The sequence below is a fragment of the Coptis chinensis genome, chromosome 8, assembly GCF_015680905.1.
Source record: "Coptis chinensis isolate HL-2020 chromosome 8, ASM1568090v1, whole genome shotgun sequence".
In the NCBI taxonomy this organism is placed as follows: domain Eukaryota; kingdom Viridiplantae; phylum Streptophyta; class Magnoliopsida; order Ranunculales; family Ranunculaceae; genus Coptis; species Coptis chinensis.
The window spans coordinates 31,054,823-31,126,911 of NC_141463.1; the positions used below are offsets into that span (position 1 = coordinate 31,054,823).

At 35.8% G+C, this 72,089-nt stretch overlaps 1 protein-coding gene and 3 pseudogenes across 8 annotated transcripts in view; all 4 read right to left on the reverse strand.

Moving 5' to 3' along the window:
- Positions 1-29,714: 29,714 nt before the first annotated feature.
- Positions 29,715-35,371, reverse strand: LOC147481058 (uncharacterized). 7 transcript variants are annotated; one of them, XM_086580866.1, is made up of 10 exons: positions 35,248-35,364; positions 35,045-35,165; positions 34,114-34,167; positions 33,895-34,019; positions 32,361-32,998; positions 32,131-32,245; positions 31,977-32,034; positions 30,307-30,394; positions 30,096-30,168; positions 29,715-29,969 (listed from the first exon to the last, which is right to left on the reverse strand). In XM_086580866.1, the coding sequence occupies exons 2-5, from the start codon at positions 35,153-35,155 to the stop codon at positions 32,500-32,502; spliced, it is 789 nt and encodes a 262-aa protein (XP_086436992.1). In that variant the 5' UTR covers positions 35,156-35,165; positions 35,248-35,364; the 3' UTR covers positions 29,715-29,969; positions 30,096-30,168; positions 30,307-30,394; positions 31,977-32,034; positions 32,131-32,245; positions 32,361-32,499. The 7 variants fall into 7 exon arrangements, with proteins under 7 accessions (XP_086436992.1, XP_086436993.1, XP_086436991.1 ...); XM_086580867.1 differs by having other exon boundaries at positions 30,282-30,394; XM_086580865.1 differs by having other exon boundaries at positions 30,096-30,394.
- Positions 35,372-35,447: 76 nt separating this feature from the next.
- LOC147481059 (pentatricopeptide repeat-containing protein At2g13600 pseudogene) lies at positions 35,448-37,285 on the reverse strand (annotated as a pseudogene).
- Positions 37,286-65,207: 27,922 nt separating this feature from the next.
- The window catches only part of LOC147481060 (uncharacterized), a 7,287-nt pseudogene continuing 405 nt past the window's right edge, over positions 65,208-72,089 (reverse strand). The window contains exons 1-9 of the transcript XR_015205454.1: positions 70,394-72,089; positions 70,206-70,298; positions 70,003-70,123; positions 69,058-69,111; positions 68,839-68,963; positions 67,299-67,936; positions 67,069-67,183; positions 66,915-66,972; positions 65,208-65,562 (exon numbers count right to left, since the gene is read on the reverse strand). The exon at positions 70,394-72,089 is cut by the window's right edge and continues 405 nt beyond it. The product of XR_015205454.1 is annotated as an uncharacterized LOC147481060 (transcript). The remainder of the gene's footprint in view (positions 65,563-66,914; positions 66,973-67,068; positions 67,184-67,298; positions 67,937-68,838; positions 68,964-69,057; positions 69,112-70,002; positions 70,124-70,205; positions 70,299-70,393) is intronic.
- On the reverse strand, positions 70,505-71,548 carry LOC147481061 (pentatricopeptide repeat-containing protein At2g13600 pseudogene; annotated as a pseudogene).

Below are 72,089 nucleotides of genomic sequence, written 5' to 3' on the forward strand. Positions count from 1 at the left end.
TGCAAGTCAGAGCAAACTGATGAGATCACAACTTTTTGAGAATGATACACCAATTTGATTTGTCATAAAACTTATCAAGTATGACTGCATGTACCTTTACTGATACCTCATGAAAGCATTGAAGACTGTACAGTTAACGGTTACACATAACTCAAAAGTCTCGAATCATTGTAAACACATGGGCAATAGGACGTGATCCAAGTGTGTGCGACAATTTAGAGAAGTTCATCCCAGAAAGGTTTATCGATAGTGATATAGAGTACAAGGGACATGACTTCCAATTTCTGCCTTTTGGTCAAGGAAGAAGAGGGTGCCCTAGAATGCACCTAGGTCTGACAGTAGTGAAATTGGTTGTGGCACATGTATTGAACTGAACATGGATGAAGAGTTTGGACTTACAATACCCAGGGCCAAACATCTATCAGTTATTCCAACATTCCGCCTTCACATATGAGAACACACACATTTTGGATCTTTGTGAAGATAAGCTGCAGTTTTCACTTTTCAGTATGTTGTTTAGATATATCCGCACCATTGCTACAAATGCTCTTTTTTGCACTAATCGCCGCATCACAATAGCTAAATCTAAGTTCAGATGTTTAATTATGCCTGCAATCTAATATTTGTGCTGATACAACATGACAACCTAGGAAACCGGCATAACTCTAATCCCCAACAAAGTAAAAAGGTTAAACAGGTCCGAAAACACTTGATACCAATGAAATTAAACCATTACAGTAAATTATGATCAACCAGGTGATTACAATTTCAAGATTAAAACCTATATTCTGTAACCGACTCTGAACTCTAACTATGTCTCTAGAGTAACACTCTTTACAATGAAAAACCAGGGATAACACAACTGATAACTTCTAAAATCTGCCCGAAAACTTATTCGTCAGGATATTACCAAATTCTGTAGACATCCATTCAGTTAAGGAGAAGGGTCACAATATTGAAGAAGAACATTTTTTAGACTAGAGAACACAAAGGAACAGAATAGTCATTCATCATACTTCGTCTTTTAGATGCCTAAAGCTTACTCTCAGATGAATCCCTGAGGTGTCACCGATGGCTTAACTGAAATTTCAATTTAAAGTCATCCCCACCTTTATTTGATACTCTTGGTATTAACTTATATCTCACAAATGCTAGTAGAAAAAAGGGACAGAGGGCAGCAAAACTGTTATGGAAGGTTGAAAAGCATAACCAGGAAAGAAAAAAAATAAAAATAAAAATTAGGGAACACTTTAACTATATCCGTCTTCCATACTTTACTTTCAGAGTTAAAATATACAACCAAGAAAGACAAGGAACCTCAATGGCAATAAGTCAATAATTCTAAAACATTTAATTATCCTCCATCCATCATATACTTTCACAGTAGTGGTATTTTTTTTTCCTGTCAGTGGAATCAGCCTTCCATCTTCTTCGTGTCATTTTAACATACAAAGAATACAAAAATACAACCTTCTAAGTTACAAAAGTACAAGAATGCAAGGTAATAACAGCAGCAAGAGCTGTATCTCACACAATGAAGGTAGCAGTACCATCATATTCTCTCCTTATGATTTCAACAACAATCTTATTCCACGTATCGACTGGACCTAGCATGCACCAATGCAAGCAATCCTGGGGTGGTGGTTCCCTGCGTAGACCACGTTTTGTTCTTTGATGCTTTTTATAACAATTTTTCACTTTGTTTGTCATTTTGAAATGGAGGATACATTTTACCTCGAATCTGATCAACATATTCAAGAAGTTTGTATTGATATCAACATATTCAAGATGTCTTCATTGTCTCCATATCTCTTCATGGTTGATAACCTTTTTTACACAAAATGTCTTCTTATCAGCTTGAATTGTTAGTGGTGATCATGTATGGCTCAGGGTAAGGCTCTTTCCCCACTCCTCTTTTTCCAATTTCTTCTTTAAATTGGTTGTAGGCATGGACAATTTAATGTGACAACAAATGTTCCTAATTTTCTAAGTTACATTGACACTATATATATTCAATTTATTTCGTACAAGTGTAATTGGCTTTTGACACTATATATATTCCCTGCTTTCTAGCGTAATTGGCTTTATGATTTCCTTTGGATAAGATTTTCACGCCATAAGCATAGGCAGTATAGGACTACAAGGAATTATCAATAAGAAAAACAAATAAATGTCTATGAGTCCCACCATGCTTTAACTTCTAATTGTCAAACAAAAAGATATAATTATAGATATGTTCAAAATTAGAATCATACTAATACTGGAATTCTAATGAAATAAGAAAATCTTATCTTTCCTTTCCAACAACCTATATATATAAGACATACGATCATATCTCCCTATGCCCAACGCATATAAAAAACACAGGTAAACTTTTGGTTATCCAATTATTTTTTCTAACATACATGTTGAATCAAATATTACATATCTAATTGAATTTTTCTAATTTTTTTCATTGCATACAAGAGAAGATATTGAACTTCATTGGATTGTCAATATGGATCTACAAGAAGCAGAAAAGGTACAATATTTAATAATAATTATGCATTAATTTTTTCCCTAATGTGTATTACTATTATTTGAACACAATACTTTTTTTTGGTTATCTTATGTGAAAAACAGAAAAGGATCACTATGGAGATGAGGGAAAGACAGTATTCAAGAAGAATTAAAGTGGCATTCAAACCCATGCTGGAAGATATTATGAGACAACTCAATTTGAATCCACCTATTTACGAAAATTATTTGAAGAACGGAATGTATAACCCAAGTGTCCAAGTGAGCAACGATGTAGTACATATTATAAATATTAGAGGAGAACCATCACGATCACTCGAAGACTCTGAAAACAGTGCAGCAAAAACCGCAATTAGATTCAAAAGCAAAGTGTATCTTTTCGAAGTTGGTGACTACAACTTGGACAAGTTGAAAGAAAGCCAAAAGTTCGTAAAAGAACAACAAGAAATAATCGAATTTCTCGATAAATCAATGAATCTCAAACATCGAAAAAAGGCAAGTTTTAAAGTTCATATTATTTTTCATATAAGATATACATCACTAACTTCTAAAACTTTAGGTTGAAAGAATTGACGAAAATGGCGGAATATCCAGTATAGATATTAAAACTCTTATTTTAGACAATACCAAACTCATGGAGAATAAAGAATGATACTCGAGTCTCAACAGATTCAATACAAAGATAAACAAATTCAAAATTCATATTTGTTTGGTTAATTTTAATTTTTAAGTTTTTATCTAACTATATAAATTAATCTATGAAATTATGCAGCGAAATCAATTTCGAAAACTTATCACTCAAAACTTCAAAGATATCATGATAATCTTGCACCAAAACATTAAAGATAGGCGACCGAATTTTCAACGAAATATTGGGAGAAAATCAATCTGAGATGTCAAATATCAATTGACGTTCCAATCCGAATGTTTAACATCAAAGACAATCACCAATTCGAAAGAAATTCAACAACAAGTCTAGAAGATTCAGAAAATTCAGCATAAAAAAAAGCAATTGATTTTCTACGCAGTGAGATAGGCTTCGAAGTAGTTGACTATAACTACGAACAAATAGAAGAAATTTGCAACAAACTTGAGATTGCAGAAAAAAATGACACGCTTAGAAATCAGTGGATACAAATTCAGGAAGAAGAAATTACCAGTCTGAAAGAAGAGATTGAGTATCTAAAGGCAATTATGAAAAGGAAATGGGAAAACAAATAGTGGTTTTTAGAATTAGGTGAGTTATTGTTTTGTTGCTTTAAATAATTATTTCATTGAACACTTTTTCAGTTGAGGTTTTATAATAATTCTACCTATCTTTGTCCCTATTATGCTTCATTTTCCACTACTTTTTGTTTTATTATATCAATATTTTGAATGGATGCATCTACAGTAGTTTTCATTTAAAATTCTCAGGAAATCTAATGTGCATCCTAGAACAGCTGCCCTAGCTTGAATTTTTTTTTCCCGAATTTAAGAGCAGATTGCAAAAACAATATGGAACTATACCCTAATAATATATAGATATCCAAAAAATAGAAGATGACTTTAGAAAACGTTAAAATATGATTACCTGAGTCCTGACCTGCCTCACAAAGTGATGACTAAATAATCTTTAAAAAATTGAATTGCCTTTTTATATCATTATTGCAAACAACATGGAAAAAACACCAGGAGCACATATTCTTTACATTCTACTGTTCACTAAAAATCTGGATCACCAAATGTGTTCGGAACAAGGCTATCTATATAAGGTCGCATGATGTAATTGGTCCTTGGATCAAGCTACAACTATCTCAATTTCTGCAGCTGGACATCAAACGCATAGTACTCGAAACCTTCAAAGTCTCTCTCAAAGATCCAAAATCGACCATTTTCAAGAGTAGACTTAACACGCATTTGAAACCAGTCTCAATGAAAATCATATAACAAAGTTGCTCAACAAATACAGAGTGGGAGTTTTGACAAGTAAAACTTCTCCTCAACACTGTCTAAAGATACCACATATAACACTGCTTCACCGTACATGGTATACAACCCACTCAACATGAAATAAAACACGCCTTTAACAGTAATGGACGTATAATTAAGAGGGCGCCATTTTATTATTTGCTGAAAGGTGAATTTATCCAGTCCCATTTACTAAAGCCAAGAGCAAACACTTCACATCCGAGCAATCCAGTCAAATTGACAGCAAATGACAACACTTTGTACTCCCCAGTGGATTCAACAAATGTGAGCACGAAAATATTCCAGAGAATCACTCTGTGGACTACAACGTCTACAAGGTGGCAGTATGAGCATCTGACCAGTAGCAGAATTAGATATAGTTAAGTTTCCTACTCTGTCCTCAAACAATACCAAGCCATTGCAACTATTGACCGCAAACTTGGTAGCATTGTCCACAAACTCACGGCTTAAATTACAAACACGCACTGATCTTAGTTTCCCGTATTTATATCAGGACAAGCATATCGAGCACCCAGACGGAGGGTATAGCATGTGAGTCAGGAATAAGCCCAAGGGATATCACTGACCAGTAGCCAAAATTTAACCTTCCCTTTTTATTCCTCACACCTCGATACCAAGTTACCAACCACACTGTGAAGCTCTGTTTCCTCTCCCTAATCCCGCACTTCCATCACCATTACATTGTTACGGTCACCGACACCACCTCATCTTTTGTTTCTTCACTGAAATTTCTCCAACAAACTCCTTTAAGGCTTGGCCAGGTTTAAACATATTCACTCACAACAGCATCTTGATTGATGAAGAACATAATGCACGAGTTGCAGATTTTGGTCTCTCTTTGTTGGGCCCAGCTGATAGTACCTCCCCCTTGGCTGAGTTACCTGCTGGGAGTTTAGGCTACCTTGATCCCGAGTACTACAGACTTCACTACCTAACAACCAAGTCCGATGTGTACAGTTTTGGTGTCCTACTTTTGGAAATCCTAAGTGGGCGTAAGGCCATTGATATGCAATTTGAAGAAGGCAACATAGTTGAATGGGCCGTGCCACAGATCAAGGCTGGTGATATAGCCGCAATCCTGGATTCAGCATTGAAAACTCCTAAACATCTTGAAGCACTGACAAGGATTGCCAACGTAGCGTGTTGATGTGTTTGAATGAGGGGAAAGGAGAGACCATCTATAAATAAAGTGACGACAGCATTAGAGTAGGCCCTAGCACTTTTGATGCGGAAACCATGTAATGAGCAACCTATATTACCTACTAAAGTGGTTTTAGGAAGTAGCAGACTGCATAAGTCCTCAAGGAGATCGTCCAACAGATCAGGCTCAGAGACAACAACAACACCAGAAGTCATTGAAGCTGACAATTATCAGAGGTTTGAATTTAGAGCACCTTCATGGATAACATTTCCAAGTGTCGCTTCATCTCAGAGGAGGAAATCTTCTGCATCAGAGGATGTAGACGTGGATGGAAAGAATTCTGATACAACAAGGACAATGAGTAATGCAGGTGGTGGTGGTGATGGGTTGATGCCAGATATTATTCTTGCTCTTGGTCCAATCAAGAATAATTCAAGATAATCCAAACTGCTTCTGCGGGTTGATTCCTCCTCCAAATGGACCTCAGAAATCAGACTTATGGCAGAAGATGTCAGATATTATTCTTGCTTTTGGTCCAGATCCATGTGAGGATCTTCCTGAATCTGTTGCTTCACCTGCAGGTTTGACCAATTTAGGTGCGACATGCTATGCTAATAATATACTTCATTGCCTTTACATGAACACATCATTCAGCCTAGGTGTTTTTTGTGTTGAGCCTGATTTGTTCGATAGACATCCCGTGTTGGATCAAGCAAGTTATTCATATTAGATACATTAGCATGTAGAAACATAAAATGTGTTGGTTTTCAGGGTGGTTTCTCACCAAACCTCTAAGAGATTTCTGTGCGTAAAGCATTAAGCCTCTTGCTATCATTGCCATGATAACACGTTGTAAGATGTCAATTTTGAGAACTGTCAAGTCCTCAGCCCACCAATCTTCAAAACTTTGCATCCAATTCAAATGCCTCTGCTCCACCAGGTATGTCAGGAAGCTCAAGGACTGACAGATCAACATTGCTTGCTCCCGAGACAAATTTCCTTATGTATCCACACTTAGAGACCAATGGAAACTGCAATTGGATTCACCAATGAATCAACTTCAGTTAGACCCAATTACTCAGTTCTACTTGAAAAATGTGAATTTATATTTCTTAGCCAAAGAACCCGTTGAAGTCCGCCCATGTCTTGCTCCATTAAAAGTAGGGGGACTCTGCCAGAGAAGAGACATGTAAAATTCTTGATCTGGAGAAAGAAGTAGTTGAGAAATTAACAAAACAGGTTGTAAAGAATGTGCGGCATTCCAAGGCGAAAACCAACTTTATTTCACCCCATACTGAGCTCACGCCTTGGCTCGGCATTTCAAACTGGACTAGCATGCACCGTAATAGGCTGCATTACCCTATTTGGTCCACTCACTCTCCAGCACACGTTAGCATTCCCAGCTCTATCATATGTTACTGTAATCTTTATTTTATCTGAAGCAACTCTTGGTGATACTTTGTGCGGTTGTTGGAATGCCGTCTATGGTACTGTCGAAGGGGTGCTTCCTGCTATGTTCAGTCTGGGTGCTTGGACCTGTAAGGTTCTCCGTTACTACTATTGTCATTGCAGTGACATTGAGCACATTTGTTATCGTAATGCCTCAGTCCACACACGCTATAGCTAAGCGAATTGCACTGGTTCAGATAGTTATTCTATAGGTGTGACTTCTACTAAAGGTGTACTTCATCCGGTACACATAGCAGCCAGTACGGTCATTGGGGCCTTTGCTTCTGTGATGCCATCGCTACTGCCCTTCCCTCGCGTCGCATGCTACGAGGTACATATTAGTACATCATTACAACTTAATCTCCAGTGCTATTTCTAAGCCTCCGACACTTCTCTACTCTTTTTGAGTAAAGAGTAAATCTGTTGTGACTTGGAAATAGTTTGCTAAACAATCCCACCGCCTAGAGCAGCAAACCATTATGAAGCCCTTATTCGTCCCACCAGCAGACCATTCCCTCACAGCTTAGTCAAAAACTGCCTACTCTGTAAGAAGAACCAAGGCATTTGTATTTCACATTTGTCCATCTCTAGCCTTTGAAAGCTGTCCTATTCCTCTTATCTTACTCAAATACTTTGCTAAAAATAATGTATTAAATGCTTCCAAAGCTGTCCTAAATTTTAACATCGTAATTGAAGAGGATACGTTGGCCTCCTCTGTTGGGTCGTTGGCTTATAATTTCGCAACATTATCCAAAGAAAAATTTAAGAAGTCATATACAATTAAAAGTCTAAAGCTAACTTAGTTCTTAGACAATTAGAAGTCTAAAACTAACACAACACTTACAGCAGTCTGAGAAGTCATAGAACTCTATTACTACTATAACTATCTCAATACCTACGGATGTTTATCCAGAAAAACAACTATAAATCAAAAACAAAAACCATACTCCACTAATCTACAAAGCTTCTCTCTTCAAATTAACAAAGGTATTATTACAAAAAAAACAAGTACTATAAATATAAATCCTACTATCAAAATATTTTGACAATTTCTAACTTCTTCTTTTGTATATTGCAGGCTATTTTATAATTCAAGCCAAGCAATCATACAGGTACAACATATTCCTCTTATTTACAAAATTTATAAATTAACAAATTCCTCTTTTGTTTCTTCAACTTTTGTTTATGTAACTTTTTTATTTAGGATATGATATGTGACTTATTTTAAATTTCTAATAGATCTGAATATTTTTTAATATATTATTATTATGCCTCAAGTGAAGATTAGAAGTTATCTAGAACAAAATAATGTTGAGCAAGTGAGTAGCATCCACTCAACAGTGAACCTAGGGGTAAGGCTATGAACGCTTTGTATCATTCCTAGATTTAATTACACACGATAGCTACCATTGTAAGTGTAGATTGTAGTAAAAATAATATCTCATAACAAGAAAATCACAAGGAAAAATTTTACATACCCCTTCAAAGCACCGGATTCGTAATCCTTTGGGAGAAACACCCTTGCGACCTCCCAACAGGACGCAAAGTGCTCCTGCAATGTGCTCTCAAACTGCCACAAAAGGATAGGTGAGAATAGCAACCATGAGAAAAGCTTTTATATGCGTCAATCGCTCCTCCATTGACATTTGACTTATAAAAATCACAAGGAAAAATTTTACATACCCCTTCAAAGCACCGGATTCGTAATCCTTTGGGAGAGACACCCTTGTGACCTCCCCCCAGGACGCAAAGTGCTCCTGCAATGTGCTCTCAAACTGCCACCAAAGGATAGGTGAGAATAGCAACCATGAGAAAAGCTTTATATGCGTCAATGGCTCCTCCATTAACATTTGATTTATAAAATTTTCTGTCTCTTTTCAGCACTCACCTCAACCACCTAATTTTCAAACAACAACATCAAATCCATAATCATTTAAAAAAAACATTCTAAACTAAGACGTATTCCTAATCTTGATAAAATTATTTATTGCAGAGAAATGGATTACACCAGAGTTATTCAAGCTTCAAGAAGAACCATACTAAATACCGTACTACTATCACTCGGTATTTATAAAGAACCTATATACAACACCATTTTAGATGGAGACAAATTTACTTCAAATGTGACTATACAAGTACAAGTTTTAGGCACAAACGAAGAAATGAGTGAAACTTTCACAGGAACTCCCGAAGTAACAATTTTTTTTTTTTTTTGCATGCAAGTAGGATGTTTTATTAATTGGTAAAAAAGAATACAACTCAGTCAAAATAGATTTACAACAGACTCTAAAAATCAAATCTGTAGTAAGTCCGGTGAGGACATTCTAGGGCCCTAATGAAAGGGGGTCTATTGGGACTCCAATAGATCTCTCCTTTTTGCAAAGTTGATCCATGTTTTGCGGCTGCATCTGTCCCAAAGTTTGCTTCTCTGAGTGTATGTGAGATTTTCCAGTCAGTAATCCTTGATGCTCTATACCACCGTGCTCTCAGCCACCATGGGACTTCTCCTTTTTGGAATGCTAAAACAACTGCCATAGAGTCACTCTCTATCCAGATTTTCTGCCATCCTTTTTCCATAGCAGTTTCGGCTGCCAATACCACTACCAAGCTTTCTACCTCATAGTTTGTAGTGACCCCTAGACCTTGTACCAATGTACCCAGAACTTCAGCCGTATAGCTCCTAAAATGCAGCAGCTGAAGAAGCACTTGATTATTTGCATCATATCAATGAATTCGAAATCAGAGACTTTAATTTCAAAAAATTATAAATGAGACGTAGTCAAGTTGAAGAAGCAACAATCCAGATAAACAATCTTGAAGAGAAAAATCATTATCTAAGTGTACTACTACAATCTCTTCAAGTTCACCACATTGGCGCTCAGCAACAATTAATTGATTTGGAGAAACAAAACATCGATTTGAAGAAAACTGGTACAAAATATGCGGAAATAGTCAACATTATAGAAGACTCCAATGTTCGCAACATCTAATGACTTGAGGCAACACCAACTCCAATTAGTGAATTACCTTATAGTTTAGTATTCCAGTTTTTCTTGCAATTTATTTATATGTGTGTTTTTTATGCCAAAATTAGTACCCAGGCAGAAAGTCATTGGGATTACACATTTCTTTTAATTTGTTCCAAAGAACTAAAAGAAGGTACATGAAAATAAAGAGTCTGGAGTAAAACTACAGGCTGTGACTCATAGGTAGTCACCTTTATAGTGAAATATTTGAATGCAAAATGCGACTCTGCTTATAACTGCAAGTCTGTCATGGTTCAAGTTCAACTGGAATGTTAACAAAACAATGTGCAGTGGCCCATAAAATCAGATTCCAACTCTAGCATTGAAGCTTCAAAGGACTCTAATATGCATTCATTCTATACAATAATGTTGAAAATCTTATCAAAAACTTTTTCAATGTCTATCCTTAAGCACCAAATTGCAATCACCAGAAATAATCAATGAGCTTTATGTTTATAAGGCAATTAGGTAGCATACAAGTTTGCCACATACAAAAATGGGGAACAAAATGATTATAGACCAAAGTATCACATATACTTTCTGATAATTCTAAATGAACCCTAGACACTCCTTACTTAACCTAAATATATATTTGCATATAAAAAAAAGTCAGAAACTCAGAACAGCAGATGGAATCTTTTCACTTTCAGTATTCCAAAAAGAAAGCCTCATTATCAGTGCACATCATGTCATCATCGACAGAAATACTAAGATGACAAGTTAATCCACCTCAATGTCAAAGAAGCACATCTCTACTATACTTTCTAATAGAGGAACACAAAAAATACACACACAACAAAGAATTCTTTTTCACACTATACTCAGGCAATCTATGGTGAAGATAGAAGATTGGCCTATTTCATGTCCTGAGGCAAAACGGGGACTCCACTAGATCGCAAGGTGGAAGTTACTCACCAGCGCAGATGATGAGTCAGACTTACTTAACTATTGAATTCAAAATCTTTAAGCTGAATCACATTCAGGTTGAGTGGGTTAAGCTAAAAACTTACAGGGGGCGTAAATTACTTTCCTATACAAAGCCAACCTGCCACCTGGCTACTTCCAAACGACTACCACAAAGGTGATCCTTACACCCAGTGACCTAGTATCGAGTCGTACACTATCAGTACCAATTTTATCAAAGTGACATAGTGTGAGGCCGTGAGCTATTGCCAAATTATTGATCCACCTTTTTCCACATGCAGACAGAGCTAACACTTCCTTGAGTTCTGAGACCAGCAATAGAGCACATAACAATGCAGCGACACTACCATTTGGTTGGTTGAAGCAGGATATTCAATCCAAACTGGGATTCATATCAGCTTCAGTTCAGACTTCAGATGGGGATACTTCATACTTTGATAAAGCTCAATCAATAAGTAGAGTGATCAGTTAGAATTAACAATCGCTGAACGGGATGCGCAGGGACTAACTCAAAGCTTGAGAGAAAGTAGAGGACTCCCCTTGGGTGTCCCAAGTAGAGCGTTCTTACAGCTTTTTAGTGCTCCAATTCCTATCAATTAATATACTATAATAACTATGTAGCAAATATTCTATCAAGACTACAGAGAGTCTTAACCAGTATGACATTCGCCAAGTGGGTCATATGAGCGTATAACTCTTATGCTCCATCTTTTTAATTTGTGTCAGTACAATGTGTATGGATATAATGAACTGAACAGAAATGTGTTCAAATAACCATGTCCAAGAATCAGGTCGTGAAGGTCCACTGTTTGAGATTGAAAGTCTTCCACCTATGGATTATAAAGTATAAAAATGGGTTAACTAATTAAAACCTATAAATCAAAAAAACGATGCTTACAGTCCTCATGAAGATAAGCAATACATCCACTAAAAGAAAAGCCATCACTAATAGAAACAAGTGCATCAATCAAATAATCCTAACACAAAATCAATAGCAATTTTAGTTTCGACAGCAGTAATAATGAAAATGAGTGAAAACCAATACCTCTTTGTCTTCTTTTTTCGCTTTAGAATTCAGTGTGGGCTTTTTCCTCTCAAACTTGAATTTCCATGGAGAAGCTGAGAATGAATGGAGAAGGAAACGATACATTAGCTTGAGCTTGAAACGCCATGAATGTTGAAACTTAAAGAGTCATGACATTTCAAAAAGTAAAGAACGAATTTTCATGGATAGAGGTGTTGTTGGAGCAATTTACTGTGAAAAAGAGGTAGCAACTCAAATTTGAAATACAATACCCGCTTAAAACATATGTTACCAAATTTGTTAGGCCTAGGCCCAACAGTAATAGTAAACTTAGAGGTTTCTAAAACCCAAAAGCTTCTACATAATTAAAAAAAAAATCTAATTTAAAATAAGGTGATTTAGTTTTAGGTCGTCCCAATAATATGGGTATTTGCATTGGACCCATATTTTTACATTTCTTAGCTTTAGATAACCCTATCGTTAGTTAACCATCATTTACCAAGTTTGACCGTCTATTGTGGTGTGTCTGGTGTTATGCCCTTTCAAAATGCCACAACTACACCTCACACGTTTTGCACGTGCCCACACCATAAAATTCAAAATCCACATTTCAAATTACCCAACACGTGTCATAATCGTGGGTCCTAATAGAGTGGAGGCTGCAAAAAAGGAGAAGCTCGCTGTTCCAAAATATCAAAATTTAAGATATATACAAAACTAGAATCCTACAAAAAGTGAACTTCCAATCACTTAGTAAAACATAATCTATTAACCTAAAAAAAACAATTGAACTACACATATCGAAAAACCAGGTAGCCTATTTTCTTCCTCTTCTCCATTATTTACAATTATTTATTGACTTCATTTTATTATGTCTATTGCAGATAATGGTGTATGAAAATTACAGCTTATGTAAAAAACAATTGTTAAAGGAAATTCTAGAAGCAAGACTTAACATTAAACAAGATCCGGTCTACAACACAAAATTAGAGAGTGGACGATTCAAAAGCACTGTAACATTAAAGGTACTGAAAGACTTATTCTTTAACAATGAAGACATCATAGTTAAAGAAATTGATGGAAGCACCACATATTATGTTGCAAAAGTAGAGGATTCAGCAGCTTTTCACGCAATATAGTTTATAAAGGATGAACGTGATATGGAAATTGAAGACTTCAATTTCAAAGAACTTATGAATGAAAAGAATAGAAGTTGAAGAGAAATAGAATCAACTCGACATCCTCAAAAATATTATGCTAGATTGTTTGGTTGATGATAAACACAACAAAGATAAAATATATTATCTCAAAGAAAAAATTAAAGGAATGAAGGGCATGGAGAGTTCCATAATAAAGAAAAGAAAACCATGAGGATTAGTACTTGAATACCAAAATTTTATTATGTTGGTCACATAGTTTTTTTTTCTGTTAAACGCTTATTTTAAACTTTAGATATGCATTAATTTCATTTATTTACTTCATTTGTAGCAAAATAATGTTGTTTTGAAATATATTTGTAGTTAATGTGCTATTCGAACTGCAGCACTACAAAAGAAGTCTTCTGATTTCATTGAAGTTCATGCCTGAAACGAATGAACCAAAAAATAGACGAACATTAATCCAAATTTATTGGAGGAAGCATTGAAAAATTTAATCTTATAATGAGTAGTTAAATGGGTCAAACAGCGCATACTTGAGGATTCCGAACATCATCTCCCAATAGCTAAAAAAAAACATATTTAGAAATATATATGGGCCTAAAATAATACCTAAAGATCAAGAATAGTGCTCTTTTATCTGTTTCGTCTTCAAAGATCCTGAGCAAACCATTTTCCATATACTTTACCAGTAGCCAAGCTATATCCAATAATATAACCATATGCCATGGTATAAGTTTTTTTCAAACTTGCAAAGTATCAAGACATATTACATTTCAAAACATAAAAAAGTGCCCTCCAAAAACATAAAAACTAACACCAACTTTTTAAAACTAACAAAACAGCAGTTAGTATTTCTTAACAATATCCAAAGCTAGCATATATGCTTCAGCATTGGACTTTGCTATCCATTTTTGTGTTTGTAAAGCCACACAATTGTCTTCCAAATCCATAATCTGAAATATTACTCCTGATGCAGGTCCACTACTAAACCTGTCAAATCAAACATAAAATATTCAATTCAGCCAAAACATAAATTAGGATAAAGATAACACCCAAGTCCCCAACAGATGCACATATACAACTCAGCCCATTTTGTCTCTTAAGTATCTTAAGCAATTGGACTAAAACAATATTTGACTAAAGAAACTTACTTCCAACTAATCAAGTTTGTGAAAGGGACGATCAGAAGAACAAAACAAGGGATAATATGGAGGACACTAGAATCCAAAAAAAAATTCACCTTGAGGTCCCTATGAAAAACACCTCTGCTGTGGCAGTAATCCACGTCATTGATGAGCATTAAACCAAACTACTGAAGGGACCAAATGTATTGAACCAAGAGCTTACAATTTTGTCAAAGAGTTCACCACCAGTCACAAATTCCAGAACACTGTATATCTTTGTCTTGCTAGCCATAATCCACACAAATAGCAGTCAACTACGGTAGCTAGAAGTAGAAGTAGAGTAAAACATTCTACAATCAAAATCTTCAACGTGTAGAAACAAATGATTGAAATTAGTTAATATAAAATTAAGAATTCAGTATGAAAATACCTGCTCTGTAGTTCTTTGAGTTGGTTTTCGATGTGGTGAAGCTGATCACTGAAACTTAGTTTTCGTGTAAGGCGTGGTTTCTTCATTTCAGTCCCATATAGTTGTGTTTTTCATCTAAGGCAAGGTATGGGTGGTAAGTGAAAGTCTCCGATCATTTCATTTGGGGTGTGGTCTGTAACTTGATTTGAATAGAAGTTGTGATACAAATACCCGCTTAAAATATATATTATAAAATTTGTTGGGCCTATTATAAACTTTGTTGGGCCCTAGGCCCAATAGTACACGTAGACGTTTCAAAAACAATAACTTCTACTAATTGAAAAAAAAAATCTAATTTAAGATATATACAAATCACGTAGTACGTATTTTCAATTCTTTTATGACTTCATTTCATAGTTTTTTTTTTGTTATATTAAAGAGTATTGGATCAAGAATTTATAAATTTCATTATGTATATTTCAGATAATGGCGTATGAAAATTACAGCTTATGTAAAAATAAAATTGCTAAAGGAAATTCTAGAAGAATGACTTAACGTTCAACAAGATCCGGTCTACAACACAGAATTAGAGGACGGACGATTCAAAAGCACTGTAACACTAAAGGTACCAAAAGACTTATTCTTTAACAATGAAGACATCGTAGTTAAAGAAATTGATGGAAGCACTACATATTATGTTGCAAAAGTAGAGGATTCAGCAGCTTTTAATGCAATACAGTTTATAAAGGATGAACGTGATATAGAAATTGAAGACTTCAATTTCAAAGAACTTATGAAGAAAAACAAAATCAACTCGACCTCCTCAGAAATATTATGCTAGATTGTTTGGTTGATGATAAACACAACAAAGATAAAATATATTGTCTCGAAGAAAAAATTAAAGAAATGAAGGACATGGAGAAAAACCAAAACAAGGACAAAAACAACAAAGAGAACAAGAACGGTTTTAGAATAAAGAAAAGAAAACCATGAGGATTAGTACATAATTTGGTTTGGTTTTGTTAGGATCGGATCCTGGTTTCGTTTTTTTTTTTTTCAATTGTGTATGATGTGAAAGTTATTCACAAAGATGTTTAGAAATAGGAACTTTCTATCATATTGTTTGCTACTAGAGATATTTATGTCCTTGGTTTATGCATTGAATTTTGTTCTTAACATTCTAATTATGAGACCTTGATCTGGTTTGAAATCCCAACTTAGCATCTCTCGGTGCAATGTCATGGACTTTTTTGTCTCATTAGATCTCAACAAGATGTCCAACATGACTGAGTATCCCAGATGATCGGATTTAATTCCAAACCTCACCATACAATTGAATGTCACATCGACATCAACCCCCCATCCCGGACTTGGTGTACCACATATCAAACACTTAAAGTCCTCAAAGTAGGTTTAATTCCTGCATTCAACATCCCTGACATCATATCTGCGGCCTCAATAATCTTACCAACTTTTCAAAGTGAATCAATCAATACAGTGTAAGTAATTGTGTCAGGGTTACGTCCTCCTGACTTCATGTCTTTGTAGACATGGAAGCAAGATCATGTTGCCCTTGCTTCCCATACATATGGATCATAAAGTTGTAAGTCATCTCATCCCTCCCAAAATCTTCTTGAACCATCTCTTCACCAATCTCTTTCACCCTCCCAACATTTCCTTCTCTTGCAAATGCATAGAGCAGGGAATTATATGTAACTGCATCCGACAAAAACCCTTTGGATCCCAATTCCTTAAAAAGCCTTTCTACTTCAGTTGCCTTTGTGTTTCAGTCAAGAGTTTGCAATTCTACTATAGAGCAACAGAACAATATCAAAACAAAATAACTATTCACTGAGTCTAACAGGTCTAATAGAGGGAAATAAATATTCAAAGAGAGAATAAGGACAGGAAAAATTACACTGTGATCGATAACCATAAGCTAGAAAATAATTCAACTAACTGAAACACACAAACTTGCAAAGTATCAAGACATATTACAATTTAGGTGATATAAGGGGAATAACTTAAAAATGTGGTTTGGAGGGTTTATACAACAATACACACGCATAGAGAAATTGCAACGCAAAAGAAAGCCCATCACTAACCCAATATGTAAGACAAACATTTTAGGACTGTATGGACCTAGATATGACCACCAGAGGGTGTGTATGGTACATGTCTATGCATCACTAAGAATGTGAATAGACTACATACAGATCCTCACACACTACAAATAGGAAAGGTACAAGTAATAAATAAACATAAAACATGTTAACTACTTCTATTCATTTGCCAAAACACTTAAACAATTTCCCTGCTGTAAGCACGAATGGATCAATAATCCCTTCCAATTGCCTAAAGCCATGTCATCGATATACAACTCCCTTCTCTAATACATTTATAACCAAATCCAACTATCACACCTACCCCAGACCATGACAACTCAATTAAACAACAAACAAAAATAAATAACCTTCGGCTAATCAAGATCATGCACACATATCATAACACCACCCAATAACTACTATAACCCTCTTCAAGAAGTTAATCAAAATAGGTATATAAAATATAATCTATATTAAAGCAGAGTATATATATATATATATATATATATATATATATATATATATATATATACTAAACTAAACTAAATTTCAAAACTTAAATTTCAAATTGATTTTGGTTATTAACCAAAAATATTTGATTTAGTTTAGTTTAAAATATATATATATATATATACTAAACTAAATTTCAAATTGACTTATTAACCAAAAAATATTGAAGAAAAATGAATGTTATTAACCAAAATTGACTTACTGGCTAAAACTATTCATGGGCGTGGAGGGTTATCTTACGTTCTTACTACCAAAAGTTTTGTGATTATTATAGGCTTTGATGTAGCAGTAGAAGGCAATTAATTCTGACACGATATCATTTTGACTGATTGTTACCGTTTAATTGAATATCTCAGAAAAATGCTTGACACGCAACAACACTAACTAGAAGACTATGAGGCACGTTCAAACTCAACAACACTAGCTAGAAGATTATTAGGCATACATATGTTAGAGATAACTACAAGGGTTCATAAATTAGCTGCCAACCTTCTTTTTTAGAATATATTATGCAATCTCCAACTCAATCTCTGATATGGCGGGAGATAGTTCACAAGCTTGGTATTTAAGTCAATCTCAGGTAGAAGTCTTTCACCCCGGAAATGCCGTTTAAAATCTACTAGGATATGACCTCCTATGATTCATAGTTTTAGTGAGAGGTAACTCTCTCTATTAAAATGGAACTTTCTCTAAGCAATTCAGTCACTATTACCTCTACTTGAGTTATGCCTTCTCTTGATGGCTAATCATTGATTTATGTGTATAGTGCAATGCAAACCAACATTATCCAAATAGTCAGTCGCAATAGTATGTCTAAAAAGTAAGTCCATGTAACACTATCCCTTTTAAAGAACTGTTGAAAATAATTTTCAAAAAAATATCATGTAACAAAAAATTGGAAACTAGATCAAATACATTGAACTAACCTAAAAAGTTAATTAAACTGGATGCAACTATACTTAACTTAACTAAAAGAATTCGGAAACTTTATATAAATGCATTGTTTTTTTTTTTTTTTTAAATATGGACAACTAGATGGTTAGCTAGATGAATACACCAACAAATTAATGGACTATGGGCCAAAGTTTGGGCTTTCGTAAAATACATACATATTTATAAGACTTTGGGCTTTTGACGTTATTCATAAATTTTTTTGGCTGGATACACTATTCATAACATAGCCCATTAGCTCATAGACAAGTGTTTACAATATGTCTTATTTTCAAACCAGTAATGTTACACCAACCAACTTATTTAACATTTTGACCTGCTATTTAAATCTACTGATGTGTCAAAAGAACTTGCAAGTATTATCAATAATTTAAATAGACTAAGAGAAGGTATGCGTGTCTTCTTCAACTTCTCTCACCTTCATTAAACCCTATTCACGTATCGTACTAGAAAAAAATTATATAAATACGTCTATCAAAAAGTGGAAGGATACCACTTTCTAATTATACTAATTATAAGTGGATAGGTGAAACTTTTTCTTAAAGTATGGATGAGATTAGAGAAGAAAAAGACGCTAGCATTAGTAAAAAATCATTGATTATACTTTTTGGCCTTAGCCACCAAATTTAACTCAGTACAATATTCTATAGTTAAAACTTTTTGGTACATAATAATTCATGAAAACGATCCCCGTTCGTTGAACGGGCTCAAAAACTAGTATATATATATATATATATATCATATATATATAGTCTTTCTCTTAAAAGTAGCTACTTAAGTTAACTTTAAAATAAGTACGTACGTAAAACTTCACCTACAAAATGAATTTAAACCTTTTTTTTTTGTGGATATGATATACTCAATATTAAGATCATCTCTACAAAATTTCAGCTCATTTGGAAACCTCTAACATTGGCAAAAAATAATTACAAAAATTCAACATTTCTGGACCGTTAGATTTCTTTTTAAAGATGACAACAATTTTTATCTATGTTAGAGATTTCTAAATGAGCTGAAATTTTGGGAAGATAATCATTATGGTGAGTGTTTCACAGCCACAAAAAATTAGGTTTGAATTCATTTTGTAGGTGAAGTTTTTACATTTATATATATATATATATATATATATATATATATATATATATATATATATATATATATATATATATATATATATAAGAGTGACATCCTACTGTTTGTGTCCTTAAATCCCAGCCCACAAACTCAACAAAACACAAAACAGAAATTGGTGAACAAATACCTTCGTGAAATAGTGTCCGAAACCAACTAATTAAGTTGAAAAACACTCCAAACTCCGAAAACTCCAAATTGAAAAACCCACTCCGGCATTCAAGGTCATCGCAAGCTTTAACCCCAACTTAGTTACTTCCCTTTTTGCCTATTGCATTATTTGTTACTTGTTATTTTTCTGTTATTTTAACATTAAACATTTTAACCCATGAGGTATGGTGATTACTTGTTACCCTCCTCACAGATTACTTAAAATCAAATGCCCATTCCACTATGCCCATTTCAATAATCAAATAACCATTGCATTACCCATGATTTCATGTAACTAAAAAAATAACAAGTAATGCAAACACCATTGCCCATTGCAACACCAAAAAATAATAAATTACTGTAAAAGTTCTACATGAAATCTCTGACACGGATTTCACCAAGTTATTCATACTTTAATTATTGTATAAACAAAGAAATTGCTGATTATATAAACTGGTTGTTAGTTAGAGTTGTAGCGCCTTTCTCATACTGTCAAAGGTGATTGACCTTTGTGAATGAATTTGTCTTGCAGGTTCATATAGTCTTGATATAATGGTTGGTGTTCATTGCGACGCCGATATGAATCCGATAGAAATTGAAGAAGATGTAGTTAGTTCTTCGTCTACTAAATCTCCTGTTCAAAGCACGCCGATATTAGTTGCTTCGTATGTAGGTATGACTTTTAGAAGTGTTGACGAGACAAAGACTTACTACAGAGAGTATAGTCAACAAGAGGTATTTGAGACTCGTATTTGGACGAGGGAGAAGAGGGGAACTGATGTGAATGTGGTTACTAATTGTTTATTTGTTTGCGCATGTGAAGGGGGCCCTAACAAGAGAGATTCAGTGAGAGTAAGAAATACATCGACTATCTGGTGTGGTTGCGAAGCTAAAATGCATGTTAAGAAAAAACCACATGAAAAGATATACGATGTCAGCATTGCTCATAATGAACATAGCCATGGTTGCGTGACTCCAGCGAAGAGAATTTGCATGAAAATTAACAAAAATATGCCTGAAGCAGCAAAGAGTTTGACTGAGATTTTCAGTGATAACAGTTTACCTGTTGGGAAAGTGGCATCTGTTTTTCATGGGGAGGAAGTTGGGTTTACAAAGAAGGATTGTTGGAACCATCATTATGGTTTTTCTAGAAAAATGCCTAAAGAAGGTGATGCAACAGCCGTGCTAAACTATTTTATGTAGAGGAGTGCGGAGGATCCCCAGTTCTACTACGCCATTGATCTAGATCAAAATGGGACTACACTAAACTTTTTCTGGGTTGATGGGAGGTCTCGAGTCCAGTATGAATACTTTGGGGATGTTGTCTCTTTTGATACCACATATCGTACCAATGCATAATTTATGCCTTTTGCCCCCTTTACTAGAGTCAACCATCATTTGCAATCGGTTCAGTTTGGTTGCGCGTTGTTGCTTGATGAGATAGAAGATACATTCATATGGTTGTTTAAGGCTTAGCTTGCAGCCATGGGTACGGTGGTCGTGCGCCAACTGCAATTATCACTTACCAGGATAAAGCGATGACTGCAGCCATTACTAAAGTGTTTCCTAATACTCGTCATCGTTACTATCTTTGGCATGTTATGCAGAAATTCCAAGAGAAGTTGTCCTTTACTAAAATTGAGACATTGGTAACTGACCTGAAGAACACTATTTCTTTCTCGTATAGGATTGCTGATTTTGAAAGAAGATGGTGTACAATTATAGAGAAGAATGAGTTGTCTGAAAATCGTTTGTTGATAGAAATATATAATATGCGAGAGAAATGGGTTCCTTGTTATCTCAGTGACACCTTTTTTCCTGGTATGCATATGATTGGGAGAAGTGAATCGACGAATTCTCATTATGACCATTTTGTCAATTCAAGAACTACGTTGATGCAGTTTGTACATGGTAATGAAAAGTCTCTGGCTTCAATTGCTAGGAATTAAAGAGATTCTGATTACCGTACCGAGCATAGTTCACGAATTGTGGCTGAAGATGCTTTCCTCCTTATGCATGTTGCGAAAGTTTATACGATTAGAGTATTCAATAAATTTAAAGAGCAATTCCATAAGGCAAAGATGGAGTACAAAATTGATGGGGAACAGATTGACAGGTATGGAACCGGAAGCTACATGGTGAAATGGAGAGACCCACTGAAGAAGTTTGTTTGGAGAATGAGTTTCGATAGAGGAATCTTAAAGGGAGACTGCGAATGCAAGTACTTTCAATTTATAGGGTTGCTTTGTGGTCATATGTTAAAGGTTTTTATACGTTATGAGATTGAAGAGATTCCAAGGCATTTTCTTTTGAAGCGGTGGATGCAAAAGGCAAACACGTATAAAGCGGAGTTTGATACTAGATTAGTGGTCGGCCATGAAAACCATGAACCTGTGAGAGTGACTAATTGTATCAAGGTTGCTTCTCAACTGGCTTACATTGCATCGCATACTATTGAGGGTTATTCATATTTTATAGAAAAGATTGGAGAAATGGCTATTGGAGTTTCAAAGTTTAATGAAACTTCTTGCGAATAAGATGCATATAATGAAGAGCCTCCAGTTGCAGAGCCTTCAATTCCTTCGGTTAATACCTCACATGTTATTTGATTTTAATGTTTAATTTAATATAAATAGTTTTTTTTTTATTTTGATTTTCAAATCTTTATTTCAAATATTGATTTTGAATCCCAACATTTCTCAAACAAAAGGGAGGGGGAAGAAGAACGAGGAGAGATTTCAATCTCCCAAGGAGATAGCCCTAAACAATCTAGGAAGAATGTGTAGATCATGTGGAAAGATTGCTAAGCATGACTTGAGAAATTGTCCAGAGAAAAATAACAAGTAATCTGTGAAATGTAAGTATTTTTGGTGTTGTCAATACTTTCCACTATTGTATGACTTTCTTGATGTAATCTTAGAAGTATGGAAGTATTAGAGGCATGTTTTTTTTTACTTAGTTTCTATCGTCCACTCTTTGTGATATAAAGCACTTGTACTGTCTAATTGATGTTGTTAGGGTTATCTTGTGCAAGTATTAACCTTCCAGTACCAGTTATCTGTGGTTGGAATAGATGTTTCTTCTCATCATAGTACAGTTACTAGTGCAAGAGCAGCATGAATTATGAAGCACTATGCAGCTAAAATGCGTAAATCTCAGTATGTCATAAAATATAGTGAGATATTATTTGTACTAAGGAAATCCAAGGTATATGTAGAAATCAATATAACCTTATATCTTAGTTTATGAACAAACAAGGACATCCTTGTTTTATCTGTACGTGGTCTGCCCCGTGAGCAGACCGTGCATAGGCGCGCATATGCCTTGGACTTCCTTTCATGAGCTTTAGAAACTTCCTTTTATGCTTTCTTCATATAGTGATTTATGATCCTTTGGCTTATCATAACAGGAACCAAGGAATTGAATTTACCCCAGACAGTTTCTTTCCAATTTCTCTCAAGTGACGCATTGAAAGCGTTAAGTAACAGTATAGCACATGAAGATATTGGTGAACAGAGAGATGAGATTAAAAAGGATTTGAGTGAAGGACTGCAAGATGTGAGGACATTTGTATTGGTGTTTGTTGGTTATTCCCTTATTTGACATATGTATACTAGTGCACTTTAAATTCTAAAATGTTGGTTTATGTTATTAACTCAAGACATTTTTGGATTGTGAAGAGATTAAAGCAGTGATAAGCATTAGTTGTTGTTACAACTTAATGCACTAGGAAGGAAGGTTTTGAAGCTGAAAACACGATATGTCACAAAACACCCTAGCGTTCAAGGAACATGGACAACAGATGTGAAGTTCTGATGCCTGCTGCTGGTGTGACTCACGCTGTTTGTTCTTGGCAGTGTGCATTATGATAAAACTTTAAAAAAAACAAGAAACCAATTAAGTGACTGTTGATGCCTCATAATCTGTTCTTGAACCTGCTTTCAGTATATTCATTTTCATGTTTCCTTTCACATGATACTTTTTTTTTTGTATATTAAGTTTGCATTATTTGGGTTTGAAGATGCTGTTTGCAATGGCAACACATTACAATCGTGTTGATTCGAAAGTCCGATTTGTCCTATATTGTAATCTAGTTCATGATTATGTACATCGTTTGAATTAACAGAGGACACATCGTTATTTTGTATTGTATTTTGCATTGTATCGTTTGAATTAACAGTTGGAAAATCATGTCAGAGCGCGTCGTAGTACTCTTTCTATTTTAGCTTTCTAGCTGCAATAGGGGTTAACTAAACAACTAGAGTTTCACTCACACTAGTGTCAAGTATTTCTATTTCTATTTTAGCTTTCCAGCTGCAAGTGTCAAGTATCATGTTCGGTCTACATTCACAAGGTTTGCAAAGAGAGTACTCTTCTTTCCTGTACCAAGCAAATTTCATAACACACATTCAACACACACTCAACAGATTCATAACAGATAACCGAAAAATTCAACAAATTCATAACAGATTCTTAACAGATAACCGAAAAAATTCAATAGATAACAGATTCAACATATTCATAACAGATTCTTAACAAATAACCGAGCAGTTATACCATCCTCTTCAAAACCATCAAAAGCACCATATCACCTTAATTAGGTATTTGATAATACATATAACCACTAAAAGCATACACACCAACAACAACCTCAAAATGAGCATGCTGATCCAGTGAATAAATGAATCAATCTTTATCTTCCTTGCGCAAATGGAAACTTCACTTTTCGAAATTTGAAAATAAAAAAATTTGTGGATGGAATTAGAGCTGGGGCAGACGAACAACTTCCATAATTTATCTCACTCTTCTCCCATATAAAATATGTACATCTATGTTCTACCAGTAAATGATCTGTATTTCTTGCACAAATGAAGAAACACCGTCTAGGATTCAACGCGGTTCTTGAAATTCTATCGAATACAAAGCTACCACATAATGGACACTTGCTATTATTCATGGATGTAGAAATACTATAGAAAGTTTAAAAGACAGTTACTATAAAATTCTAAACCAGACATTGGCAATTAAACATTGATACGGGGTGTATATAAAAAGTCTAGTATAGAGCTACAAGAACAAAGCTATGACCTTAATATACATAACATTGAATAACAGCACAACCATGAGCTATGTACTCATATACACTTTCATGGTCTATACAGGACCCTCTAGAATCCCCATACCTGAACAAGCAAAGACTGATTTCCTTTTCATGCAATCGTCCTCCTCACATTAAGTCATTGGAACTTGTGACTCTATCAGAAATTGGTAATCAACTTAGTTGGTCAAAGGATTAATCATTCTAATTACAATTTGGGAAAATTGGGAAAAATGATCAAGTACTTTTCAATTCCACATGAAAGTTACAGATAATAACTAGATAATAACTAGTTACAGACAGTATGCAAGTAGTTGATCAATGTTGAATGAAATATGGAGAATAGTGAACTGAATAGTGAACTGAAATCATGGGTAATGCAATGGTTATTTGATTATTGCAATGGGCATAGTGGAATGGGCATTTGATTTTAAGTAATATGTGAGGAGGGTAACAAGTAATCACCATACCTCACGGGTTAAAATGTTTAATGTAAATGTTTAATGTTAAAATAACAGAAAAATAACAAGTAACAAATAATGCAATGGGCAACAAGGGAAGTAACTAACCTGGGGTTAAAGTTTGTGATGATCTTGAATGGCGGAGTGGGTTTTTCAATTTGGAGTTTTCGGAGTTTGGAGTGTTTTTCAACTTAGTTGGTTTCGGACACTGTTTCACGAAAGTATTTGTTCACCAATTTCTGTTTTGTGTTTTGTTGAGTTCGTGGGCTGGGCTTTAAGGACACAAACAGTAGTATGTCAGTGACATGTCCGTAGGATGTCCACTCGGACATACCTTCGCTTGTGGGATGTCACTCTAAAGCCAACAAAACACGTGTATATATATATATACTTTTATACACTAGGGTAGGTTACTTTTACAACACTTTTTATACAATACCCCAATGGACCCTTCAAGAAGTTTCAAGGGCTAATTTTTTGTAGATAAGATATTCTCACCATGGATATGACCTCCACAAAAAATCGGGTCTTTTGAACATTTCTAAGTTTGCCAAAAAAGAGTTACAAAATCGATATTTCTAGATCGTTGATAAAAATTAATAGGTTGAGAGCAATTTTTCTCATGGTTAGGAGTTTTCAAATGATTTGAATTTTTGTAGAGATGATCTCCATGGTATTAAGATCATATCTACAAAGAATCAATGCTTAATTAATATTTTCAAGGGATATTGTATAAAACGTTGTATAAAAAGTGTTATAAATGGAACCTACCCCATATATATATTAAAAGTGTTATAAAAAGTGATTTTGAGTTTAGTCACACGAAGTACAAATATTTGATTTTAGTCACACTCCGTCAACAAGTCTGTCTCAAGCTATATATATATATAGCTTGAGATATGACTTGTTAATGACGAGTGTGACTAAAATCAAATATTTGTACTTCGTGTGACTAAACTCAAAATCACGCTAATATAGTGTGGCGTACTACAAAAAGACCCAAAAGATATTTCCAAAGTTCTTGCTAGTAAGAATTTGCTTATTGGAAATATGAGAGGCCAATGTTATGATAGTGCTAGTAATATGTGTGGTCAATAGAATGAATTACAAATATTATTTCTTAAGGAGTGTCATTATGCATATTATGTGCATTGTTTTGCGTATCGACTACAACTTGTATTAGTTGCGGCTTCTAAAGATGTTTCTGATGTTTGGTTATTTTTTCAAAGTTGGTACCCATTGTTAATCTCTATGTTCCGCCTAAGCGGAAGAAAGAGTTGGAGATAGCTCGAAAAAAGGAAATTTAAAACTTGTTAGCAATTGGTGAGCTTAATAGTGAACAAGGTGCTAATCAAGTTTGTACATTGCAACGAGCTGGAGAAACTCGATAGAGTTCTTACTATGAATCCATTTGTATCTTGATAGAGATGTATGATGCAATTTGTATGGTTCTTGAACTCATCATGAAGAATGGGTCTAGTAGCACCATGCGTAGGGAAGCCAAGGGTTCTTATGTTGCTATGAGAGACTTTGAATTTGTTTTTATGTTTCATTTATTGCATAAGACTATGGGAATCACGAATGTACTATGTTTCTAAAGATGTTTATGATGTTTGGTTATTCTTTTCAAAGTTGGCACCCATTGTTAATTTCTATGTTCCGCTTAAAGAGTTGGAGATAGCTCGAAAAAAGGAAATTGAAAACTTGTTAGCAATTGGTGAGCTTAATAGTGGACAAGGTGCTAATCAAGTTTGTACATTGCAACGAGCTGGAGAAACTCGATAGAGTTCTTACTATGAATCCATTTGTATCTTGATGGAGATGTATGATGCAATTTATATGGTTCTTGAACTCATCATGAAGAATGGGTCTAGTAACACCATGCGTGGGGAAGCCAAGGGTTCTTATGTTGCTATGAGAGACTTTGAATTTGTCTTTATGTTTCATTTATTGCATAAGACTATGGGAATCACGAATGTACTATGTAAAACCTTGCAAGTGAAGTCTCAAGACATTCTAAATGTCATGGGTTTAGTCTTAAGTACGAAGGAGCTTCTTCAAGAGTTTAGAGAAACAAGTTGGAATAGTTTCCTTGGGGATGTGATTTCTTTTTGCAAGAAGCATGACATTGATATTCCTAATATGAGCTCTCGTCATATGGGGTACACATCGTTCTTGCCAACATAATGATTGTATTATAGTTGAGTACCACTACCACGTTGATATTTTCAATGTTGTAATAAATTACTAGTTGGTGGAGTTGAAGAGTAGATTCTCCGAAAAGACAATGTAGCTTCTTTCTCTTAATTGACTTTGGACCCAAAAAGATGTTTTAAGTACTTTCATATTGATGATATTTGCAAGCTCGCCGAGAAATATTATTGTGAAGAATTTACGAAGCAGGAGATACTTATTTTGAGAAGTCAACTACAATTTCTGAGTTATGTCGAGCTTTAGTCGAAACAAGAAAGTCAATTATTTATCATTTGATTGATAGATTAATTCGTCTTATCTTGACTCTTGCTATCTCCACAAATGATTGATCACGAACCAGCCTTTTCAACTATGAAACTTGTCAAAACACGACTCTATAACAAGATGGATGATGAGTTTATTGCGGATTGCATAATTATATACATCGAAAAGGAGTTTGCTAACGAAATCGATATAGAGTTAGTAATAGATGAATTTAATAAGAAACCTCGTAAGTCACAATTTCATTACTGCCATATTTTAACTTTTGGATGTCTTTTGTTATACTTATCAAGATCTATTGTGAGTATGTGTCTATGTGAAGACATTTGTTTTTGCTCATTTTGAGTAGTATAATGAAAATGATTACTTTTTGGTATAATATTTGTCAGAAATGAAAACGAAGATAATGCCTTATGCCTATATAGTTTTTGGTTGGACATTGTTACAATTTTATTTATTTTTTTTAGTTTAACTTAACTACAGCCCCCAGGTTAAAATTCCTCAATCCACCCCTGTGCGCGGTAAGGATATTCAACAACTTGTAGACCTCCTTTCTGTAAGGATGAGTTTTATCTTTTACCATGAGTCCATATTTTGCCATTCCATGGTCTCATCTGGCTCGGGCCTAGACCTAGGTGGGTTCTATTCACGTCCAGCCCATTGACAGTCCTATTTAAGAGGGACAATAGGGAGTGAATTAGATTTCCACCCCCAGCAACTTTTCCAATTAGACTTCCACCCCCAGTTTTTCGATTATTAGACTTCCACCCCCAATTTCACAGCATGACCAAGTCAACTCTCTTTGACTAGATTCTGTCTGTTTCGTGTTTGTGCAATGTCAAATCTACCCTTCACTATGTAAAATGTCTAAAATACCCATGGACTCTTCCAAGACCAAAATCATTCCAATTGCCACATGTCATCATCTTATCCATTTAATCCAACGTACACCAAAAAAATTCTTAAATGACACCCACTACCCTTGCTTACCAAAATTTACCGAAATGCCCTCACTCATGTTTACCTCTTCTTCCACGTGTCATCATCCTAACAGGCATCTTAAGTTAGTAAACCAACATCTCAAACCACTCTATCAGCTTTTCTTTTCAAAGACAATATAATAAAAAATACAACATAACATAAGAACAAAAGTACTGTTCATCTTCTCCATCTCTCCCCCACCTATGTGATAGTCGGAGGTTATGTGTATAAATAAATTTAATGATCTATATACTCTAAGTCTCTAATACTCTTTTGTGTTGGTGAATTTGATGTGGATATATGTCACATTCAAACATTCATGTACCTCGCGATCTCGTGTGTATGAGTTGTGAAATTAACGTAGATCTAGGACCAAAAGCACTTACTATCCTGCCTATCCAGTTAGCTAAGACTCTCAAGTCTGAAGTCTCAACTACGTACATATGTGTGAGCCGTTGAGTTGTTCTTTCAGTAATTTGCGTCAATCTTCAATCTTCAGCATCATTCATTACGAATTTGGGCCTGAATGTCGCAGTCTGGAGCTAAAGCCCAACTAAATTCTCTGCCAATTTTTTTTATGTAAGCCTACTTCTTAAATCCTTGACATGGATTTGATGATGAAGATGATTGTAGAAGATGAAGAACAATATTTAGGACTATACTGTTCTTGTGTTTTCCTTTTGGTTTGGTGTAATATTATGTTTTTACTCATCAATATGCAGTGATAAAGTGGACGAGAAGGGATTGAAAGATCAAAGTGATTTTGATTTAATGGTGTGTGCACTCATTGCCAGTCTCATTCACCCGGTGGATACATAAGTGATGGACCGAATCAAGGCACTGCAACACTAAGAAGAAAACAGGCTTTTGAAACATTTGTGGTATCAAACGCATGCGCCTTGTTGTCCTCACTTTATGCCGTGTTTAGTCACTTTTGTACAAGGCGCTTCCTCAGGAAGGACATCAATTTTTTCATTATGTACTGCTATAAAATCTGCTATGTACGAACTATGAACTATGAAATTCTGCCAAGGACACAATAGACTGTTGGCATGCATGAAAATTCCATAGATATGTGTAAAGAGCTGGACTGTGACTGCATGCATCTTTGCAGGAAGTGTTTATTCTATAAAACTAGGACCAAGCTGCGTTAGAGATTAGGTTTGAAGTTTGAACTTGCCTTAGCAACTTGAACTTCTCTACAAGAAGTATCAATACATACTACTGGATAACAACATGAAGACCTTAGGTATGGTGTCTTGAATCCTGATCACATGAACGCAATCTCCACCAAGTCAGCATTCATCACTGGACCCGAATTCAGAAACACCACCACCAAGTACAAACTATGAAGTTTTGCATCTGCATTAGAACAATTTAGCTTCTTAATAATTCAACAACACGAGTTGTAATGAGAACACTCTTACAAGTTCACTGAATTTTAGACAAACAACAAATAAAAATAGAGAGTCGACAACCCTAACTCACTTCCCCTTCCAGCATCTCTGCATCTCACAATCTGTTGTGCATCCACTGATGAAGTATTCCAAAAGTATTTCAGCTTTCTCATTCCCGAAAAGCAATGAAAATGTCACACAAAAGTCAGAAAATTACAAAAGTCCAAGATAACCCAAGACTTTATGCACATTATGGGTAATGAAGTATATATAATACCTGTTTATTAAGAAACTTCTCTAACCTTTATTTCTAGTTCAGTTTAGTATTTCTGAACTCTTTTATGCAGCCCCAACATCATTAGCAACTTTGTATTGAATTTGAACATAGACCTGCAAATGATTGTGTTACTTACTTCAGCTAAGAAGACTGCATATGTAGAAGTGGGAATTGAAGTAGGAACCTTCAAATGGGATTCCAGAATAAGTAAAAGGGCTTCGACAAGATTTAGTACTAGAACACATAAAACTGGTTTTCGATTATTAACAAGGTCAACGCCCTGAATTTCGGTATCATAGCTCACAAGTTTGCTTACAATCTTAAAATTATGTTCCACCTTCTTTTCCTGGATAATCCACATATAACCAGTAGTTCTTACAAAACCGACTTCGGTTATGTTCTCAAGAGGAAGAAGGCCAAGAGGGAGTCCAAATTCTTTAAGAAGAGCAATGGCCATTTTTGTGCCCTCTTCATGTCCCTTCTTGACAATTCCTCCTTCCTTCTCTGCCATGTCTGATAACTTTAGTTTGTGTGAGTGTTTACTTTGGAAGATTGATTTACACAATGGGTGAAGGTGCGATCCATTTATACTTTGGAAATAAGTATGTGGACAAATATAAGAGATACCCAATTATTTGGGTTTCATGATTTGGATTGTAACTTGTTTATTTGGTGTGAAATCATTTTAACTTTTGTAGATCATTATCTTGTGAAGAGATGAATTTGAACTTGAAATTCGTTAGTAATCAAGAATTTTGTGGGGGTAGATCATTAAATTTATTTATACAGATGACCTCCGACCATCACATAGGTGGGGGAGAGAGGGAGAAGATGAACATTACTTTTGTTCTTACATTGTATTTTTTATTATATTATCTTTGAAAAGAAAAGCTGATAGAGTGGTTTGAGATGTTGGCTTACTAACTTAAGATGCCTGTTAGGATGATGACACGTGGCAGAAGGGGGTAAACATGAGTGAGGGTAGTTTGGTAATATTTGGTAAGTAAGGGTAGTAGGTGTCATTTAAGAATTTTTTTGGTGTACGTTGGATTAAATGGATAGGATGATGACACGTGGCAATTTGAATGATTTTGGTCTTGGAAGAGTCAATGGGTATTTTTGACCTTTTACATGGTGAAGGGTAGATTTGACATTGTACAAGCACAAAACAGACGGAATCTAGTCAAAGAGAGTTGACTTGGTCATGCTGTGAAATTGGGGGCGGAAGTCTAATAATCGAAAAACTGGGGGTGGAAATCTAATTGGCAAAGTTGCTGGGGGTGGAAATATAATTCACTCGACAATAGGATTCCAGTATTTTGGGACTCCTTGGTGAATTAATATTTTTCTATTTCTCTTATATTTAAAAAGGGAACCTAGCCCGAAGGCGAACTTGCAACCTCTCCCATAAGGAAAGAGGTACGCAACCAATTGAGCTATAAATTCTTGTGCGAAAGCAGGGTGATTAACTATGAAGATTATGGTACAACCGTAAAACACATCAAGACTGCCCAAGCATAAAAAACAGCCTAGACATTGTCCAATACATTTAAACGCACCCTAAATTTCAAATAATCAAAGTGACCATCGACAACCAAAAAGAATCCACTAAACTTTCTTGACTGCAGCTAAAGCCCCAAAACCTATGTACAAAAACTGTTTTTGACTCCATAGATATTATATAAATTACATTACCTTCAATGAACTGTTGATGTTTCCTCCTGTGAGTCTGTGACCAACTTATCGAAGAAAGCTGCAAAACATTGTACTGGTGTTTAATAAGCATATTACGGGTAAAAGCAAGAGATGGCGATAACGATCGAGAATTCTGAAATTGAATAGCTCCTACATGATGATTTTGCTTTTTTCTTGGAGTCAGGTGCAATATTCAGCTTCTTTATAAGACCAAAAACTTCTCTGGAGTTTACATCTTCTGCCGGAGATAAAAATGAGGAATGTTCTTCCTGTTTCAGAAAATTTACAAAAATTACTTATGTCTTTTAAAAGATAAATAGACAGGGGGAAGTGAATAAAATACTCCTAATGATTCAAACTCTATACATATTATGAAGCACATACAGAATGTTAATCGACATTTGCGATAAATTTGACCCGAATAATTGCCAAAAAGGAACTCATGGCTTTCTCAAGAAGGCGTATCCGTACTAGCTTCTGCTTTGTTTCTTCGTCATCAGAAGATAAGAAGACATCATCCTTATCAGTGAACATCTGAGACATCATCTGCTTTAATTTTTTTGAATTTATCCACACAACATTTTGTGGAAGCATCATCCATAGAATCCTTATCAAAGTCCTCACCATCCGCTTCCTTTTCATCATCTCCTTCCTCTTCAAGCGCAATTGGCTCTCTAAGTTGATTACCACCACATTTCAGCCTCTGTAAAACGTTGTCTGTAGCAGCGGCATCTTGTTGTTCAAGCCACATCCGATGAAGTTGATCACGCTTTGCGTTATCTATAGGCTTCTCTTTGTATCCAGACACTATCGGATCATTAAATTCTTCACTTTCTTCATTTTCCTCATCCTCTTCATTTTCTTTGAATCGCATTAAGTCATTGTCACTATCATCTTTCTCTTCCGCTTCATCATCCACAAAAGCTTTAACAGGATCACCTTTTGGATACACCTCCTCTTCACTCGCTTTGCACGCATGAGGATCAATATTCTCCTTGTCATAATCTTCTTCATCAGAAGAACTGCAAAGAATTCAGGAATCCCATTGCAAGGTCAGCATAACCAAGGATCAAGTATTGGTAGCACGTAATAGATTTTACTAATAGAAGTATGTTGCACACAGATCATATCTTGAAAAAATATTAGAAGCACACAGTTACACAAGCAAATGCTACGATTCAGTGTGCTGTGACCTGGTACATTTGGCTGTAGCTTTGGTGTATCCACCTAAACTCCAAATGAATAAACCATATTTTTCTTTTTCGTTTATTGACTTTTTAAAGATCTTTATACTGTAAATATCCTTATGAATGATGTACACAAAACTTGTAACCTACTATGTACTCAACTCCATTTTATCACATACTAATATTTGAATAAAAAAAATAAATAAGGTTAAAGCAAAAAGAAGAAAAAAAATAGGAATGAATAAGAATTCGAGCAAATGCTCCAGGCTATAACCAAAATTGTGTACCAATTTGGCCTGTCTGTATCCCTAAAAGCTAACACTGGGTAGCTAAATTGAGCTACTACTATAATAAATTTTACAATTGTCCAAGTTCAGAAGAACCTTTTACAACCCAGACAAAAGGTTGCAACTAGCAATTTTCACGTGTTCTTTGCAGACAATGCAAACAGCATACAAAACACACCAAAAGTCAGAAATAAAAGCAGATAAACTACAGCATAAAAGTCTTATCAACTGTTTTCAGGAGTAATTTATGAAATGTCACTGTATTGATAAAATATTTTCTCGTTAGTACCATAAAATTTAGAGTTAGTTCATACTACATAAAAACATAAAATTTGTATTTGTCAGCAAAATTCCAGACCAAAAGCAACCACATTACCAGTTCCATTATCCATGCAAAGAAGGGAAAAAAGAATAAGTGTGTCAAAAGGCTCTTCAGAATCATACATGTCATCCAGAGGAGCAGAATCAAGCTTCAAGTTCATGGTAAGGACTGATGGTGCAAGAACTTCTTCCACAGGACTGTCTTCTAGATCTTCCTCGTCACTTGTCTGGAAACCATCAGAAAGATCCTGCAGCAAAGACATGCAGACCAAACCTTTATTTCCTAAAATCTGCAAAACATTGGATGGAAATACAGGATACAGGTAGACATAGGAAGAGAACCTGAGTATCATTTATCGGAGCACGAAACACACATTTTGACTCCTCATCCAAAGGCTGCAGTACATACAAGTAAGATTAAGTGCTTCAAAACTACAAATTAATACAAAATACACAAAACCCATTTAGATGAGAGGACATATTCATGGGTTTATGTTCTTCAAACTATTTTCTAACACCGCTTCATGCTTTACATTTAAATACCAAAATACTGAAGCTCAAAAAAAAGGGCACTTCTTGAGTGGTAGATTCGCTGAATTTGAAAACCTAAAATTATTTCTCCTGATGACCCGATTACTGGTCACCTAGTACGCAAAATACCTACTATACAGAATTAGCAATGCTTAACATTTGGTACTTCAATATCTATGACAAAAGGACTAGCAAAGTTGGTAAAACCTTTGGGTGATGATACCAGAGGTCTGGGCTCGAACCCCGCCAGCATCAAAGAGTTACTGATCTCATTTAAAACAGGCTTACCAATAAAAAAAAAACATATAAAATTGGAGGCTCGATTTATTACTCGTAATATCTTTATTCACTTATTTTCTACCAAAATTCTGCAAACAATTACAAACTTATGTACCATGAACGTCCATAAGATGCGTACTTATTTAAATATACCTACATTACATTGTATTGGAATCACATTAATCTGCAAAGAATATGATTTAGCATATAGTAACACAAAATACAAACTTCCATATGTACTTCTTAATGTACCAGAGTTTTAGAGGAGAGTACTCATTGTGTTGGAGAGAATAGGTTTATTAGGACTTGGAAGTGATGCAGGTTTGCTAGCACTTTCTACATTACTGGTATCTACAGCATTACTATCTTCATTTGCAAAGGGCATGTCTCCTTCCTATTGATACACAACAAAATTATTCCTGAATATGAAAACAACTCCGCATGAACATACAAAAATCATCACCTCTTCTGCAAGTTCTTTGTCTTCCCCTAAACTATCATCACAAACTTGTTCCGGATGAAGATCAAGCACAACCACTCTTGAAAATTCATTGGTTTCAACATGATTATTCATAATGCTAAGTCTGCAACAACGAACCAGTCTCAATCAGAAACAAACGACAAACTAAATTTACAAAAGAAGGTGATCCTTATATCACAACCCACTTTTTCGAAACCTCTAGCTTCCTTTGCTGGATCTTCTCCAAAATGGATGAGATAGGTTTTTGTACAAGTGGCACAGGTTTACATGCCGCATCTCTAGTTTATGAACATTTACAATAAACATTTAAATCACAAATACAATAATCCTAAACCAATAAAAAAATGCAATTCAAATTATCATTAAATTACCTGCTTAATAGTCTCTGTGATCATCACTCTGATCCACCCCTGTCAGGATACATATAGTCTCTATTTTCTGCCCCAGTCCATCAGTCTCAAACTGCACAACCATTTGAGAGAATCATTCAGCAATGCAGCCTTCTCTAATATCCATTTCCATTGGCTCCTTGTATGTTTTGGACTCGGGATGTCCAACATCTAACACATATCTTGTTCTCTTCATCTGCGCGGCTAGGATATTCAACAGCTTGTAGACCTCCTTTCTTTGAGGATGATTTTTATCTTTTACCATGAAAACATGCACTTGGTTATTTATTTCAATCCAACTGCACCCTGGCTGCTTAATCGACCCTCGTGCGTCTCATTAGTGTCCTCACTCTAGCAACTTGCCCCCATTGTTTAAGCTCTGCATACATGTTTGAGAGTAGAACGCCTAGAACATAAGGACCGAAGTTACTAGGATCAAGCTCCAACAGTTTCTCTGCCACATGTGTTCCCATCTCAAGGTTACCGTGAACTTTACAAGAAGCAAGCAGGGAACCCCAGAGGACAGTATCAGCCTCCATTGGCATGCTTTCAATGAACATTTTCGCTTCTCGAGGCGCAGCCTGCCCGCCCCAAAACGCGTCAACCATACACGTATAGTGGTCTTTTGATGGTACCAAACCATGCTCCTGTCTCATCGAGTAGAAATACCTCCAACCCTCCTCAACCATTCCTGCATGACTGCAAGCACTTAAAACTCCAATCATCATCACATGGTCCGGTCTCTCACCAGATCTTAACATTCTACTAAAGAGAGCAAGAACTTCATTCCCTTTCCCATTCTGTGCATATCCCACAATCATAGCATTCCATGAAACTTGATCATGTTCTGACATGCTTCCAAACACCGATATCCATCTTCAATCGATCCACATTTTGTGTACATGTTGACAAGTGAGTTCCCCACAAAGATATCAGACTCCGGTCCTGATACAAACCGGATTCCATGTTTCAGGACGTGAGTATGAGCCTGTTTCCCCAACAGGTTGGCACAGGCGTTGAGGACATTTCCGAAGGTGTAGTGGGTTGGCCATATGGACTCTCTCTTCAAATGACAGAACAGTTCAAATGCTTCTTCATTCTCCCCGTTTTGGGCGTACATATCAATAAGCGACGATCCCATATAAACATCCAACAAATACGGATACTTAAGACATTGATCCATGAATCTGAATACCCATCTTCATATCCACTAGTCCAGCACTAAGAGCACTAGAGTATGAATACCCATTAAGTAGAAAATCCTCCCTATGCATTCTTACAAAAGAGTCCAATGCCTCTTCGAAATGATCATGTTGCGCGAAAGCAGATACCATAGAATTCCAGGAGCACTGATCAGGATGAGGCATTGAGTTAAACAGTTTAAAAGCTTCATCAAGAAATCCTGATTTGGTAAGAGCAGTTATAATTGAATCCCAAGTGAATGTATCCTTGTGTGGCATTTTGTCGAACAGTTTTCGAGAATCTTTGAGACATCCACATTTCGGATTGATTTGGTTTTGAGGCATGTGTTTAAAATGTCAGCAAAGAGGGTTGAGTCTGGTATTGATAGGTCGGACTCCGATTTTAGTTCCAAAAAGGAGCTCAACCGTATTAAGGATAATACTAAAGAATTAGCTTCTGAATTCGGCATTGATAAATTTGTCAAGAGTCGTCTTCCAGTTGATGAAGATGAAGACAGTGTCCTTCCTATCCCCCCTATTTCTTTGTCAAAAGTCAAAACCTATTATTTCATTATTAGAACCAACAGTAGAAACCCAGTGTAGTAAAGGCAATTACCGCCGGTTCATGCATTTCTCTTTAGAGTTTCAGCTCATTAATTAATGTCATGTTATATATGGGCTAGGTTATATGTACACGCTATATTTTGAAAAAAAATCCGTATAGAACACATATTGTATGTAATTTATCTTAAATTTTTATATTTTGCCGTGTCCAACAATTCGTGTCAATCTAACCTAGCTTATGGCCATGATTCATTACGTATGATTTAGTTGCTAGGGGTTCATAGTACATGCATGTAGATGAGATATTTTTCCTATTGAGCAGACGCATAATGCCTGTTAGAGATACAAGAGTATTCATATCTTGAACTGTGGTTTTTTTTCATATAATTTAATACTTGTCTAATACGGTAATGAAACTAATTTGGAAGTAACTAATTTGATACACAATATTGGTGTAGTAAGGGATATCATGCCACTGTTACTTTTCTGCTATGAAATGTTGTTACATTCTCGTTTGGTTCTTACTCTGGGGCATCACAACTTTTCGTGCAGTTTGTGCTCTGTTGCTCAGACTCTTTTTGAGCACCCTGTAGCTGAGCTGAATACCGTTTGTGCTTTTCTACCACATTATCACGGTTTCGAGCCTTTGATGGATCTGTTGAAGAGATATACTGCACAAACGGTTAATCAATGCCTTTTTGAAGGTCTGTCTGCTGAAAATCCAAGCGAGTATGTTGAGAGCAGGTTGGAGCATATAGTGCTAAGTAATCTTACATTGCCACCAAAACTTGCAACAGGTTTGCCATTTGACTTAGAACTCATTTATTTTTATTTGACTATATTTTTTTTGGCTACGGTTTATGCCCAAGATTAAGATTAATTGTTTGTTAACCTTATAGGGGATTCTACTGAGGATGTACCTACCATCAGTAAGGTCAAATGGATTTTGCGCATCTTGATGGAAACGGTGTCACTAATTAATAAAGATTTTCTTGATGATGATTTTAGTTATGGTAACTCCCAGTACCCATACAAAATCTTTACATAATTACATAAAAATTATAATCAAAACGCACCGTTGTTTTATTATTATTTTTTTGGGGAAGGGAGAGAGATTGTGCGTAGATGTTGGCAATGTGAGCCTTATATCCTGTATGGAGTAGGTCACAATTGCTTGAAGGTTATAATTGTATTCTCAGCTTGCCGACATAAAATTTTCTCCTTTTTGTGTCTACATAAGTACATAGTACTCAGCCATTACTTTCTTCCCTAGCTGTGATAGCATGACCCGGTATGACAATTGTAGATTCTTTTTAATTGGCATGTCTAGGACCATATGCTTTGGTGGAAGTTCAGCGTCTTGCCCTGTCTAATCTTCATACAGTCGTGGCTTTTCTTTTTGTAATATACTAGATTTTGGTCACGGTAAGCTCGGGATCTATTAAATATTTTGTGTGTTGAAATTTTTTTACAAAATGTCTCACACAAATTTTCGAATTAGAATATATTTTTATTGAAAATAAATCAAAATACGTTAATGACCAGCGATTATAGTGCATAGAAGTCTTGGAAACTAAAGGGATCAAATTGAGATAGTATCTTCACTTTGTAGTTTAGGATATTAATCCGTAATTTTCAAATATAATTATCTTAAATTCGATCTAACTTGTATAATAGTTTTCTTAGATTTATGGTGATTTAGCGGCAAATTTTAGAATCAGAATATATTTTTATTAAAAATAAACCGAAATACGTGAATGAGCAGTGATTATGGTGCATAAGTACTTGAAAACTAAGATCAAATTGAGATAGTCTATTCACTTTGTGGTTTAGGATATTAATCCATAATTTTCAAATAGAATTATATTAAACTCGATCTAGTTTGTATAATAGTTTTCTTAAATTTATGGTAATTTAGCAGATTTTCGAATCAGAATATATTTTTATTAAAAATAAACCAAAATACGTTAATGAGTAGCGATTATAGTGCATAAGTACTTGGAAACTAAGGGATCAAATTGAGATAGTCTCTTCACTTTGTGGTTTAGAATATTAATCTGTAATTTTCAAATGGAATTATCTTAAACTCAATCTAGCTTGTATAATAGTTTTATTAGATTTATGGTGATTTAGCGGTAAATCATCACCGTTCGGCTTACGTACTAATGTGTACAAATCACTAAAACAGATTGATTGTTTCCATATCCTCAAAGAATACACTACTCCCACTTGAAAAGATTTATCACATAAACGTGTCCTACGAACGGGTGTCATTATATTAAATTATTCTAAAAAATATTAGCAACTATGCATAGCTATGAGATATGAAAATTATATTAATTACTCATTTAAATTTCTTGCACCACTCTCTATAAAAAAGAAAGCACCAAACTTTGATAAAACTCATCGACTTCTTTTTATTGTTAGGTTTAATAATAGAAGCTTGATTGAAGCTAGTTTTATGAGAATGCCCAATGCGGCGAAGATAATATTGAAGCTACTTGAATAGCAAGACATTCCCAATCACAATAAAAAAATTATAATAAACACTATTTAAAATGCAAAACTATATTTGTCGAGACATTTATTCCCTTACATATAATACAAATATATTTTAGGGTTATTAGTTCAATGCATTTGCATCAAGTTTCTGATTTTCCATTAATTATTCTTTGAGGTTAGTTTAATGTAGTACGTTGCATCCAGTTTCCAATTTCTCATTAATTATTCTTTGAAGTTAGTTCAATGCAGTTGCCTCAAGTTTTCGATTTCCCGTTAATTATTATTTGAGGTTAGTTCAATGCAATTGCATCCACTTTATGATTTCTCGTTAGTTATTCATTAAAGTTAATTTAGTACAGTTGCATCCAGTTTTCGATGTTTCATTAATTAGCCTTTGAGATTAGTTCATTGCATTTGCATCCAGGTTCCAATCTCCCGTTAATTATTCTTTGAGGTTAGTTTAATACATCTGCATCCAGTTTCTGATTTCTCGTTAATTGTTTTTCTAGATTAGTTCGATAGTTTACAATTTCTATACAATTTACATACATGTAAGAGTCTATTTTTATAAACTCACTTTCGTTTTGGGTTCCTAATTACTCGTAATTACTCATGTGAGAAGGCTAAAAAAGTTGACATTTATACTTTGAGGTCAGTGCGATGCAGTTACATCCGATTTCCGATTTATAGTTAACTATTTTTTAAGGTTATTTCAATGCATTTGCATCAAATTTCTAATTTCTTGTTAGTTAATCTCTAATTTTAGTTTAATGCAGTTGCATCTAGTTTTTGGTTTTCCGTTAATTATTCTTTGAGGTTAGTTCAATGCATTTGCATCAAGTTTCCGATTTCCCGATAATTATTTTTTAAGGCTAGTTCAATGCAGTTACATCAAATTTATAATTTCACATTAATTATTCATTTAGGTTAGTTCAATGCAATTTCATTCATTTTTCAATATTTCGGTAATTAGTCTTTGAGATTAGTTCATTGCATTTGGATCCAATTTCCGATTTCTCGTTAATAACTCTTTAATGTTAGTTCAATGCATTTGCATCTACTTTCTAATTATTTATGTTTTGAGATTAGTTCAATACAATTATATCCAGTTTCTGATTTCCCGTTAACTATTCTTTGAGGTTATTTCAATGCATTTGCATTTAGTTTTCGATTTCCCGCCAATTATTCTATGAGGTTAGTTCAATGCGGTTTGCATTAGGTTTTGATTTTGTTAATTATTTTTGAGTTAAGTTCAATGCATTTGCATCTAGTTTCGATTTCTCATTAATTACTATTTTAGGTTTGTTAGATGTATTTGCATACCGTTTCCAATTTTCCGTTAAATATTTTTCAAAGACTTGCATCCAATTTCTAATTTCCCATTAGTTATTCTCTGTCGTTATTTTAATGCAATTTGCATAAAGTTTTCAATTTCCCCTTAATTACTCTTTGAGCTCAGTTATATATTTGAATCCAGTTTTCGATTTCTTTATAATTATCCAATGTGGTGTGTAATACCAACTTCTACTGATCCATCTGTAGTGTCCTTGCAAACATGACATAAAAAGTAAATTATGCTTAATTTACTATGTGGAATCATCGAAGATTATCCAGTTCCCAATTTCCTGTTAATTATTCTTTAAATTATGCATGACTCACTATGTGGAATCTTCAAAGATTATCTACAAACGGGTGTTGTTATATTAATTATTCTAAAAAATATTTGCAAATATGCAAAACTATTATATATTAATATTATATTGATCACTCAACCAAATTTCTTATAATGTTAAAACCTCACTCTCCATTAAAAAAAAATAACTCACCTTTGATAAAACCCTTCAACTTCATTTTGTTGTTTAATAATAGAAGTTTAATTGAAGTTTTGTGAGATTGCCTAATAAGGCGAAGTTCATATATATTAAAGCTACTTGAATAGCAAGGAGTTCCCAATCATATGGAAAGAGATAAGATAAACACCATTTTAAATGCAAAATTATACTTATCGAGACATTCCCACAACATATAACCCAACTATATTTTGAGGTTAGTTCAATGCATTCACATCCAGTTTTTGATTTTCCGTTATTTATATTTTGAGGTTACTTCAATGCAGTTGCATCCAATTTCCAATTCCGTTATTTATTTTTGAGATCGGTTTAATGCAGCTTACATCCGGTTTGATTTTTAATTAATTATTATTTTCAGTTAGTTCAATACATTTGCATCCAATTTTCAATTCCTTGTTAATTGTTCTTTGATGTCAATTCAATACATTTGCATCTAGTTTTTGATTTTCCGTTAATTATTCTGTGAGATTAGTTTAATGCATATGCATCCAGTTTCCAATTTCTCGTTTATTATTTGATAAAGTTGCATTTGCATCTAGTTTTGATTTTTCATTAATTATTGTTTGAGGTTAGTTAAATGAATTTGCAACCAGTTTGATTTCCGTTAATTATTTCTTGAGGTTTTGCATCCAAAGGTGTATTTTTTAGATTAGTTCAAGGTCGCGAGTTGCATCCGGTTTCCGATTTCTTGTTAATTATGTTTTAAGATTAGGTTCACGCATTTGCATTATGTTTCCAATTTATAATTAATTTTTCTTTGAGATTAGTTCAATGCAGTTGCATCCAGTTTCCGATTTTCCGTTAATTTAATCTTTGAGGGTTAGCTCAATGCATTTGCATCCAGTTTCTGATTTTCGACAATTATTTTTTTAATGTATTTGCATCCAAGTTTTAATTTTTCGTCAATTATTCTTTGAGGTGAGTTTTGGTTCGTCATTAATTGTTTTTTGACGTTAGTTTCAATTAGTATTATACATATTTTAAAATATTTGTCATTATTACTTTGCCGTTATTTTATTTTTTTTCATTTTCTATTATATACTTTGTGATGTTATTTTTTGTATAATTATTTTTAACTATGTTTTGAGGCCGTGTTAAGGATATATTCGAAATAAGTCGATGCTTTATCATAGACACTAAAATTGTATGATTTGTAATAGGAAATTAGTTTATACAAATCACCTATTTTTTAGCAATTTTTTTTATTTGATCAAATATATAAGAATTGGAACACTAAAAGTGTTTTATTCGTAATAGGAAATTACCTTATACAAATCACTTATTTTTAGCAATTTTTTTTTTATTTGATCAAATATATAAGAATTGGAAATACACTAACTCTCCAAATACAAGAATTATAAATACACTCAAACTCTCCAAAGAGGTTCCATGTACGTGGGATTGTAGGCTATTAAAAAATACTATCTTTCATATTAGAGTGCCACATAGGACAGAGAAAAAGCTAACTCTCATATTAGAGTACCACATAGGAGAGAGAAAATCCTCATGTAAAAATCACTGCTTTAGTATATAGATAGTAGATATACTTACATGAAAAAAAGTAGTATATATACATGTGTGTGGATGATATGCGTGTTTGTTTCGAACTTCGCTTCAGTTCCGCAATGTCAATCTTACACGTCAGTTCCAATCTAATAGTGTTTTACGACCTTTGAACGAATGGGCTATTGTGGTTTCCTCGCCTATATTATGATTGACATCACAATGAAAGAGATAAAAAGGAATGAACCAGAGACCACATAGTGTTGGAGTTATCCCTCACATGAGGAGAAAAGGAGTTCAGCTTGTGTGGAGAAGCTTTGAGCATTACGTGCTCGAGAGTAGGTTTGATCAAGCGGCGATCCTCCGGCTTGGCTTTGACCTCTAGTGTTTTTAGCGCGCACGCTTGACTTTGGCCTTAAAGGCCTCAGGCTCCATGTCTAAATTCATAAGAATTCTATTTTTGTAGAACCGTGAGTTTGCAATAAGTGTTGGCAAAACCTAACACTCAGAAGCGACACGGAAATACATAAGAACAGAGAGAGAAACCTAATCTTAAAAGCAACCAAGATTGAGAGATAACCTTTACAGAGAGACAAGCCTGTAAAGAGAAAAGAGTAATCTAGTAAGGTGAGAGACTGCAATGAGTGATTGTAATTTTCCTTCTCACTTTATAAAAGAATTAGCTCTTGTTGAAGTAAGCACCATTGACTGAACCATGGTATATTTTTGTGTATGCTTTTACTGCTTTACATTATTATATATTGTTAATAGTTGTTTAATGAGTTGGGCATGTTAGTTTGGTTGTAGGAAATATTTAGATTGTTGTCTGGAGTTGTTATTGTTCAAATACAAGTTATCTATGTAGTAGGGAATCGATTGGTATTGGTATAAACCCCAACAAGTGGTATCAGAGCCTTGGTTATATTAGCTTAGGGTGTTATCCAAATCTTGGTCGGAAGGTGTTTGACAAAACTCCTAAGAGAATATTTGAGTTTAAATAACTTGTAGAGATGGACAATTCCGTGAACACTCACATGACGAGTCTGAATAGGAAGAACTACACCATTTGGAATGCCAAGATGGAAGACTTGCTTTATTGCAAGGACTTGACACAACCCATTGAGAATAAAGGAAAAATACTGGAATCGGTTGCTGCGGCTGAGTAGAGCAAGCTTGACAGAAAAGCAATTGGGTACATTCGACAGTGGATTGACGACAATGTCTTTCACCATGTATCCCAAGAGACTACAGCTTTTGGCTCGTGGAAGAAACTTGAAGACCTCTATGAGACGAAGTCGGGTGGAAACAAAGACCTGGTCGTTAAGAAGTTTGCCAACACGAAGTACCAAGAAGGTTCTTCAATGTCTGAGCATCTTAACGAAGTACAGAATACCATCAATCAGATGCATTTGATGAAAATTAATTTGGGAGACAAAATTGAAGCTTTGTTTCTATTAGGCTCTTTACCCGAAAGTTGAATGACATTAGCAGTTTCTCTACACGGAGCATCAAAAGATGGAATCGTTTCCACGGAGATGGCTACCGCATCTTTGTTGAATGAGGAGACTAGAAGGAGTTCAAAAAGCAGCTCCTCTCACTCAAAGATCCTTGTCACAGAGAAATGGGAGAGGTAGAAGCAGAAAACTATCTCGTTCTGAGGTGATGATGTATAAATCTAGGGGTGAAGTTTAGAACTCCTAAGACAGGAGAGGCAATGTTACTATTGGCCACCAAGCGGTCACTTCAAATATGAGTCGCGAAACAATCGAAGAGGGGTGAGAAGAATAACCGCGGTACATGAAGACATGGTACGTAAGAATGGAAACATTGCGAGATACTACCGCACTAGTCGACGATATAATGGGAATTGTGTCAGATTGTGGTATGTGTTGTCTTAGTACCTCAGGCCAGAATACAGAGTGGGTGATAGATACAGGAGCATCCTATCACGTCACACCACACAGGGGATTCTTCACTACCTACAACTGTGGTGAATATAGTGAAGTGAAGATGGGTAACGGTGGAGTCTCAAAGATTATAGGCATTGGTGATGTTCATGTAAAAACCAATGTCGGCTACACCTTGACACTTAAGGATGTAAGACATGTCCCTGACATTCGGCTAAGCCTAATTTCAGCTGGGAAGTTAGATGATGATGGCTTTGTAAACTCGTTTGGTAACGGGTATGGAACCGAAAGCGAGGTTCCATCAGTAGTAGCCAGAGGGAAGAAAACTTGCTCTCTTTACAAAACACAGGCTAGTTTGTGTAAAACAGAAGTGAATGCGGCAGAAAAAGAAGCTTCTTCCAAACTGTGGCACAAGAGACTGTGTCATATGGTCGAAAAAGGGATGGAAGTTCTTGCTAAGCAAAATGCCTTGCCAGACATCAAAGGTACACATTTAAATAGATGTACTCACTGTTTGGTAGGAAAGCAACACAGGGTGTCTTTCCAAAGATTCTCGTCTCACAGAAAGGACAATCCTTGAACTAGTGCACATAGACTTATATGGTCCTATAAAAGTGAAGTCCCATGGGGGAGCTTTATACTTCGTGACCTTCATTGATGATGCGTCAAGAAAGGTATGGGCATATAGTCTGAAGACCAAGGATAAAGTACTTGGCGTGTTTGAGAAATTCCATAGCATGGTGGAAAGAGAGACAGGGAAGTTGTTGAAGTGTATTCGCTCAGATAATGGGGGTGAGTACATTGGGCCGTTTGAAGAGTATTGCCGAGTCATGGGATTCGGCCATGAGCGCACCGTTCCCAAGACACCACAACATAATGGAATAGCAGAAGAAAATGAATCGCATTATCATTGAGAGGATAAGGTGCATGCTATCTCACTCAAAGCTACCTAGAACCTACTTGGTAGAAGCATGCGCGATAAATAGGTGCATGTGATCAACCTATCGTCGCCAAAGCGGGGAATAGTGATTATCCGAGAGAGTATGGTCAAAGCAGAGATGTTTAGTATGGATGCTTGAGTGGTATTTGGGTCGCAGGGCATTTGTGCATATTCGAAAAGATGAGAGATCCAAGCTTGATGACAAAGCCAAGCGATTGCATTTCCGGGGTTATGGAGATGAAAAGTTTGGTTACAAACTCTATGATCCGATTAACAAGAAGGTAATCCAAGTCGAGATGTTGGTTCTTGGAAGACCAAACCATAGCAAACTTTGAGAAGGGTGAGAAGCTATAGGCTTTCACCAATGATCTTGTTGATTGTAACCATAAGTTCCTACCGTGGAACGATGCATAAGGCATCGAGAATGCAGAGAACCATGAGTTTGAAGCTTATGATGAGAATCCTATTGCTTTCATGATGGGATATAACCTATCGTATAGAAGATGCGATGAAGTGTATGAAACACCACTTGAGCAAGCGAAGTGCATCCTCCCCGAGGCACCAACAAATCGGGCAAGGAGGTCCGATGAGAGAGACAAGCTTCAACTGCATCCACCACATAATGATGTTTTACTATCCGATGGTAGAGAACATATGTACCATCAATCAGCACTTGAAGGTATAGACAAAGAAAAGTAGTTGAAGGCCATACATGATGAGATGGATTCTTTGCATAAGAATTACACTTATGAGTTAGTTGAGAAACCGGCAGAAGAAAAGTTCTCAAGAATAAGTGGATTTACAAAGTCAAGTATATGAGAGAACAATCCACACCCAAGGCACAAAACTCGCTTTTGTCAGGAAGCGGATTTGGTCAAAGAAAGGGATTGACTTTGATGAGATTTTCTCTCTTGTAGTGAAGATGACTTCTATCTCGGTGGTATTGGGTATGACCGCAAGTATGAACCTAGAGGTTAAGCAGTTAGATATTAAGACAACTTTTCTTCATGGAGACCTTGAAGAAGATGTCTACATGGACCAGCCTGAGGGGTTTGAGGTCAAAGGCAAAGAGCACCTAGTATGCAAGCTGATAAAAAATTTGTATGGGTTGAAGCAAACACCGAGGCAGTGGTACATAAAGTTTGATTCTTTTATGGCGGCAAGGATACAAGAAGTCCGGCCCGATCATCGCGGTGTTTGTTCAAAAAATTTCGGGACGGGATTTTATTGTGCTCTTTGTCAGATATGGATGATATGTTGATAGTTGGCCCAAATATCAACAAGATTTCTCGGGGAAGAAAGACTTGAGTAAAGTTTTTGAGATGAAGGATTTGGGTCAAGCAAAGCATATACTTGGGATGCGGATCACTTGTGATAGAAAGAGTAAGAAGTTGTGGCTTTCAAGAAAGCTACATCGGAGAAGCGTGTTGAAGAGATTCAACATGGATCAAGCCTACCGGTCCGTTGTCCACTTGCGGCCGGTTCGCATGACCAAAAGATGTGTCCAAAGCGGGGTGAGCATGAAAGAGTCAGATGGAAAAGATTCCTTTATGCATCCGCATGGATAGCTTGATGTATGCAATGGTGTGTACAAGACCGGATATTACTTTTCGCCGTTGGTGTTGTAAGCGATTTCTGGCCAAATTCGGTAAAGAGCATTAGGAAGGTGTTAAGTGAATATTGAGATATCTCGCCGCACTTCCAAATCGTGGTTTGTATTTTGGTGGAAGTAAGCCCTTACTTGAAGCGCTACACCGATGCAGCACATGGCGGTGATATTGACTCGATGAAGTCCACCTCGGTTATCCGGGTTACTTTTGTAGGGCAAAATTTCTTGGCAATCTAAGTTACAAAAGTGTGTTGCCCTCTCCACTATAGAAGCCGAGTATATTATATTGCAGCTACTGAGTGTTGCAAAGAGATGCTATGGATGAAGAGGTTCTTCGATTTAACCAGGGCTAAAGCGTAGCGAAACAGTTTGTAGTTCTATGTGTGACCGAGTGCCATCCATTTCGAGCAAGATTCTCGAGTTTTCATTCTAGATCCAAGCACATACACGTGCGTTATCATTGGATTAGAGAAGTACTCGAAGACAAGCATTTGTGTATTGAGAAAATCCATATCGACAAGAACAGGTCCGATATGATGACCAAAGTCTTATCAAAAGGTAAGTTTAATGTTTGTTGTGCTACCGCCGAAATGGTAGTAGACTCCTCCTGTTGATTTGGAAATTGCATGGATGTATCCCCCCTCACTGTTTGGGAGGGGGAGATTGTTGGAGTTATCCCTCACATAAGGAGAAAATGAGTTCAACTTTGCGGAGAGTTTGGATACGACGCTACCAGAGTAGCTTTGCAGCGCCGACCCACTTCCCATGCCTTTGATGACCTCTAGTGTTTTTAGCCACAAGGACTTTGGCCTTGCCCAAGGTGCGCTCATGCCCATGTCTAAATTCAGAAGAATTCTATTTTTGTGGACCGCGAGTTTGCAATAAATGTTGGGGTTTTTGGCAAAACCTAACGCTAAGAAGAGACACGAAAATACACAAGAACAAAGAAAGAAACCCAATCTTGAATGCAATCACGATTGAGAGATAAGTTTTACAGAGAGACAAGCCTGTAAAGAGAGAAGAGTGATCTAGTAAGGTAAGAGACGGCAAGGAGTGATTGTAATATTTCTTCCCACTTTATAAAATGATTAGCTCTTGTAGAAGTAGGCACTATTGGCCGAACCACGGTATATCTTTGTGTTGTGGTATGCTTTTACTGCTTTATATTATTATCTGTTGTTAATAGTTGTTTATCGAGTTGGACATATTAGTTTGGTTGTAGGAAATATTTAGATTGTCATTCGAGTTGTTATTGTTCAAATACAAATTATGTGTAGTAGAAATCGATTGGTATTGGTATAAACCCCAACACATAGTATTGATATAAATTTCAAAATGTTAGTGGTCGACATAGATTATTAGATGGTTATCAGTGTGGATTTCTTGATTGATGTGGATGAAGAATCCAAACATTAAATTCAATGTTTAAATTTTATGCTCATCTTGGAGATATATGTATTAATTAGTTTATGCTCTACTTGATCCATTTTTTTTATTTTTGTGCAGGGTCTCTTGATTATCTCAAGACCGTTACTGCAGTGAACCCTTCAAAGATAGATCATATTTCTGACATATTCGTGGAGGATTTGGTGTTTAATTTTGATGATGATTACCAGTTAAATGCAAACAAGTTGTGAAAAAATCGTTGTTTTGTATGGGTGGATTTCACGACTTAATAGAAAGGCTCTTTCTTTCTTTTCGTCAAGAGTTGTCAGGTATAATGCTGACATCTTAGAGCATCTCTAGGTGGTGGTAGTATACTCTTCAAATTTGAAGAAATTTTTTGAAGAATATGGTCGCAAATTTTGACTAACTCTAGGTGGTCGCAAATTTTGACCAACCGCAAATGCAATTATAGGCCCTACCACGCGCGACATTACCACTGTCGCCCCCAAGTTCAAAAAAAAACTCACGCGACATTCCCACTGTCGCACCAAATTAAAAAAGTAAAAAAAAAAATAACTTGCGCGACATTAGTAGTGGCGCTAGGCCACATTAATCGGGCGCGGGTGCCGGGTCAAAGTAAAACTTGGAGCCATTTGTATTGGTAGCGACATTACTATTGTCGCTCCACATCCGCATCCAAATTGCCAAATTTGCGAACAAGAATGCGAACAAACAGGTGATGCGACCATGAATAAGACCACCTAGAGATGGAATTCCGAGAAATTCCGAATTTTTTCTTCAAATATGAAGAAAATGACAGGTTATACTACCACCTAGAGATGCTCTTATATTTTGTTAGTTTCATGGTTTTAATAACCGGATCCAGTTAGACCGGTCCTGTCAAATCACTGGTTCCAATAAAATTTGGCCGGTTTTCTTTGTTAAGTAAACTCGGCCGGGTTGAGTAAAAAATCATAATATTTTAGTTGAGTCAACTTGGCCGGGTTGAGTAAAAATCACATAATTGAACCGATTTTTTAATCGAGTTGTGTTTGAACCACAGAGTTTATTGGTTTCTAACTTGAATTTGGCGGTCCAAACCGGTGATAAAATCAGTTTTATATATGATATGAACTAGTTCAACCTTAAAAATTTGACCCGAGAAGCTCCGACTCCAGGTCAAACCGCCCGGTTCAAACTTGAACCGGCCGAGTTGTAAAACCTTGGTTATTTTCCATTTCTTTTTGTTTTTGTGTCAACATTCTAATATGCTCTTTCTTGTTCAGGGACATGTGATCTCGATTTAGAGTCTTTTGACTGGTCTGCTTTTTATTGTTGGTTACGTAAAGGAATTGAAGATTGATTTAGATATGAGAGATCGTGCTTTGTCAAGACACTGCAAGAAAGTATGTGGAGTGTTCTTTGAGTGGGATGAACTGGAGGAATCATACCAGACTAACCAGAGTCTTAAAAAAGTGTTGGTTGCTCGAGTGGGACACCTAAATTTCAACGCTATGTCAAATTTGTACTTTATCACAAGGCCCAAAATATCGCCGATATATCCGATATATTGCCGATATATCTCGATAAATTAGTACACTGATATTGATATTTCTGATATATATCCACCGAATATTAAATCTTTTTTTCCCGATATATATCGGAATTTTTGATATGAAACTTTATATCGCCGATATAATCGATATTTCTGATATAATTGATATATATCAGTTGACTTTTTAACCATTTTAAAATATAAATCCGATATTTACAATATATTTCCGATATATATCTGATATTTCCGATATATCTGATATTTCCAATATTTTAAATAGTTTGGACTGGTTACCAAAAAAATGGATATATCCGAAATATCCGATATATATCGGTTTTTGAGTACACCGATATATTCATCGATATCGATATTTTGGGCCTTGCTTTATCAAGACTTTAAAATAAACACTATTTGTATATATCCAACGACTTGTTTGGTGACGCCAAAGGGTTTTGTAGTGACATTCGTAGTGACCGAATGTGTTGGTTAGAAAACTTGACTATATGCTAGTAGGCAATTATTTACAGGCAGTGATGACTTCTATTAAAGAGATTTTGGCATTGTTAGTTTTTTTGTTATGAAGTTCGGCTACAAGTTCAACATAGCTGCTGATAATAATGGTGTTTGGGTGGTGTTGTTAGTTCTCTGTTTCAGTTTGTTGTTGCAAGTTATGTAGCTTGAGCAGAATTAGTTTAAATATGTGAATGAATTATCAAAGTTACCATGATCAGTACCGCAAGCTGCAAAATCTCATTGATCTTCCTTTCACCACCACTGAATCCTACATTCACATTTCGATGTCCAATCCATCTTCACAATTCCAAGCTTAGTAGAAACTAAATCACAGAACTGCAAACAAAGTGGGGCCATTTATAGTGTAAATCACAACACAGTTTGCCTTTTGCAAAACTACCTTGAGCCAGAGTAAATATCAATGCACTTATGCACCATACCAAATAATTTACAGAGGAAAGAAAATAAGTGTTAAGCTACTGCACAATAAATGAAATTTAAGTAACTATTCATATATATATATATATATATATATACAAAGGGGCACTACATAATGTAGGGGAGCAATATCCCCACTAAGGAACATTGCAGACGAAGCACAAGCGACCTCAACGCATCGACCTCCAAGACCGATCTGCGAGCGACTCCTTAGAAGTAGGTGTGTAGGGGAGCAATATCCCCACTAAGGAACATTGCAGACGAAGCACAAGCGACCTCAACGAATCGACCTCCAAGACCGATCTGAGAAAATTAACTCCTTAGAAGTAGGTGTCGGGGAGCAATATCCCCACTAAGGAACATTGCGCAGACGGCACAAGCTTCGACCTCAACGATCGACCTCCAAGACCGACCGCGAGCTTAATTTTACAAGTAGGTGGTTTAACAAAGATACCTCAAGATTTAACACTTTGCCGAGACGTAACGCCACCACCGGATGTAATCATTGCCAAAATCTTATTTGTATTTCCCTCCCACCAGGGAAATAGGGACTACCGCCAACTCCCAATCGAGCATGACTTACACCAAAACCACTCCAAAGACTCATTCACGATCTCTACCCTACATTTTGTACACAAAGGGTACACGTGTAATCGAAGGATCTCCACTCCCTTAATCCTATAAATACCCCCCTCGGAACTACGCCGGACCGATTCTTCTCTCCCCAAGAAAAGGAAAAACGAGAAGATCGTGGCGGTTAAGCTCCACGGGCGAATTCGGTCCCATCCAAAGTCCAAACCCATCTCGTCCTCCTCTACTGTAATCAGGAGAAAACTAAAACGCTCCTTTACATTGGCGCCGTCTGTGGTTTCGATCACTTGAGAAACCAAACAACCTTCACACTAACCAGTAGCCAAAGATCAACACCAAAAATTCTCAAGCCCACGAAGCATGGTTAGCCTCGAAGCTCAAGTCCAGGACCTTGCCCACCAGCTGGGAGTTACGAATGAAAGTATTTCCTTACTCCGGGAGGAAAACGCCACTCTACGAGCTCAAGTGGCTGGCTACCAGCAGCAACAAGGAGGTAACGGAGCAGACAATAGCATCAATGACGTTAATCAACAAATCAATGAGTTATCACAGCCGGATTGATCGCGCCCGTGAAAGAAAGATTCGGACACGATTGTGCACAAGATGCTTAAAACTTATCGCTACGTCTCCGTTTCGTGCGCAGAGGTCCTCAATAAACCCTCTCCACAAGACTTCATCCACCACGCTTTCCATACGTATGCAAAGACGCGTGCCGTGTCAACATGTGGTTCGCTACATTCAAAGCTTGGCATGCGACTTCTCCAGTATGATCATCTCCATTGCCGATTATTTCCGGCCGATCGGGCGATGGCGCTCGATTGGTTCTTTTCAATCGAATCGACTCCATCGAACCTTTGAGCGCCTTTTATCGACTGTTTGCCCAAGACGTCCACAAATGCACGGAAAAGGCAGATCTTGATTCACTTTCGGTTGTCATTCGAGAGAAGACGAAAACTATTCCGGTTCCTAGGACGGTTCAAGGCCTAACCGCTATGCATGGAAAGCGGCTTGAAAGAGTCTTTTCGCCATTAATCTTGTCATTTTCTAACGCTTTGTCGAGTCGCGTAATACCGACCTTTCCGTGTCGTTGATGAAGGAACGCCAGAGACTCTCTCGGTATGCACGCCGAGTGGACAAATACATCAAGTAGCAAGAAACTTTGAAGCTCCACGGCTTAGACGAGAACCGTGAAGTAGCAACGATTTGGATCGTGACCCGGAAAGAAGAAGCGCCAGTCGCTTGCACTAAAAGCTCACACCCGACGGATAACGGAGAGTTCGCCAAATCCGACAAGTTCCCCCGCGATATTTGGATAAGATTGCGCGCCTCATTCTTCAAGGCGGGCGTGGAGGCAACCACTAGACCGACACGGCAAGCCATTCAAGGCTTTTCACAAAGCGAAATGCCATGAAACCGATGCATGCCGGGGCTCAAACATTATCTCCGTGGATCTTGTAGAAGCCGGTCATATAAAACAAGATTACACTAGCATTCGATGGCGACTGCGTCATAAACTAATGGCTCGCCGTGGTTATGCGAAGTCGATCTCCGCCGCCACCAAAAGAGGCCCAAGCTTCGTCCTCATAAAGAGGGACGCTCCGCTGATCGTTCTCCACGCGACAAGGCAACACTTCATCGATCGCGTGACAATGCTCGAACCATCCATATGATTACCTTCCCGGACGACTCAATTAACCTCTTCCGAGAGAAAAGATGTCGTGGAACCTCAAGAAGTCTATCACTTCACTTCTGGCAGCCCACGCACGGTGATTCAGTCGCGCGCCGGTGATATCACTTTCCGCGAGGCGACTTAGGCAAAGTCCGCCTTCCTAATAATGACCGGGGTAGTCCATGTCAAGATTGCTTGGACTGGGCCGTCAGCGGCGTCTGATCATTCCGGCAGTTCGTGACATCTATTCTACCACACTATGCAAGAGATGCACCTTCAGTGGAATCTTGATACCATACTAGGGCGGCGTTGGATCTCGAATGCACGATGTTTATGATGTTTGGTTATTCTTTTCAAAGTTGGCACCCATTGTTAATTTCTATGTTCCGCTTAAAGAGTTGGAGATAGCTCGAAAAAAGAAAATTGAAAATTTGTTAGCAATTGGTGAGCTTAATAGTGGACAAGGTGCTAATCAAGTTTGTACATTGCAACGAGCTGGAGAAACTCGATAGAGTTCTTACTATGAATCCATTTGTATCTTGATGGAGATGTATGATGCAATTTATATGGTTCTTGAACTCATCATGAAGAATGGGTCTAGTAACACGTGGGAAGCTAAGGGTTCTTATGTTGCTATGAGAGACTTTGAATTTGTCTTTATGTTTCATTTATTGCATAAGACTATGGGAATCACGAATGTACTATGTAAAACCTTGCAAGTGAAGTCTCAAGACATTCTAAATGTCATGGGTTTAGTCTTAAGTACAAAGGAGCTTCTTCAAGAGTTTAGAGAAACAAGTTGGAATAGTTTCCTTGGGGATGTGATTTCTTTTTGCAAGAAGCATGACATTGATATTCCTAATATGAGCTCTCGTCATATGACGGGTACACATCGTTCTTGCCAACATAATGATTGTATTATAGTTGAGTACCACTACCACGTTGATATTTTCAATGTTGTAATAAATTACTAGTTGGTGGAGTTGAAGAGTAGATTCTCTGAAAAGACAATGTAGCTTCTTTCTCTTAATTCGACTTTGGACCCAAAAGATGTTTTTAAGCACTTTCATATTGATGATATTTGCAAGCTCGCCGAGAAATATTATTGTGAAGAATTTACGAAACAGGAGATACTTATTTTGAGAAGTCAACTACAACATTATAAGCTTGATATGACTCGTCATACTTATTTTCAAAAATTGTCTATCATTTCTGAGTTATGTCGAGCTTTAGTCGAGATAAGAAAATCAATTATTTATCATTTGATTGATAGATTAATTCGTCTTGTCTTGACTCTTGCTATCTCCACAGCGACTGCTGAACGAGCCTTTTCAACTATGAAACTTGTCAAAACACGACTCTATAACAAGATGGATGATGAGTTTATTGCGGATTGCATAATTATATACATCGAAAGGGAGTTTGCTAACGAAATCGATATAGAATTAGTAATAGATGAATTTAATAAGAAACCTCGTAAGTCACAATTTCATTACTGCCATATTTTAACTTTTGGATGTCTTTTGTTATACTTGTCAAGATCTATTGTGAGTATGTGTCTATGTGAAGACATTTGTTTTTGCTCATTTTGAGTAGTATAATGAAAATGATTACTTTTGGTATAATATTTTGTCTAAAATGAAAACTAAGATAATGCCTTATGCCTATATAGTTTTTGGTTGGACATTGTTACAATTTTATTTATTTTTTTAGTTTAACTTAACTACATGACCTGTGTTAAAATTCCTCAATCCACCCTGTGATGTAAGGATATTCAACAACTTGTAGACCTCCTTTCTGTAAGGATGAGTTTTATCTTTTACCATGAGTCCATATTTTGCCATCCCATGGTCTCATCTGGCTCGGGCCTAGACCTAGGTGGGTTTTATTCACGTCCAGCCCATTGACAGTCCTATTTAAGAGGGACAATAGGATTCCAGTATTTTGGGACTCCTTGGTGAATTAATATTTTTCTATTTCTCTTCTATATATATATATATATAAAAGCTCGCGCATATTCTCTCTCCTCACCATATCATTCCATTTTGCACCTTGAGCAATATGATTGGTTCCTAAAAAATCGGATGGAATAATAATTAGTCACACCTCCCCAGATTTGTTTAAATCTCCCTAATCTATGCTTAATTTTCTATAGACTCCTCAAATAAAAAAAAATAATAACAAAGTAAATAAACCTCATCCAAATTCTATCCAAAACCTAACTTTTCTCCTCAAACTACGATTGTCTCTTATTTTCTTCCCTCTACCAACCAAGAGTTCACAATAGCCCCACTAGCATCGAGCCAAACTGAGATACAAAAATTACTACTTTTATGAAGGATTGTGTTATGAGGTTTTAGTGCCTCGATTCTTATAAAGATTGAGCATATATCGGTGCGGAATGTGTTCTAAGTTTTTAAACTCTTGCGTTGCCATATTACACAACTCCTGGACTTGAAAATGGAAAAGAAAATGGTCTTCATCAGTTCCCCATGTAGTCCTCACTCTACAAAGAATTGTGATCTTGGAGTTGTTTGGATTTGTGTTCTTGCTTTTACGTTTTTTGGTAAAGAAGTTTATGTGTCACAAATTCAATTTTTGTTTGTCTGTAATGGAAAGGAGTATTTTTCTTTTTGTCCAACATTGTACTTTGAGTAGCTCTTACATCCTTTTTATGTGGGTGATGAAAATAGTGGTGGCTGCCAGAGGGGAATGGAGAACTCTAAGGCCGGCTTTAAGTGGGTGTACATGGCGAGAGCTTTTGCCTATAGGGATGCTCTCAAGAGCTTTATACATGGTTATCAAGAAGGCATACAACAAGTCATGTCAAAGAAGGAAGAAAGTAATCCTCAACAGCCTAAAGATATTTCAAAGAAATCTAGATGATCGACAAAGGAACTTTGTAAGTTGACCTCAAGAGTTTAAATAATAAAATAGAATTACTGCATTGGCTATAGCTAATAACTATGTTGTTAAGTTATACATTACGAACTAAGACTACTTATGCTCTACATCTCTTATATTATTAACTATGCTCTACATCTCTTATATTATTAACTATTGGAAAGTTTATCGTAAATTTGGCTCTCGGTTTTGGGGTTTCTCATGATTTCGGCCGCTATTGAAGTTGGAATCTGATTACCCAAAATTTCCGGGGAGTTACGGTGCGCAATATCAACGTAGTGAACTTCCGTGCTCTCTTACAAAAATGTGATGTAGATAAGATAGTCCGGGAGGGGAAAGTCTTGCATGGTCGGGTTTTCCAGTGCAGGTTTACGGTGTAGACACTTTGTTGTTTGTCGCCACTTCTCTCCTTCTTCAATCCTTTCTATTGCAAAGGTATGCTTTTCTTGCAATAGTTTTTCTTCAATCGCTCAACTATTTTTATATGATTTTTCATGAAAGTATTACCCCACTGTTGTTCCTATGTTCAAAGAACAAACCGACGTGAAAGAGCGTCGGTGTCGGGACCATTGTTTCGTTGTTGAGCACCAACCTGTGGAGTGGTTATTTGGGATGTAGATACACTATTCGGTCAATGTCATAGAGCATTCAGCAGGATGTCATATTCCTCAATTTCATTACCAATATTTCATGGTAGACAAATGTGAAGAAGAGCTTTTCCATTAACTGTTTGTACTAGATACTAAGCCAATTGACCCCCATACGAGCTCTCTATCCTCTCCCCATTAAACACTTTGCAAGATCCAAAACTGTAGCTATATGTACAGTGTATGAGACATGCCAAGGAACTCCCCCTCCAACAAAGGATGGACACTGAGCTACACCTTTAAAAGTACAAAGCTTTTGGGGATTAATTCTTACCTTCCAAATGCTCAACCACCTTCGCTGTTTATAGCTTGAAGTTGCTTCCCTAAAAGCATTTCATTAGCTTTTTCACTATACATAAGCATACTTTCAAACAATTCCACCAGTTTGATTGAAGGCATTTATGCTATTACTAGAGACAGAGATCAACCGTTTCAAATGGAACCATCCTTTTAACTAAATATATAAGATCAATTATAGTCATATTCACTAACGAGAACAATAGAATTTTTTAGTTTACATTCTTAAATACCATCACTTTCCGGCTTATTTCTCATCGGTTTGAAATACTTACGGATCCTCTGTGTGAGCAAAGGGGACTTGAGGAAGCATTTTATAAATCAACGCTGAAAAAAGGTTCTTGGAGGCAAAAATGTGAATGATCAGAAACACCGGTTCTATTACAGGTTGGTCAACTTCCCTGGTTGTTAGAGTTCTAAGGGACATCTCCGAGGGGACCGAATTTTTTAAGGAAGTTTCTATTATGTAAAGATACAAGGCTGAAACCAACTAAGGCCGTATCCTCTTTTTTCTCTCTTTTATCACCAACCTTCTTCACCATTAACAACTATATAATATTAGTGTGGTTACATAAACAACATAGTTAACTCTTGGTTAAGAGCATGGCATCTAAATCATTTTTTAAGACAAGCAGCTCTATAATGCGTATGAATATTTGAGCTTTTTTTTTTATGATAGTACGTAATCAAAGATAATAGCGATCGATTACAATGTGTATGCCATCCAAGCGACCTTCCGGAGATCAAGCATAGTTCCTTTAAATTGACCATTCGAGGCGCATATTATAAATAATTAGGTGTCAAAAACTAACAACATGAATATCCCACTAAAATCCAAATCATTAATATAAACATCAAACTTTGACAAGTTTGAAAGTATTATGCAACACCTAATCAATTAGTCGACAGGGAACCTCTCAAGGATTTTCCACAAGAAGAGAGACAAGCAGGGCCATAAAATATGCCAAAGGCTATATGAACTTCGATAAAAGCGATAGTAGCTTTATTGAATCGAAGACTCTTAATTAGCCTTTTAAAGTTATAACAACAAGAAGAACCGATTTACTTTTAATTGAGCTTGGGGAAATGTGGGTCATATATGAAATGTAAGCTTTTCATGAAGCTCACAAGTTGTGGGTAGCAAGGTTTCAACATAACCCAAGCCAATATCACAAGTTTGAACCAAGTAGGAGGGGATTTAAGGGATTATGATAAATAAGGCGGCAAACAACAACTATGACTGGCAAATTAGCCTTAATAATAGTCGCTATTAATGGAGTATATCATCAAGAAAAAGCACCTTTTGGTGACTCTGAGAAATAACATATGAGTGATGGACAAGAAAAGCAGAATGACAAATTGAATCAGTGAGTAGCAGTGTAATACACCGGAATTAAGGCTCGGCTCAATGAGGGGTGATTATGCAAACCACCAAGAATACAAAAATTAAATAGATAAATAAATTTGGAAAAAAAATTATAGGAATTGAGCGGTACAAATCTGAAATACTATAGTTTCCGATAAATTATCGACATTATAAATAACATGATACTAATTTCAACAATGCCATTCTTTAAAAGAATCTTAGGATTGTTCACCGGTGACTATCATGGACTCTGTCTTTCATTCACAAGTCCAAACTTGAGCTGCAAAAGAACCAAGTAAAAAGGATGATTTAGTTTAAGTGGTAGAGCTACATATACAAAGGGGCATATAGGGGATGGACAATCATTTTGTGATGATTAAAATTAAAACTAATAATTAATACACTAAAAAACAACATTACTCAGGGCAAGTTTTGGCATAGGGATCTACTATAGTGGTTATCAAATGGTGGTCCACTTGATGTTGCATATGTGCAGAATTTATATCCGAAGTTAGTGTTCATTCACTTGACCGTAGATAAATGTTTTTAATCAGTAAAAGTTATAAAATCCGAGTCTCGTGATCCGGGCTGTTAGCAATATCAATCCAACTTCTTTTATGTACCTTTGGAAGGTAAAATAGGTATTGCATGATGTACCATTTGTGTAAGGTCCAAATTAAGAAGTAGTCCACCCTTTGAACATGCTCCTGATTCTTCGAATCTCACTCTCATTAAATGTATTAGAATGGTTATTCAACTCTGGAAACAACTTCAATTACATTCTCAGTCGAGGTCGAGGTCCTGCTTTCGAGCTAAATGAATCAAGATATATATGATAAAAAATTACTTTAAGACCACTGGTTATGAATAAGTCTAACAATGGCTTCATAGACTAATATACCAGCCATAAGCCATATCATTTGAATTGAAACTAATGCACCAAGGATCTCGATTCTGAAGAAGCCATACGATTGACGTGGAGTTGCCTCCCAATCATATGCTTTGCAACTGCCTGAGGCCTGAGAATTGTGTTTCTCAATAGCATAAACATGTTCTTATAGAGCAGAAAAAAAAATGTAAAAAGAAGAGAGAGTCCAGTCATTACACTAACCACAAAGGCATTTGAAATCCATTCTCTTAAAATATGAGCATTCAACATAGTTTCAAGCTGTTGTAAAAGTTTTATGATACTACAACAACCGCAATTATGATTGAAAGTGCAACAACAGCATCATGTACTTCATCACAGCAGGATGATGTCTTCATTCATGATTCACCTTCATCCAGAGGGGACAAGATCGCCCGTCGAACCAAAGATGCCCTTATGCTTTAGAATTCAGACGAACTCAAACAATTGTATTCATGAAAAAAAAACCTTTCACAGCTACCACGTGGAGAAGGCTTATACATCCACAAGTCTTCCCTAAGGAGGCCTCCTTGACATTGTCCTGCGGTGCCACGAATACACCAAGAAAAGCCAAGTAAGAAAGAAAACTTTAAAGGGTATATTGTACTACCCATGTCCTTCTGTGAGGAAATCGACAAGGATGTCGTGTGCCTAACACATTTTGACTTTTTAAGCTTCCTACTTTTGACTTTCTCCTTTCAAATATTGTTTATTTACACACCATGCCATGCAATCTTAAACCAATTTCCACCACCAATGGATGTTCTATAGTCTCTACCTCTAGACTCAACTTGAGCTCCAATAAGAAATTCCATTTTTCTCTAGAGCCAACCAAATTTGATGTGTGAGTGTGTTTGTGTATAAGTCAGTTAGTGTGTGCGTGCGTGCGTGATAAGAGATATGATGATCATATGTGAGCTACTTCATGTTCTAATCTTTGCCATGAAAGGGTGTCTAGGTGACTCAGTGTTTGTATGGAAACAAGTTACGATCTATCATACATTATTATTAGTCATAGACTTATATCCATAAAAAAGATATAGTTATTGGTTTATAGCAGTTTTCAAGGATAACCCACAAAGGAAAAATTGCTCATTAAGTATCTAGCGGAACAACAAAAAGATAGTGAGATTTTAATGCAAACCTTAAGGAGAAAATAGAGCAATGTTAGAACTAACAATTCCCCCGTAGCAATTGCGACATCCAGGTTGCCTATAAAGCAATATCTACAAAACTAATTTAGCCAATCATTTTGGGGGACGTATCAAGCTAAGAAAGTGGACTCGAAAAATCTTGGATGCGAGAAACGCTATCCGCTTTCTATAGCAGATATAAAAATTTGAGGTTTTAGGGCCAACCACAAAGAAGTCATTACTAAGCGTGAAGAGCTACATGAAACAAATACTAGAGAAAAACAACTTCAAAGAATATATTGAAAACTTGAGAAAAGAAAATGCCTATTTAAAGTCAATAAATGAAGCATTGCTTATAGGACCATATTGGGAAATGGACTACCTAAGCATCCCAAATAATTCATCGAATGGATGAGGATTAGCGTAGTGTTAGATCTATCAAATTTATTTTTAAGTTATTTTCGAGCTGAATTCTATATTGGATGAGAATTAGCATGTTGTTAGATCCATCAAATTTATGTTTTGTTTTTTCGATTTGAATTATCTATAGTTCATCATAACTTAATGAAATATTTATTTTTCTCTACATTTGCATTTACTTTTACAAAAAAATTAAGTTTTACATTTGTTATACAGATGAAGGCAAACAACCGACTACCAATAATCACGGCAGACATGTACACAGGTTTAGATGATAGTACTAACAACTCAATGGTTAGAGAAAAAAGATTTAGCGCTATCACAGTCAGAAAAACCCCTGAAATTGTAATAGATTTCAATGCTGATGAAGAAATTGCAGAATGTATTGAAAAAAATGGAATTGCCTAAAGGAATGAAGGATTTGTAAATCGAGTATTCAAGATCAAACTTGAGAAATTTATGATGAATTTACATAAACAGCCAATATTTTGAAAAAGGTAAATCAATACGTTTTACATTTACTGATTGTTAAAAATTAACAAATCAATGTTAGAGATAAAAAAATGATAATAATAATTATTATTATTTTACAGCTATCTACAGGATAAATTTTCGACCCAGAAGATTTCCAAGAGCAAATATTTTTTTATTTTTACAAGCCGTAGAAAAGAAAGAATATGCCAACAACGAGGAAAACAAGGACACACACACAACTGTAGCAGAAGCAACTTAAAGGACATTCGAATTAGAAAACGAACAAGTTTTCTATATCAACAACACGTAAACCATCAGAGCGTGACAGACATAGTACTATGAATAAAAGCTTACTATTTATGAACATTAGTCACTATTGAAACTGCTATTTTAAATTTTAGATTAAAAACATATTTCTTGCTTCAGCTTAGCGCCTTAGCTCCACGTTAATTGGCAAAATGTACTTTGTCCACCGTCCACCAATAAAAGGAAAATAAACTTTTTCATCCATTCCCTGGTGAAAACGGGGGCAATGCGTATGTACTATGGGTATTATTTTGCCAATTTACATAGCCATGTAGTGAGGTTTATGGTCCAAAAAATATCCCAATTATCAAGAATGTTTTGCAATTGAACAGTTCCCTATACATTTTGATATATGACAAATTTTTAAGTAGAAATTGAACAAAAAACAGAGAACATGTCGCATTTCGTTAAAATGGTACCTGAAATGTATTACATTACGTTTATAGACCAATAGGGCAAGATCCAGTAGCTTATGTATTGGAATGACAGAGAGAGTGGTACCTTTTGGCCCTGGGGAATAGAAGAACGGAGCTTTTGGATATTAGAATTGATGGAGAGGGCACGCTGACGGAGCGATTGTTCTTCAACTGTGGATTTGGGGAAGAAGCTGGAGGCCGACTCTTGCAACTCATTTGCCAGCTCCCCCAATCTCCTTGCTTAAGTTAAAGTCTCCGATCATTTGATTTGGGGTGTGCTCTGTAACTTAATTTGAATAGAAGTTGCCGATACAAATACCCGCTTAAAATATATCTTATCAAATTTGTTGGGCCTAGGCCCAATAGTACACGTAGAAGTTTGAAAAAAAAAACTAATTTAAGATATATATACAAAACTAAATTAGAATCCTACGAAAATCCAATCTAATTGAGCCTCCAAATCATGCCTTATCTCCTACACGTAGAAGTTTGAAAAAAAAAAACTAATTTAAGATATATATGCAAAACTAAATCAGAATCCTACGAATATCTAATCACGTAGTAATTGAGCCTCCTACGAAATATCATGCCTTATCTCCTATATATGTACAAAAAAAAAAAAACAAAAAAAAAAACAATCGCACTACACATATCGAAAAACCAGGTAGTCTACTTTCTTCCTCTTATCCATTATTTACAATTCTTTTCTGAGTTCATTTCATATTGATTAAGTTTTTTTTATTTTTTATTATTTATTTATTTATTTATTTATTATTATTATTATTATTATTATTATTATTATTATTATTATTATCATTATTATTATTATTAATATTAAAGAGTATTGGATAAATAATTTATAAATTTTATTATGTATATTGCAAATAATGTCGCATAAATAAAATTAAAGCTTATAAAAAAAAAAAAATTGCTAAAGGAAATTCTAGAAGGAGGACTTAACGTTCAAAGAAGATCCAAGTCTACAACACAGAATTAGATAACGGACGATTCAAAAGCACTATAACATTAAAGGTACCAAAAGACTTATTCTTTAACAATGAAGACGTCGTAGTTAAAGAAATTGATGGAAGCACTACATATTCTGTTGCAAAAGCAGATGATTTAGCAGCTTTTCACGCAATACGCTTTATAAAGGATGAACGTGATATTGAAATTGAAGACTTCAATTTCAAAGAACTTACGAAGAAAAGAAAAGAGGTTGAAAAAAAACATAATCAACTCGACGTCCTCAGAAATATTATGCTAGATTGTTTGGTTGATGATAAACACAACAAAGATAAGATATATTAATATTGTCTCGAAGAAAAAATTAAAGAAATGAAAGACATTGAGAAAAACCAAAACAAGGACAAAAGCAACAAAGAGGAAAAGAACGGTTTCAGAATTAAAAAAAGAAAATCTTGAGGATTAGTACGCTTCTTTGGTATCATACACTGCAAATGTGAGATTGTTGACAGTACAATAGTACATAACTTGGTTTAGTTTGGCAAGTAGTTTTTATTTTTATTTATTTATTTATTGAGTATGATGTGAAAGTCACAAAGATGTTTAGCCATCAAATTGAAGAACTCTACTTGATTGGAAGTCCATTATATGATCAATTGAAGAAAATCGAATGATATTAACAAAAATTGAGTTCTTGACTAAAACTATTCATGGGAATGGAGGGTTAATTATCTTACGTTCTTACTAGCAAAAGTTGTGTGATTATTATTGGCTTTGACGTGGCAAAGTAGAAGGCACTTAATTCGACACGATATCCTTTTGATCGATTGTTTTCGTTTAATTGGGTATCTCAAAAATGCTTGGCACGCAACAACACTAGCTAGAAGTCTCGGAAGTAGATTCGTATAGTACCTTACATCTATTTTTCTTGGTCAAGTAGTTCAAGTATATTGGGAGAGATCCCCCCTGATCGAGATACCTTTGTGAAAAAAACAGATACAAGAAACAACATGGCCGGAGGCGACTCTCCTATGTGGAAATTAGCCTAGAAGTAACTTGGACTGGAATGCTTTAAAAAATGTGTACGTAATACGTTACTTGGCCAATGTTGTGGCTAGAAGTAACTTGGACTGGAATGCTTTAAAAAACGTGTACATAATACGATACTTGGCTTAATATGGAAGATGCTCTAAACACCCAAGAAAAATGAGTGAAAATATGGAATGGAAAAAACTGCAGGTAGACAAACCACTTGGAATCTCACACACAATAGAAGTCCTACATATATAAATTAATGGTAACAGGCCTACTAGGCCAAGGACTACACCGCACTGTTGGAATATTTATATATAAATATTTTCAATTGAACTCCAAGGAAACCCCACTAGAGTACAAATGAATGCCAATTTTTTATAATGTCGTCATACGCTCAACTTTGGTTTTCACTTCTCTAGAACAACCCACTATATCTCCCTTCTTGGTAATAAAATAATTCTTCCAATTTTCCATATATTTAACACATTCAATTTCTTTGTTTTTTTGTTTCCATATGACGACCGACAATTTTCCTTAAAATGACTAAATAATCTTCAACGATAACCTGCATAACTAGAATCAATTAAACTTATTAAACTGCAAGCACATATCCTTCAAAACAAAGTAAACAAATTAAATTAGACAAAATATTAGTTAAATGTAATTTGGTGTAATGATAAGAGACAACATTCTTAACTATTTATAAGTAAAATAAGTACACTTAAACTTGATAATTGATTTATATACGCATGAATAGAAGACTATACGCTATCCGGACTCATCTTCATGTAGTTCAGAACACCCAAGTCCCCAACACATGCACATATACAACTCATCTTACTTTGTCTCTTAAGTATCTTAAGCAATTGGACTAAAACAACTTACCCATCCATGGCGTCTACAGTAGGGGAAATGAGTTTGTGGCTAGAGGTGTAAGGAACGATGAGGGAAGAACTTCTACAATTCCACCCAAACAAACTTCAGACGTCATAACTTCCTCTTTTTTTGTTGTAAGCACATAAATAATAGATCCTGTACACATGGTCTTCCAATGACAAGTCAAAGAAACAAAATAAACCAAAAAAACAAAATTGAAAATAAGTAGAGACCAAACCAAAATAACATAGCCCATTTCAAAGGTTTTACAATTTGCCTTATTTTCTGTCAAAAGCTGGTCTTCTAAATATGTATATATTTTACGAAAGCCCAAACTTTGGCCCATAGTCCATTAATTCATTGGAGTTTTGTGATGGTGTAGGTGTCTAAACATCGAGTTGTCCATAAAATCATTTTGGCCTCATTGTTTTTTTTTTTGTTTTTTTTTTTAAACCCAATGCATTTTCTTTGAAAGGAGTAGTGTTACACGGACTTACTTTTTAAACATACTATTGCGACTTACTATTTGGATAATGTTGCTTTGCATTACAATACACGCGGATACGTATCTCTATGTAAATCAATGATTAGGACTTTTGACACATTAGTAGATATAAATAGTAGTTCAAAATGTGAAATAAGTTGGTTGGTGTAACATTACTGCTTTTTTTTCCTGGATGCACTATTCATAAATACAAAATACACTCTAACACTTTGTTCAAACAATGTTAAACCATATTCAAACAACATTATGTAAAGTTGCAAATTTGTTTGTAATATTTTAACTATAAATTCCACATACCTTGATAAATAGTAGCAGATAAATAATAGTTTAGTCAATACGAATTTTATCCTTCTAATTCTTTTAATGTTTCAGTAAGTGCAAGTTTATACATCAATAAAAAGTTCTTAATAAATAATACTCTGACCAAGGACACATTTTCATTAAAAAATTACACTCAACCACAATTAAATGGGTTAACAAACTTTATTATGGGCTATGTTTAAGATGTACTATAGCCCTAAGAAGTGCACTATGGGCCTAAGCGATAAAATTGGACTGTATGCAATTTTAATATACTTTTGAAGTAACATTTTTTATACATAATAATAAAATAGAAAAAATTATATAAAAACGGACTCCGTTCGTTGAACGGGTCCAAAAATCTAGTATATTTAAAAAGGGAACCTAGCCCGAAGGCGAACTTGCAACCTCTCCTATAAGGAGAGGGGTACGCAACCAATTGAGCCATAAATTCTTGTGCGAAAGCAGGGTGATTAACTATGAAGATTATGGTACAACCGTAAAACACATCAAGACTGCCCAAGCATAAAAAACAACCTAGACATTGTCCAATACATTTAAACGCACCCTAAATTTCAAATAATCAAAGTGACCATCGACAACCAAAAAGAATCCACTAAACTTTCTTGACTGCAGCTAGAGCCCCAAAACCTTTGTACAAAAACTGTTTTTGACTCCATAGATATTATATAAATTACATTACCTTCAATGAACTGTTGATGTTTCCTCCTGTGAGTCTGTGACCAACTTATCGAAGAAAGCTGCAAAACATTGTACTGGTGTTTAATAAGCATGTTACGGGTAAAAGCAAGAGATGGCGATAACGATCGAGAATTCTGAAATTGAATAGCTCCTACATGATGATTTTGCTTTTTTCTTGGAGTCAGGTGCAATATTCAGCTTCTTTATAAGACCAAAAACTTCTCTGGAGTTTACATCTTCTGCCGGAGATAAAAATGAGGAATGTTCTTCCTGTTTCAGAAAATTTACAAAAATTACTTATGTCTTTTAAAAGATAAATAGACAGGGGGAAGTGAATAAAATACTCCTAATGATTCAAACTCTATACATATTATGAAGCACATACAGAATGTTAATCGACATTTGCGATAAATTTGACCCGAATAATTGCCAAAAAGGAACTCATGGCTTTCTCAAGAAGGCGTATCCGTACTAGCTTCTGCTTTGTTTCTTCGTCATCGGAAGATAAGAAGACATCATCCTTATCAGTGAACATCTGAGACATCATCTGCTTTAATTTTTTTGAATTTATCCACACAACATTTTGTGGAAGCATCATCCATAGAATCCTTATCAAAGTCCTCACCATCCGCTTCCTTTTCATCATCTCCTTCCTCTTCAAGCGCACTTGGCTCTCTAAGTTGATTACCACCACATTTCAGCCTCTGTAAAACGTTGTCTGTAGCAGCGGCATCTTGTTGTTCAAGCCACATCCGATGAAGTTGATCACGCTTTGCGTTATCTATAGGCTTCTCTTTGTATCCAGACACTATCGGATCATTAAATTCTTCACTTTCTTCATTTTCCTCATCCTCTTCATTTTCTTTGAATCGCATTAAGTCATTGTCACTATCATCTTTCTCTTCCGCTTCATCATCCACAAAAGCTTTAACAGGATCACCTTTTGGATACACCTCCTCTTCACTCGCTTTGCACGCATGAGGATCAATATTCTCCTTGTCATAATCTTCTTCATCAGAAGAACTGCAAAGAATTCAGGAATCCCATTGCAAGGTCAGCATAACCAAGGATCAAGTATTGGTAGCACGTAATAGATTTTACTAATAGAAGTATGTTGCACACAGATCATATCTTGAAAAAATATTAGAAGCACACAGTTACACAAGCAAATGCTACGATTCAGTGTGCTGTGACCTGGTACATTTGGCTGTAGCTTTTGTGTATCCACCTAAACTCCAAATGAATAAACCATATTTTTTTTCTTTTTTCGTTTATTGACTTTTTAAAGATCTTTATACTGTAAATATCCTTATGAATGATGTACACACAAAACTTGTAACCTACTATGTACTCAACTCCATTCTATCACATACTAATATTTGAATAAAAAAAATAAATAAGGTTAAAGCAAAAAGAAGAAAAAAAATAGGAATGAATAAGAATTCGAGCAAATGCTCCAGGCTATAACCAAAATTGTGTACCAATTTGGCCTGTCTGTATCCCTAAAAGCTAACACTGGGTAGCTAAATTGAGCTACTACTATAATAAATTTTACAGTTGTCCAAGTTCAGAAGAACCTTTTACAACCCAGACAAAAGGTTGCAACTAGCAATTTTCACGTGTTCTTTGCAGACAATGCAAACAGCATACAAAACACACCAAAAGTCAGAAATAGCAGCAGATAAACTACAGCATAAAAGTCTTATCAACTGTTTTCAGGAGTAATTTATGAAATGTCACTGTATTGATAAAATATTTTCTCGTTAGTACCATAAAATTTAGAGTTAGTTCATACTACATAAAAACATAAAATTTGTATTTGTCGGCAAAATTCCAGACCAAAAGCAACCACATTACCAGTTCCATTATCCATGCAAAGAAGGGAAAAAAGAATAAGTGTGTCAAAAGGCTCTTCAGAATCATACATGTCATCCAGAGGAGCAGAATCAAGCTTCAAGTTCATGGTAAGGACTGATGGTGCAAGAACTTCTTCCACAGGACTGTCTTCTAGATCTTCCTCGTCACTTGTCTGGAAACCATCAGAAAGATCCTGCAGCAAAGACATGCAGACCAAACCTTTATTTCCTAAAATCTGCAAAACATTGGATGGAAATACAGGATACAGGTAGACATAGGAAGAGAACCTGAGTATCATTTATCGGAGCACGAAACACACATTTTGACTCCTCATCCAAAGGCTGCAGTACATATAAGTAAGATTAAGTGCTTCAAAACTACAAATTAATACAAAATACACAAAACCCATTTAGATGAGAGGACATATTCATGGGTTTATGTTCTTCAAACTATTTTCTAACACCGCTTCATGCTTTACATTTAAATACCAAAATACTGAAGCTAAAAAAAAAGGGCACTTCTTGAGTGGTAGATTCGCTGAATTTGAAAACCTAAAATTATTTCTCCTGATGACCCGATTACTGGTCACCTAGTACGCAAAATACCTACTATACAGAATTAGCAATGCTTAACATTTGGTACTTCAATATCTATGACAAAAGGACTAGCAAAGTTGGTAAAACCTTTGGGTGATGATACCAGAGGTTCTGGGCTCGAACCCCGCCAGCATCAAAGAGTTACTGATCTCATTTAAAACAGGCTTATCAATAAAAAAAAAACATATAAAATTGGAGGCTCGATTTATTACTCGTAATATCTTTATTCACTTATTTTCTACCAAAATTCTGCAAACAATTACAAACTTATGTACCATGAACGTCCATAAGATGCGTACTTATTTAAATATACCTACATTACATTGTATTGGAATCACATTAATCTGCAAAGAATATGATTTAGCATATAGTAACACAAAATACAAACTTCCATATGTACTTCTTAATGTACCAGAGTTTTAGAGGAGAGTACTCATTGTGTTGGAGAGAATAGGTTTATTAGGACTTGGAAGTGATGCAGGTTTGCTAGCACTTTCTACATTACTGGTATCTACAGCATTACTATCTTCATTCGCAAAGGGCATGTCTCCTTCCTATTGATACACAACAAAATTATTCCTGAATATGAAAATAAGCATGTCTAGCAACTCCGCATGAACATACAAAAATCATCACCTCTTCTGCAAGTTCTTTGTCTTCCCCTAAACTATCATCACAAACTTGTTCCGGATGAAGATCAAGCACAACCACTCTTGAAAATTCATTGGTTTCAACATGATTATTCATAATGCTAAGTCTGCAACAACGAACCAGTCTCAATCAGAAACAAACGACAAACTAAATTTACAAAAGAAGGTGATCCTTATATCACAACCCACTTTTTCGAAACCTCTAGCTTCCTTTGCTGGATCTTCTCCAAAATGGATGAGATAGGTTTTTGTACAAGTGGCACAGGTTTACATGCCGCATCTCTAGTTTATGAACATTTACAATAAACATTTAAATCACAAATACAATAATCCTAAACCAATAAAAAAAAATGCAATTCAAATTATCATTAAATTACCTCGCAATAGTCTCTGTGATCATCACTCTGATCCACCCCTGTCAGGATACATATAGTCTCTATTTTCTGCCCCAGTCCATCAGTCTCAAACTGCACAACCATTTGAGAGAATCATTCAGCAATGCAGCCTTCTCTAATATCCATTTCCATTGGCTCCTTGTATGTTTTGGACTCGGGATGTCCAACATCTAACACATATCTTGTTCTCTTCATCTGCGCGGCTAGGATATTCAACAGCTTGTAGACCTCCTTTCTTTGAGGATGATTTTTATCTTTTACCATGAAAACATGCACTTGGTTATTTATTTCAATCCAACTGCACCCTGGCTGCTTAACGACCCCTCGTCGTCTCATTAGTGTCCTCACTCTAGCAACTTGCCCCCATTGTTTAAGCTCTGCATACATGTTTGAGAGTAGAACGCCTAGAACATAAGGACCCGAGTTACTAGGATCAAGCTCCAACAGTTTCTCTGCCACATGTGTTCCCATCTCAAGGTTACCGTGAACTTTACAAGAAGCAAGCAGGGAACCCCAGAGGACAGTATCAGCCTCCATTGGCATGCTTTCAATGAACATTTTCGCTTCTCGAATGCAGCCTGCCCGCCCAAGTAGGTCAACCATACACGTATAGTGGTCTTTTGATGGTACCAAACCATGCTCCTGTCTCATCGAGTAGAAATACCTCCAACCCTCCTCAACCATTCCTGCATGACTGCAAGCACTTAAAACTCCAATCATCATCACATGGTCCGGTCTCTCACCAGATCTTAACATTCGACTAAAGAGAGCAAGAACTTCATTCCCTTTCCCATTCTGTGCATATCCCACAATCATAGCATTCCATGAAACTTGATCATGTTCTGACATGCTTCCAAACACCCGATATCCATCTTCAATCGATCCACATTTTGTGTACATGTTGACAAGTGAGTTCCCCACAAAGATATCAGACTCCGGTCCTGATACAAACCGGATTCCATGTTTCAGGACGTGAGTATGAGCCTGTTTCCCCAACAGGTTGGCACAGGCGTTGAGGACATTTCCGAAGGTGTAGTGGGTTGGCCATATGGACTCTCTCTTCAAATGACAGAACAGTTCAAGTGCTTCTTCATTCTCCCCGTTTTGGGCGTACATATCAATAAGCGACGATCCCATATAAACATCCAACAAATACGGATACTTAAGACATTGATCCATGAATCTGAATACCCATCTTCATATCCACTAGTCCAGCACTAAGAGCACTAGAGTATGAATACCCATTAAGTAGAAAATCCTCCCTATGCATTCTTACAAAAGAGTCCAATGCCTCTTCGAAATGATCATGTTGCGCGAAAGCAGATACCATAGAATTCCAGGAGCACTGATCAGGATGAGGCATTGAGTTAAACAGTTTAAAAGCTTCATCAAGAAATCCTGATTTGGTAAGAGCAGTTATAATTGAATCCCAAGTGAATGTATCCTTGTGTGGCATTTTGTCGAACAGTTTTCGAGAATCTTTGAGACATCCACATTTCGGATTGATTTGGTTTTGAGGCATGTGTTTAAAATGTCAGCAAAGAGGGTTGAGTCTGGTATTGATAGGTCGGACTCCGATTTTAGTTCCAAAAAGGAGCTCAACCGTATTAAGGATAATACTAAAGAATTAGCTTCTGAATTCGGCATTGATAAATTTGTCAAGAGTCGTCTTCCAGTT

Bases quoted from the DNA above. Each gene is read 5' to 3' on its own strand.
- LOC147481058 (XM_086580866.1), bottom strand. From the start codon at position 35,155: ATGAATAATCATGTTGAAACCAATGAATTTTCAAGAGTGGTTGTGCTT. The intron at 34,168-35,044 runs GTGATGATTTTT...TATGTACTGCAG, and splicing joins ACAAAGAACTTGCAGAAGAG to CCTTTGGATGAGGAGTCAAA. The intron at 34,020-34,113 runs GTTCTCTTCCTA...TCTTTGCTGCAG, and splicing joins CTCCGATAAATGATACTCAG to GATCTTTCTGATGGTTTCCA.